We start from the raw sequence: 72,089 nt of genomic DNA on the forward strand, positions 1-72,089 counted from the left end.
CTCCCATTACCTCCATCCTTTGTGTGTTCAACCTGGAAGCTTTCTGAATCTCATACCTTTGGGATTTTTATGGAGGCTTCCTCATGTAGGCATGATTGATCATTAACTCAGTTTCCAGCCTCTCTCCCCTTTCTGGAGGATGGGCGTGGGACTGAAAGTTCCAAGCTTGGCTTTGTCTTTCTGGTGATCAGCGCTCATTCAGGAGCCCACCAAGCATGGCCTCATTAAAACAAAAAGACTCCTATCACTTAGAAAATTACAAGGATTTTAGGAGTGCTATGCCAGGAATTAGGGGCAGAGACTAATATATACATTTTTTTTTATTATTTCATGCTCTAAGTCCTTTCACAGCTTTTCTTCTAGCCTTGGGGGAGAAGTTCAGACCTACACATTATCCTGCTTACTGTCTAGTCTTACAATCTCTCACAAGCCAGATGTATTTCTCTATCTGCAGTTGTCTTCACAGTTGTCTCCACACACAATTGATGGATACCTGCTTGTTGTTTGCTTTTTTTAGGTTTCATTTTAGCAACTTTTTCCGCTCCCAGAGACAGATCATTTATAGTAAACACACTGATTCAGCTTCTCAAAACACTAAACTTATTTATCCAATGGACACTGAAATATTTATAGTATATATATATATATATATATATATATATATATATATGCATATATCAGTAAGGGACATCTGCAACTCTCCCTTCTAAACAACTGTTTGAGGGGAGTTGGGAGCTCTCTGGATCAATAAGCAAGCATTTTGGAGGTTTCCAATTTTCCTAGATTGTGTTAGCCTAGCATCTAGCCATTTCAAAACACAGGCAAAACTCTGATGAGTAATGTAGTGATCCTAAATAGAGTCAAAAAATGTGTGGCAGCCCTAGCTGGTTTGGCTCAGTGGATAAAGCGTCAACCTGCAGACTGAAGGGTCCCAGGTTGGATTCCGGTCAAGGGCACATGCCCAGGTTGTGGGCTCGATCTCCAATAGGGGATGTGTAGGAGGCAGCCAATCAATGATTCTTTCTCATCATTGATGTTTCTATCTCTCCCTCTCCCTTCCTCTCTGAAATCAATAAAAATACATTTTTTAAAAAGTGGGTGGCAGAATGTTCTTCCCATCTTAAACTTTTCCTTGCTGCTATAATCTTTAGTTACACAAAAACAAAGGTTTTACATAGGAGCATAGAGCAGGGAAATTCATGGAAACTAGTGCTAAAATTATGTGAAGATCATCTACAGTTGATCCAGGACAGGAGGCCACAGAGCAGAGAGGGTGCTAAAGGAAGACATGGCTCTTGGAATAGACAGTGGCATGAAGTCTATTAATTATATCTCTGCATCCTGGGAATATGACAATATTTCCCTAAGTTTTGTATTTTCTTTTTTTTTCATAAACTCCCTTTTTGTTTATGCTACTGCTCTGCTCAAATTAAAAAATTCTTTAAATCACCCTAGTTGGTTTGGCTTAGCAGGTAGAGCATCGGCCTGTGGACCAGAGGGTCTCATGTTTGGTTCCGGTCAAGGGCACATGCCCAGGGTTGCAGGCTCGATCCCCAGTGGGGAGCATGCAGGAGGCAGCCGATCGATGATTCTCTCTCATCGTTGATGCTTCTGTCTCTCTCCCTTCCTCTCTGAAATCAATAAAAATATATTTTTAAAAAATTCTTTAAATCATTTTTCATCAGACTTTATTGAAGGATCTTGGAAATCTAAAACCAAGTCAACCAAAGGAATTTAAAATATCAGAGTGTACCAACTATATGTAGAAAAATTTTTAAATCACAGCTGTTTGGGGAACATTTATTATAAGATCAAAAAAGCATTAAACTCTTCAACATTCTCTGCCTTCTACCATCATATTCAATATAGCACTGTCTTCACCATCATCACATAAATATTGTTCTTATTGCCCTAGCTGGTTTGGCTCAGTGGATAGAGTGTCAGTCTGTGGACTGAAGGGTCCCAGGTTCAAATCCAGTCAGGGGCACATGTCCGGGTTGCAGGCTCGATGCCCAGTAGAGGGCTTGCAGGAGGCAGCCAATCAGTGATCCTATCTCATCACTGTTGTTTCTTCTTTTTTTTTAGATAAATCTTTATTTTTCAGATTATTAGAGTTGTTCCTCTTTTTTCGCCCCATAGCTCCCCTCCACCCGGTTCCCACCCCACCCTCTGCCCTTCCCCCCCCCCACAACTGTCCTCATCCATAGGTGTACGATTTTTGTCCAGTCTCTTCCCGCACCCCTCTCACCCCCTTCCCCCCGAGAATTGTCAGTCCACTCCCTTTCTATGCCCCTGATTCTATTATATTCACCAGTTAATTCTGTTCATCAGATTTTTTATTCACTTGCTTTTTAGATTCACTTGTTGATAGATATGTATTTGTTGTCACTTTGTTGTTCATAATTTTTATCTTTACCTTTTTCTTCTTCTTCCTCTTCTTAAAGAATACCCTTCAGAATTTCATATAATACTGGTTTGGCGGTGATGAACTCCTTTAGCTTTTCTTATCTGTGAAGCTCTTTATCTGCCCTTCAATTCTAAATGATAGCTTTGCATAGAGTAATCTTGGTTGTAGCTTCTTGTTTTTCATCACTTTGAATATTGCTTGCCACTTCCTTCTGGCCTGCATAGTTTCTGTTGAGAAATCAGCTGACAGTCATGTGGGTACTCCCTTGTAGATAACTACCTGTTTTTCTCTTGCTGCTTTTAAGATTCTCTCTTTGTCTTTTGCCCTTGGCCTTTTAATTATGATGTGTCTTGGTGTGGTCCTCTTTGGATTCCTTTTGTTCGGGGTTCTCTGGACTTGTAGGTCTATTTCTTTCACCAGGTGGGGGAGTTTTCTGTCATTATTTCTTCAAATAGGTTTTCAATATCTTGCTCTCTCTCTTCTTCTGGCACCCCCACAATTTGGATGTTGGTATGCTTGAAGTTGTCCCGGAGGCTCCTTACACTATCTTCATATTTTTGGATTCTTTTTGCTTTTTGCTTTTCCGGTTGGGTGTTTTTTGCTTCTTTGTATTTCAAATCTTTGACTTGATTCTTGTGATCCTTTACTCTGCTGTTGGATCTCTGTATAATATTTTTAATTTCAGTCAGTGTATGCTTAATTTCTAGTTGGTCCTTTTTCGTATCCTTGAGGGTCTCACTAAATTTCTCGGCCTTTTCTAGAAGATTCTTGAAAAACCTTATAACCGTGGTTTTGAACTCTATATCCTGTAGTTTGCTTTCCTCCATTTCTGTCATTTGTGACCTGTTTCTTTGTCTCTGCATTTTGGCTACTTCCCTGTGTTGATAGAGTGGCTTTGTGTACTAGGTGTCCTATAGGGCCCAGTGGCTCAGCCTTCCTAATTATCTGAGGTGGACACTCTTGGTGCATCCCTTTGTGGACTGTGTGCACAGTCTTGTTGTAGTTAAGCCTTGATTGCTGTTAGTACCACTGGGAGGCCAATTGGCTGTGAGGATCAGCTGTGTCTACGCTGGGAGAACTTCTGTGCTGAAGACACCCTTATGGAGCAGGACTTGCTTCATTGGGGCTTTGCCACTCACTGAATTTGCCCCCTTAGTGTGTCTCTTATGGATGTGAAGAGTTGTAATCTGGATGTTCTCACTCTGACCACTGGGTACACTGGCTCTTGGATCTTCAAGGAGGTGCAAAGTCAGCCACTGCCTGAGGCCACCCAGCAGGAGCTACAGAGAGATCTGCAAGTTCCTATTCTTTGTTTGGGTTTTGGAGGTGCCCAGATGAGGCCCAGCTGTGAAGCAATGCATGCTGCTATGGAGCCTTGGGCCTTTTTTTGGAAGCCCTGGGGCTCTCTGACCCAACTGCAGTTTGTTAGGTTTTATATTGCAAAAAGCCAGTCCATTCATGTGCAAAAGCCGCTGGGCACAGCTTGGGTGGGGTTGTAAATTGGGTGGGGCGGGATCTCAGGGAATCACCAGGGCAGAGCAAATAGCAATGGCTGCCTGTCAGCCCTGCCCCTGGGTCTCTGTGTCCCACGGCACCATGCAGGAACAATGATCGCTGCAAGCACCTCTGAGGGAAAGCTGCCCTTGTGTTCTGGCCCGATGCCAGACAGTCCAGTTTCTCCCTGTATGAGTCTGGGTCCCCAGAGTCTCGCCCTGAACTGGAGTTCAGAGCAGTTGGGAGCTTGTATCTCCCTCCCGATTGAAAAAGACAACAGTGTACCCAGTTGCCAGCCCCTTTTAAGCGTGCCTCCATACCACTGCCCTTCCACACCTCCGCACCTCCTACTGGACTCAATGCGCTTTTCTCTTTCCTTCTAGTTGTATAATTTCCACTCAGTCAGCCTTCCCATGGTTCTGGATGATATTCATTTTGTCTTTTAGTTGTAGTTTTGATATGGTTGTGCGTGGCAGCAAATTCAGGTGTTTACCTATGCTGCCATCTTGGTTGTCTCCCCCCATTGATGTTTCTATCACTCTTCCCTCTCCCTTCCTCTCTGAAATCAATAAAAATATATTTAAAAATATATTGCTTTTATCAGCATTAACCATCTGCTAGACACCAAAGTACATACTTTATACATTATCTCTTTCAATACCTCAGAACTTTCCTATCTATATGTTTGATATTATCATCCTCTTTCATGGGTTAAAAAATAGAGGCACAGAAAAATTAATTTGATCACAGTCACAAACTAGTAAATGGTGAATTAAAAAATTAAATACATTTAACCTAAGAGCCAGTCTTATAACTGGCTCACCATATTCACTCCTTCACTCAATAACTGAAATTTTTAGAAGCAGATTTACCATGAACTAGTGAAATGTAAGTTTTAGGCTCTGTCATTTATATAAGTCCCTTCTAGAGCCTTGGGAGTGGGGGATCCCTAGTGATGTGTTCACATGGCAATATGTCTTTGTAAAATTAGCAATTATCTAAGACTGCTGTCTTCTCAGTCCAACTCATCCTCCATCACACTTACTCTTACCAGTACATCATGGGGCATTGGAGTGACTGTAGTCATTTTGGGGATTATGCTGAATTTGGGGTTGGGGGATTAAATTTGGGTTTTGTGTGATATTTCATGTAGTTCACAAACACTTTTGTATACGGTAAGCGATTGCTATCTAAGTTGGTGTACAAATAGCTTTTAGTAATACTCTTACCACTGATTGTGCCAACTCATCTGATATTGTAACAAACTAAAAGAATTAAAAAGTGGTGGTGGTGGGGGGGATAAAATGGAGAGAATTAGAGCAAAAACTACTTTTTAACATTTTAAGTTCTGATAAGTTGCCAAAAGAGTATTGTGGATTCCTTAGAACAGGGTTTTCACTCTGAGGGTCTTGACCTGTTAGTGGTTAGTGAAATCAGTTTAGTGGCTGAATTTATTTAATAGAATAAAAAATATATATCAGATTGTGTTGCCATAGGGTAAAGGACTAAGAATTGTTTAGGGAAAGCTTAGTATGTACCTTGTCACAATATAAAATGTTTGGGGTTTTCTTAATATGGAACATGGTAAAAAAAAGTTTTTTTAACTAGGGTTGGTGACAAAGTGCCTAAACAGAATAAGAGTATAACATTCAGCAGACTATGTATTTAGGAGGAATAAACCTGGGGACATAAATATAATTGTTTGGAGTCAAGGGAAAAGAAATGAGGAGGATTGCCATAGTTGGGCCAGCCCTTAAATGAAGCACAGAGGAGGAGAAGCTCAGAGCCCACGTGGTAAGGCCAGAAATCAAGACCTGGAGATCTCTACAGCAGAGATGGGGAACCTTTTTTCTGTCAAGGGCCATTTGGATATTCATAACATCATTTGTGGGCCATATAAAATTATCAACTTAAAAAAGGGCCTGCTGTATTTGATCAAACATTTCATTAATTGGCCCCTAATGCCTAGGCAGGGCCAGAGCAAATGATTTCGTGGGCCTTATACGGCCCATGGGTCAAACATTCCCCACCCCTGCTCTACAGAATGGGTTGAAGACCCAGGAACCTGGGAAGCCTCTCCTTGGGTGGATATTCAACCTGAACTTTGGCCTGTGATAGAATCCAACTGGAGCTGATAGGGACAGGGTTGCAAGGGGTCAAGCTGGGTCAGAGATATCACTGGCCTTGAGAAAGATCAAGGATTTTTTACTTTCAAGTTCATTGAACTCCAATTACAAGTGTAGTTGGTTTTATTCAGTGCTAAATTTTGAAGTAGAGGATTGAAGGGAATGTGTCTAGAGTCCATTGAGAGTGAGTAGAAAAACACTGGGGAGGCTGGAACTGGTACCTACTGAGTTATAGAGTATCCTACAGGCAATAGGGTGGGAATAGGCAAGGATGATACAACAGGTTTAAGAAGTTGTTGCTATTACGTTTGTCTTCAGAGTATAACTGGCCTTTCCTGCAAAAGAAATTAAGATTCATTAAAAATTTTGCATTAACTTTTGTGTATATGTGTAGGCTTCAGTGCTCATAATATATGTTGTAAACTTGAGTAAAATGTTTTTGAAAGTGTATATCACAATACAAATGTCAAATATTCTTATTCGTTCTGAAAATTACCAGTGGCCAATGTCACTGAAGCTGATAGAGGGCAGCATGGTCTTCTCATTTTAGCAACAGATCCTGAGAAAAGGGCTGTGATTCCAGAAGCAGACCAATTATTTCAGTGACACTCATTAGGGTTCAACACTGTACTGGAACAGTGTGATATAATAGTTATGGCATAATGGAAGGTCTGGAGTCATACATGCACTAGATTCCTGGCTTGGCCAGTTATAGCCATGTGCTCTTGGGCAAATTAAACTTACTAGGACCAGGTTCAGGTTCCTCTTCTGTAAATGGGAACAATAATAGCTAACTCAGAAGGTTATAGTAAAGATAAAATGAGATGGAACTCATTAAGTATCTATAACAGTGTCTGGCATGTAGCATGTGCAATAAAGTTATTGTTATTACTATCTTCCCACACTGAGTATGATGTATTCTCTTCATAGTGTTAAGTAAAATATAAAAATATTCATAGTAGTAAGTCAAATATAGAAATAGAAATCTTTTTCTATTGCACTAGGCATTCTAAGATAGATATGTATGCAGGATAACCTAGTTTTTGACACATGCAGCATCATTCAGATGCAATTTCCTTGAGTCAGTCTATCAGGCTCCTTTACTTTGGGGGTTCTAACATCTAGGTTCCTGCAGCCTCTTGAGGCTGACATTTTGAAGAATCAGCCAAGTAGGAATCATGCCTGCTGAAACCTGCCCTCTAATTCTGCATGTGCTATCTCCACAGCTAGGTTGCCTTTCCAGGCGCTCTAACTTCCAACTGATCTGACTCTAGGTCTGTCCCTGGTGCCATGACAATTGCCCAGAGCTTCCAAAGTCAGATGCTGGCACCCCCATCTTATTGCTCAGATCAGACCATCCCTTGGATGCCATTGCCTGGGTGGAGTTTAGCCACTCTCCCTGAGCCTGGATGTTAAGATTTCTATGCATTTTCCCAGCTAACAGTGGGTCCACCTTTTCCCAGGCTATATTTCCTACCTACCCCAACCCATCCTAGCATGCTACATGGCATGCATAAGTATCTAGTTTATAGAGGGTATTTACTAAATATTTGTTGAATAAATTATGTTTATGTTAATTATGGGGATGGGAAGATATTCAGCTGGTATGAGCACAAGTGTGGGTAGTTGTATAAGTAACTGTATATTTAATACTCAACACCAGGCTTTATATTGATGTCTTTCTAGTCATGTTGATTGTCTGAAACTCATTCTCCAATATATCAGTATTTCTCAGGAAAGGTGATGAGAACAACATTCCCTGATAGCACTTTATTTGTGCCCTTTATACTTGAGTCAGTTTTGCTCTGCAACAGCTATTTCAAACTTTAACGTCTCAAACTTCTCAAAGCTCTGATCACTCCTTTATACCCTCTCATTGGCAATAGCAAACCTTACCTCCTACATTATAGAGGAAATAGAAGCTTCATTTTTTTTCAATATAAAACATGTAAGCCTACTTTTCTTTTCCTGTTGTTACCATAGAGAACCTATCCTTATTCTCTTTAATGTTAATCTCTCTTCTCCAGATTTAGATTCCATCCCCTCCCTCTTTCTAAGGAACATTACACTTTAAAAAAATATATTTTTATTGATTTCAGAGATGAAGGGAGAGAGAGAGAGAGATAGAAACATCAGTGCTGAGAGAGAATCATTGATTGGCTGCCTCCTGCTGTCTTCTGTACACCCCCAACTGGGGATCAAGCCTGAAACCAGGGCATGGGGAATAAAATTGTGACTTCTTGGTTCATAGGTCGATGCTCAACCACTGAGCCACACTGGTGGGCAGAATTAATTACCTCTTTTGTTCTTTTATATTCAAATCCTCTATCTCCCTCTCACTCTTTCTGTCTCCCAATTAGACCCTTCTTGTCTTTAAATATATTCAAGTCATTCCCAATTTAAATTTAAAAAAATTTCATTTCCACATTTCCCTCCAACTATCATCTTGTCTCTCTTCTTTCCTTTACAACACACTTTCTGAATGTGTGGTTTGTATGTGCTGTGTAGCTGCCATGGTTGCTCACAATATCTATCTCCCTTCTTCCTACAGAAGCTGATTCTGTTAGGAGCAGCAATGGGTCAAGCTGAAGAGCTACATTTCCCAGCCTCCCAGCCATATGACATACTTCGGGCCAATGACATGTAAGCTGAAGTGGACTGGGGATTTACAGAAAATTTCTGCTTTTCTGCAATAGGCACCAGAACTTTTCCCTTGATCTTTCTTTCTTTCTTTCTTCCTATCGACTTGAGAGTGAATAGTTGTCTTGCATTCACAATGAAATAAAATAGCCATATACTGAGGATGACAACAAAGCAGAAAGAAGGATTCTAGGGCATTCATTACATTATGAAGCCACTACACCAGCCTGAACTGTCCATCACCATCTGTCATTCTTGTTATGTGAGAAAAATAACCCTATTTAAACTACTGCCATCAGGTTCCATTACATGTGACCAAATGCAATTCCTAAAATCATACTCTTCTCCTTTACATTTCCTCTCCTTACACTCACTCTCAAAACATTCCATTCCGGCTTATGGCCCATAATTCCACTGGGCTCACCAATGTCCTGCATGTTGTGAAATCCAGGGACATTTTCAGTTCTCATATTACTAAACCTCTCAGCATCATTTGACTCTGTCTGTGGCTTTCTTTTTGAAACACTTTCTTCCCATGGTTTCTATGACCATGGCTTACTCCTTCACCTCCAACTGCACCCTTTCTGCCTCCTTTATGGGTTCATCTTCCTCTTCTGGCCGTACTCACCATCTTTTAGCCTCTAAGACATACTATGGCCTTAAGCACATGCTCTTCCCTCTCTCTGAAATGCTCTCCCCTCCCTCCTTTTGCCAGCTAACTCTTCATTATCCTTCAGTTCTCCATCTATTCTTCACTTCTTCAAGGAAACTTTCCTTGACCTCCTAGTGGGGTCAAATTTCTTCATGACTATTCTTTCATAGCTTTTTCGTAGTTACAATGTTACCATTTTTAGTGTAACTCTTTGAATAAGTTGCCTCTCCCTCTCAGAATGTAGGCTCCATAAGACAGAAACCAGTCTATTTTTGCTCATCATTGAATTCCCAGAACCCAAAATATTCCCCAACATATAATATGTGCTTAATATTAGTTCTTCAGTGAGTAAATGTATGAATGTGTATTTATATAGTGATTTATTTGCTTACCTGCTTATTGTCTGTCTTCCTCCAGTTCCATGGGAGAAGGAAACATATCTGTTTTGTTTACTAACATATATGCAATACCTAACACATACTGCATGGAACAAAGTAAAAAACAATGCATTATGAATAAAATAATAAATGAATGAGTAGGATTCCAAGAAGACATTCCAGTAGTCCTACTCCTAACATGTCAATGTTTGGGATTAAAAAAAACACAACCTTTTGATAAAGTTTCTGGTTACAATAGAGCATCGATATCTTCATGATCTCTAGAGAAGAGTTTTTTGGAAAATATTACCTAATAGCTTGTTCTCCTTACAGTATTTCATCTTTAAAATAGGATGTCTATCCCAGCTGGTATGGCTCTGTAGTTGAGCATCGACCTGTGAACCAGGAGGTCCTGGTTCGATTACTGGTCAGGGTACATGCCCAGGTTTTGGAGTTAATCCCTAGTCGGGGGACATGCAGGAGGCAGTCAATCAATGATTCTCTGTCATCATTGATGTTCCTATCTCCCTCACCCTCTCTGAAATCAACAAAAATATATCCTATATAATCCTATATAATAAAAGCCTAATATGCTAAGTATCAGGTCGTCCAGTTGTCCATTCAACCAATCAAAGCGTAATATGCTAATGATATGTTAAGGCTGCGCAATTGCTCGCTATGATGTGCACTGACCACCAGGGGGCAAACGCTCTGATCGGGACTGAGTGAGATGGACTGGACATGCCCTGGAGCCCTCCCGCAGTCCTTCCCCAGCTGGCCAACCTCCTGCATCACTCCCCGGCCTCGATCGTGCACCGATGGGGTCCCTCGGCCTGGCTGGTGCCCTCTTGCAATACAGGACCCCTAGGGGGATGTCGGAGAGCCAATTTTGGCCCGATCCTGCAGGCCAGGTCGAGGGACCCCACTGGTGCACAAATTCGTGCACCAGGCCTTTAGTTTAAAAAATAAAGTAAAATAGGCTTTCTATAAAGATCTTGAATTTATACACCTCTCCCTCTCTTCATTGCCACCACCCCAGTCAAACTCATTATTATATTTTCCCTGGATGTGCTGTGCCAGTACAGCCAAGAATTCGGTGAGCCTGAGAGGGGGCAGCAAAGGATTAAAGAAAAGACAAAGAGAATATAGCTGGGGCTCAGTGGATCTCCTGTGCCTGGATGAGGCCACAGAAAAGGATCCAGCCAGCAAGCTGAGGCTTTATTTTATAGTCAGAGAAAAACAAGGTATTGGTCAACATAGTTACAATGTTCTTATGAGTTTCACTTGTTTTGGCAGCACTTGCTGCACCTCCCACAGCCCATTAGCTACCCAGGAAGGATCTAGGGAGTGGCCATAAGGTCAAGCTTAATTATGCTAAGAGGGCTCTGCCCTCTAAGCTGGGACTTGTTTGTGGCTCTGCCACAGGCCAATCTGAGGCTTAACTCTAGAGCCGCTCCCTACACCTGGATTAATTGGATTATACACCTTTCTTTAAACATGATTTATTGAACTATATATAAGCTTATATGGTTAAGTTTTGATTGTATCTCAGGGTTAGGTTCATATCTGTTATGCTATCTCCAAACAAAGGTAGACACAGATGGGTGCATAAGTAATTTTTTATTTTGTTGTGGCAGAGGATTATTTCTGTTCTACATTTGACAAAGTATTTACTTAAGGAAAAGAATTATTTTTAAACTAATAACAAATCTTTGTTTTCAAATGGTCAAACTGAAAACATTTAGTTAAAAAAAGTAGTAACACAGCCAATAACCTTTTAAGTTCCCCTACCTCCCTGCTCCATGAATCCTTAGTTATTGAGGTAACTGAGATGCTCAATGAAGTTGACAAAAAGATTCAGTTATGCAATTGTGGTAACCCTGAGAATACCCTTGGCCTGTGGTTAGCTTATCTGGATACTGCACTTCCTCCAAGGCCAAGCTTCTGTCTTTCTTCCTTGATAAACCTTTCCTGGCTCCTTGCCCATTCCAAGTTGTGCCATACCAGCTTATTATATACTAGAGGACCGGTGCACGAAATTCGTGCATGGGTGTGTGTGTCCTTCAGCCCAGTCTGCACCCTCTCCAATCTGGGACCCCTCGAGGGATGTCCAACTGCCCGTTTAGGTAGGATCAGGCCTAAAAGGGCCTTCGGACATCCCTCTCACAATCCAGGACTGCTGGCTCCCAACTGCTCGCCTGCCTGCCTTCTTGATTGCCCCTAACTGCTTCTGCCTGCCAGCCTGATCACCCCCTAACCACTCCCCTGCCAGCCTGATTGATGTCTAACTGCTCCCCTGCCAGCCTGATTGCCCCTAACTGCCCTCTCCTGCAGGCCTGGTACCCCCCCCCCCCAACTGCCCTTCCCTGCAGGCTTGATTGCCCCCAACTGCCCTCCCTTGCATGTCTGGTCCCTCCCAACTTCCCTCCCCTGCTGGCCATCTTGTGGTGGCCATCTTGTGTCCACATGGGGGCAGCCATCTTGTGTGTTGGAGTGACAGTCAATTTGCATATTACTCTTTTATTAGATAGTATGTCTAATCTCCAATCAGCCTGGGAATGATGGAATCCATATCTTATTACACATTGTTGTATCCTCAGGACCTAGTACAAAATCTTGCAGGTATAATGTTTTGCTGCTGATGATGCTTATTTTCTTCTTTGCTGGTAAGATTTACCAAGCCCTTGCTACTGTTCCAGGCACTCTCTTATGCTCAGTAGGTGATATTATTGTTTCCTTTTCACCAATGAGAGTTTAAGTAACTTGCACAAGTCTCATAATTAGGAGACTTGATCCAGGACTCAAACCCAGTTTACCAGATTCAACCCTGCCCTCCCCCTTACCAGAATACCAAACTCCAACCAGGCTACATTTGCTCCTAACTGCCTTTGAAGGCATCAGGTCACCAGCTTTGCTCACAACTAGTTAGGGGTATTTCAAATTGTTCTCAAATGAAGCTCTAAGTCTGCAAATAATTAAGAAGCCCCTTTGGAGACAGCAAAAAGAGGTGTTATGTAGAGGCCCACTTTGACATTTTGATGTGCATTTAAACACACAGCTCAGGGCTATAAAAAGCCACTACACTAAGATTGCAGAAGCATTAAAAGTCAAATTGCCTTATTAATTTTTTAAGACCACTGTAAATGACATTCTGTCATCTCAGAAAATCTTTCCCTAAAGCTCCAATCCTTTTGGTGATCGGGATGAATAAATTGGCCTCCTTTCTTTTCATTTCTCCATTCTCTGCCCTTGAGGATCAAAAGAAAACCATCTCATTTTAAGATTGAAACTTTATTTGCAGAAGTTTCTAGCTAGTTAAACTGGAAGCAAGAAAATCCACTTTCGTGTTGGCATGATAGTAGAAAATATTTAGCCACGTTTCAGCTTAATGATGGAAAATTAGCAAAGTTGCTATTAAGTTTTAATGTCCTCATTTAACTAATAAGCTCGAATACTCTTCCTGTCAAGAAAAAAAAAAAGTTTACAAAGTCTTGACCATTGATACTTTAACCAGCTTACCCTTTTTTAGTTAGGGTGAAAGGTACTATACCATGGACCATGAATTTCTTCAAAAGCTTCAAAGAATCAAATAGTTGGAAAAAAGTCTAGGTATTAGATAACCCAGTCTTGAACCTACAGCAAAATGGAGTTTTTCCAAATTAGGCATTAGGAGAAGCAGCAGATAAGAGCAACTGGCAACTGGGAATATCCTTGTTGTTCTCTGAACTAGAATCATGCTGGCAGAAGCTTTTACTAACTAAATTTATTTGCAAGTTCTCCGAAGGGAGTGATCGTATTGCAACCAGGGTCACTTTTCATTACTTTGAAAACAGGTTCCTAGGACCTTGTAAAATATTTGACTTCTGAACCCCATTTAAGTATTTAAATGCTAGTATGTATGTTGTATGTCCCAACTACAAAAAATATGAATTTAACTATTCACTGAAATGGAAACTCCAGTAATAGTTGTGATTTATTATAGCATACAGTCTTCATTTTGAGAGACTTAAAGCCTCCAGGAGGTATTTATCCAAAATTAGTATCCAGTAACAACACGTTGGGATATCCCTGTTTTTGGCAGCATCTGTAGCCAGATCTGGTTACAGTTAATAAATTTAATGCTGGAGCCACTGACCTCAGGAAGACAGGTGTCCTCTCCAACACCAGGTCCATTCTGGTCAATAAGAAATGTGCTTGATTAAATTGTCTTAAGGCCTGGTCTGTTTGCTCAGGTATCTGACCAGCAGAATAGCTTCTTCACAAAGAATTAATGAAGTTTTCATCTCTTCCGAAATAAGTTGTTCTGTAATTAAGTAAGCATAACATTTTCCAAAAGAAATGATCCTTTGGCTGAATACATAATATCATTAATTAATTAATTATACCTACTATGTGCCAAGCTCTTGGCTGGTCATGGAGATACCAAAAATTTTTTTTTATTTTTAATTTTTTATTTTTCAATTACAGTTGACATATAATATTATATTAGTTTCAAGTGTACAAACCAGTGATTAGACATTATATAACCTACTAAGTGATCATCCTGATCAATCTAGCATCCTTCTGACACCATACATAGTTATTACAATATTATTGACTATATCCCCTATGCTGTACTTTTAGGGACTATTCTGTAACTACCAATGTGTACTTATTAACCCCTTTCTCTTTTCAAGCATCCTCCCAACCTCCCTCCCATCTAGCAACCACAAAATATTCTCTGTATCTTATGAGTCGTTTTCTGTTCTGCTTGTTCATTTATTTTGATTTTTAGATTCAATTGTTGATAGATATGTATTTATTGTCATTTTATTATTTATATTTTTTATCTTTTTTTTTCTTTTTAAAAAAGACCCTTTAACATTCCATGTAGTACTGGTTTGATGATAATGAATTCCTTTAGCTCTTTCTTGTTTGGGAAGCTATTTTATCTGTCCTTCAATTCTAAATGATAGCCTTGCTGGGTAGAGAATCTTGGTTGTAGGTTGTTGCTTTTCATCACTTTGAGTATTTTGTGCTGATCCCTTCTGGCCTGTAAAGTTTCTGTTGTGAAGTCTTATGGTAGTTCCCTTGTAGGTAACTAATGTTTTTCTCTTGCTGCCTTTAGGATTTTCTCTTTGTCTTTAATCTTTTGCATTTTAATTATGATGCATCTTGGTGTCAGTCTCCTTGGGTTTATCTTGTTTGGGACTCTCTGTGCTTCCTGGACTTGTATATCAACTTCCTTACCAGATTATGGAAATTCTTCATCATTATTTTTTTTACATAGGTCTTCAATTTCTTGCTCCCTCTCTTCTCCTTCAGGCACTTCCTGAATGTTGATATATTTGAAGTTGTTCCAGAGACGCCTTACACTATTCTCATTGTTTTGGATTCTTTTTGCTGTTCTGATTGGGTGTTTTCTGCTTCCTTATCTTCCAAATCTCTGATTTAATTCTCTGCTTAATCTATTCTATGGTTGATTTCCTGTAATGTATTCTTCATTTCAGTTAATGTAGTCTTTATTTCTGGCTGGAACTTTTTTATATTTTCTAGTTCCATTTTTATGTTTCCTATCTCTTTGTTGAAGTTCTCACTGAGTTTACTCTTCTCCTAAGTTAATTGAGCATCCTTATAACCAGTGTTTTGAACTCTGTATCTAGTAAATTGCTTGTCTCCATTTTGTTTTGTTCTTTTTCTTTAGTTTTCTTCTGTTCTTTCATTTGGGACATGTTTCTTTGTCTCCTAATTTTGGCAGGCACCTTGTATTTGTTTCTGTATGTTAGGCAGAGTTGCTACATCTACTGGGCTGGGTAGAGTGGTCTTATGTAGTAGGTGTTCTGTAAGCTCCAAAGGCGTAGTCTCCCAGATCACCTGTGCGAGCTGTGTGCACCCTCCTGTTGTAGTTGAGCCTTGATTGCTGTTGGTACATCAGTGTGAGGATTTGCCCACAGTCCGATTGGTTGCAAGGACTAGCTCTGACCACCATGGAGGTTCAGCTATGCAAGGGCCCACCCCACAGAGCATGACTTACCTCAGGGGAGCTCCAGTGCCTGCTGAGTCCTCTCCATGAGTATGTCCCTGGTGGAGGAGGTTGAGTGGTACTTTAACATAGTCTGAAGCTGTTCACAGGGGGCATTGGCTCTGGAGCCTCCCGGGAGGTATAGGTCAAGGTCAGCCTCCCCCTGTGCCCTGCTGGAAGCCACCTGGCATGAGCTACAAAGTGATCTGCAGATGGATACTACTTGTGTTGGGCTTGGAAGTACCCAAGAGAGGCCAAGCTAAAAACCAAGGCCAGCTGCTGCTACTGCCAGGCCTGGGGCCACTTAGTGAGAGATATAGGGCACATAGAGGCCAGATGCTGCTCATTTGAGAGATTTTGGGAAAGTGTGAAGCATGAGCCACGAGAGGCTATTCGTATGGAAAAGCCTCTGAAAGCAGCTTGGATAGGCTTACAAGATGGGTGGGGCAGGATTTCAGGGAATCACCAGGATGGGGCCCACAATATTAGTCAGGGTGATGGAGACTCAGATATGGCACCTGTCTACTGGCTCAGTGGGATGTGAGGGCTCTGAAAAGGAACAATGGCTTTTGTCACCACTTTTGTCTGGAAGAAAACAGCCCATCCAGCTCTTGCCTGATGCCAGACAATTCAGTTCCTTTCCATATATCCCTGGTGCCCCAGCATTGGAGCTCAGAGCAAGTGAATCTGAGTACCGTATTTTTCCATGTATAAGACGCTATTTTTTTTTCTAAAATCGTTATACTGAAAATTGAGGGATGTCTTATACAGGAAAGTCAGCCGAGGAGGGAACCATGTGGGTGCATAGCTGCCCATACCTTGTCAAACAGGCTTCCTCCAATCACGAGCCTTATTGTTATTGATATCAGCTGATGCTGTAATTGGAGGTGGAGGTGGAGAGTGTGGAGATGCAACAGGGACAGGAGCCTTCTGAACCCATAAAGATGTCAAAAAATAAAAAGATAAATACCAGTAAGCGATTGTCTTACTCGGCAAAATTCAAAATGAATGTAATCAGCATGGAAATAGAGCTGCAGAGAGACAATTTGGACCTCCTCCCACTGAGTGTATGATCAGACAATGGAGAAAACAGGAAGAGCAACTCCTTTAGATGTCAAAAAAGAAGAAGGCCTTAAGAGGAAAACCAGTAAAATGTTTAAAATATTGTTAATTTTGGGTTGGAAAAGTGGGGCGTCTTATACACAGAAAAATGCAGTAAATCTGTGCAGGTCCTTTATTTATTTATTTATTTATTTATTTATTTTTAAATATTTTTATTGATTTCAGAGAGGAAGGGAGAGAAAGAGATAGAAACATCAATGGTGAGAGGGAATCATTGATTGGCTGCCTTCTACACTACCCCTACTGGGGATCGAGCCTGCAACCCGGGCATGTGACCTTGACTAGAATCGAACCAGGACCCTTCAGTCCGCAGGCCGATGCTCTATCCACTGAGCAAAACTGGCTAGGGCTGTGCAGGCCCTTTAAGAGGAATGCCTGGGACTCCAGCAGCCCTCCATCCCACTCGGCCACAATCCCCACTGGTTTTTGCAGCCAGAAGTTATGGGGACTTTTCTTTCTGGCACTGGAACCCTGGGTTGGGGGGCCTGTTGTGGGGCGGGGACTTCTCATTCCTGAAGGGGTCCTCTGAAGCTGAGATTTCCCTCCCAATTTTTATCCACCACAAGTGGGTGTGGGACCAGCATCTCCACCCCCTCCTGCCAATCTCATTGTGGCTTCTTTTTTATATTCTTAGTTGTAGTACTTCTGTTCAGTTAGATTTCAGGCCCTTCTGAATGATGGTTATTCTGTAGTTCAGTTGTAACTTTGATGTGGTTGTGGGAGGATTCAAGTACCGCATTTAGTTATGCCACCATCTTGACCAGAAGCCTGGAGATACAAAAATTAAGGACAAGGAATCTATTTCATCAAAAAACTCAATTTAGTAGCTCAATAATTATTGGAAGGTTTCAGATTAGATGTTCAGTCTATATTTTATCCACCCAGCTCAATCTTCAAAGCCCATTTCAGGTCTTATCTCCTCATTCATTCATTTAGGAAAACGGTATTTGATCACCAAAACTGTTGTAGGCATTAAAATGATGAAGTTGAGGATAATATAATTCCCACCACCACAAGCTTATAGCTTTATGGAGTGGTAAGCAAGATAGGACCAGATCGTGGAAGATGTTATAAGCCAGGCTAACCAAGAAGTATGGGTTTTATCCTACAGCAGTGGGGAGCTATTAGACAATCTTAACACATTGCGCACCAGTAGTTTTATCCCTAGCTTTACCCAGTGGCCAGATAAATTTCTATTGAATGAGTACAAAAAACATTTTACAAAGTATCATTCTTTAAAAAGATATTAGCTTGTAAGAACATGTAATAAAAAACTTCAAAATGCAATGGGTATTTAATTTTAAGGTGTGCCTTTAACATTTATGTAAAACACTGTGTAATATGAAAACACGAGAATGCTCGTGATTAAGTCTGCATTTTAGAAAAAGCAGTTTGTCAATGACAAGCAATTTGGATAGGAAAGGAAGAATAGCTAGAGGGAAGGAAACCGGAGGGGGAGGGAAACTCAAATTCCTAAGCTATTGAAGATACAGAAATAACAAGATTTTAGTAACAAATTGATGGAGGGAGAGGATGAAGTCTAGAATGACTTCTAAGATTCTGATCTGGGTGGCATTAGCAGGAGGAGGAACAGGGTTAGTGAGGAAATAAGTTCATTCTGAACATGTTCTGTTGCAGGTGCTTTTGGAACATTAGACATCACCATCAAGTTTGCTGTTGTAGATGTTTATCTGAAACTCATGAGAAAGGTAAGGGTGGGAGTTAAGGATTCAAGAGTCAGACCTTATAGATTGTAGCTGAAAAATGATTATGAATGATATTGCCAAATCCGTAGCCATCCCATACCACTCCCTAGTCCCAAATGTCTTGTATTCATCCAGCATTCATTTTTTATTATTCACTAATTCATTTATTCATTTGGTTGAATAATACATATGGAACTCCAATATCATATTCCAGATGACATGAAAGACTCTGGGTTTACATTGATGATTCCCTACATGAAGCATCTCATAACCTGGCTGTTGTTTATAAAATGTTATCTTGGAGGCAAGACTCTTAAGGACTGGGCACTCCTCCAGGATGCAGTATATGCACTGAATCAGAGGCTGCTATATGGTGGTGTGTCCAGTAGGGAGAAAATACGTGCCTAGAAACCAATAAGTGGACACAGTAGTGGCTCCACTTACTGTCACTCCCAGTGACCCTCTGGAGGATTTTGTGTTTCCCATCCTTGCAAATCTGGGCTCTGCAGAGTTGGAGGGACTCATTAGGGAGTGCACTCTTGCCAGTGGACACAGTGAACTATAAGTTATGGCTGCTGCTTAGGAACTTTGGCTCCCTGTGTCCAGGGACCAACAGGCAAGAATAGTCACCAATCCTGGCTGGTGTGGATTGGTTGGTTGGAGTGTCATGGGTTCAATTCCCATTCAGGGCACATACCCAGGTTGAGGGTTTGATTCCCTGTTGGGGTGTGTGTGGAAAGCAACCAATTGATGTTTTCTCTCTCACATTGTTGCTTCTCTCTCTCTCCCTCTTCCTCTTCTCTCTCTAAAATCAATGAACATACTTGGGTAAGGATTAAAATATAGACAAACAAACAAACAGACCTTCTTGGCAGAGGTCCTTGTCCCTGATCAGCAAGTGGAAGCAGGGCTCCTGTTACACAATGAGTGCAGGGAGGCTTATGTGTGGAACTCAGGTGATTCACATGGGTGCCTCTGGCACTCTGTTGTTGAATTGTGACCTTGAATGGACAGTGCAGCAATCCCAATCAGAAAAGGGTATGGTTAACAAAAGCTCACACCCCTCAGAATGGAGGAACATGGAGGAGCTGCTCCCTGAACATGTGCAGAGTGTAAATCTGTGCAGCACAAGTATGGACCGTAGCAACCATGAATAGGTATGCTGTTCGAAGGTCCCTGCAAGAACTTAGTGATTGTCTACAAAGGGAGCAGTTAACAGCCTCAAGTTGTAGCACCTTTGGGATCTCCTATAGTATTTGAGCTGAGGCCATGATTTTCCCCAGCAGTACCCAGCTAATGACAGCATGCCAAAGACCTGCCCAACACCCTCACTTACATTTGGGAACTTCTCTACTCAAACTCTAACTATGGGGTTCCAACAAGAGCAACCATGCTCCTATATGTCCTGGCTCTTTCAGCCAAGATTGACTGGTTTAAGAATGGGTACATGACCTAAGCCACTCATAGTCCTTCCCTTGGATTTTTTTTTTAAACTAATTGAGGCCCAGCCGGCATGGCTCAGTAGTTGAGTGTTGATTTATGAAACAGAAGATCACAGTTTGATGCCCGGTCATGCCATATGCCCGGGTTGTGGGCTCAATCCACAGTGTGGGGCATGCAGGAGACAGCCAACCAATGATTCTTTCTCACCATTGATATTTCTATCTCTTTCTCCCTTCCACTCTGAAGTGAATAAAAATATCTTAAATAAAAAAAAAAACTGTAACTGAGAAGAGACTCTAGTAGAGGAAAGTGTAAGAAGTAGACTCAGGAGTTGTTGGTTTCTGGCCATGTGAAGAAGTTAACACACACAGAAGCATAGAGACAAAAGACAGAGAGTGCATGCAGCATTCAAGTTCTTGATGTCTAGCTCTACCCAACTCTCCTAGGGCAGTGGTTGGCAGTTTGCCGACCACTGTCCTAGGGTTTGATTATTCCAACCTTTTCCTTCTGTTGAGTAAGATAGCTGAGTATGCTTCCAATAAGTATTCTAATAGAAATCAGATGCCACTTAAGTTCTGTCACACATTTGCTCTACCTCTAGAGCAAAGCTATCCATTTTATATTAATAGTTAATACCAATTGAGCTGAAGGTTTATTATATTCCAGACATTGGTCTAAGCACTTTACATATATGAATTTATTTTGTCCTCTCAGCCCTATTGAGTCTACCCAAACACTCTCTCTCTCTATTGCTTTCCCCAATTTACATATAAAGAAACCAAGGCTACTTTACTTATTTTACTGATCTTAGAGAGAGGAAGGGAGGATAAGATAGAATATCAATGTGAAGAGAAACATTGATCGGTTATCTCCCTATGGGCTCTGACCAGGAATTGAACCTGCCACCTTTGGCGTATGGAATAACATTCCAACCAACTAAGCCACACCGGCCAGGGCAAGGATAATTTATTTTTTAATCAAAAATAAATAAGAGCTTTGACTGGTTTGGCTCAGTGGATAGAGCGTCAGCCTGCGGACTGAACGGTCCCAGGTTTGATTCCAGTCAAGGGCATGTACCTTGGTTGCAGGCACATCCCCAGTCAGGGGTGTGCAGGAGGCAGCTGATTGATGTTTCTCTCTCACCGATGTTTCTAACTTTCTATCCTTTTCCCTTCCTCTCTGTAAAAAATCAATAAAATATATTAAAAATAAATAAATAAATAAATAAATAAGAGATTCTATTGCATATCCTTTTAATAGAGGCTTTGGAGAGCAAACTTTGGAGATGTACAATCTTTAGCATTTTAGTCTTTCACCCAGTGATGCCTGCATGAATTTGAGGCTTGAGCAAGACAGGTTTTTGACTGCAAGTGTCCTTTAGCACCTCAGCAAGGCCCATTTTTAGAAATAAGGAGACTAGCAGTATACATGAGCAAACTAATAATTTTCTACATATACACATTTTGGAGTCTTTAAACTGGGAATCAGGTTTGACAAGTATGAGTACTTACATGGGTAGAACATATAAATAGAAACAACCCTGGAAGTTCAATAGAGACTTCTAAAAGGCCAAATACCTCCCTCACCGAGGCCTGAAATCCAGTGACAATGAGTCAGTTCTTTATGTGAAGCATCCACACAACCTCTACTGTCTTTTAAAGTTAAACACTCTGGAGAGGTATAATTAAGTGGATAATACCTTCCGTACCTCAAGGGTAAGAGGAGTAAGAAGGATGGGGAGGAAGGAATAGTGGAGAGGCCTAGAGTAGCAACAGTTTTTGCTGCCTTCCAACCCCTACCAACTTCTGTTAGTACCAGGACCCTACCTCTAGAGCAAAGATATCCAAAAGAAATAAAATGTGTGCTAAATATTTAATTAACATTTTTCTAGCAGCCACATTAAAGTTTTTTCTGAAAACAGGTGAAATTAATTTTAATATTTATTTGAACCAAAATATCAAAAATATTATTTCAACATGTAGCCAATTAAAAATTATTAATAAGCGATTTTACATTCATTTCTTTCATTTAAGTCTTTGAAATCTAGTATATATTACATGCATAGCAAATATCAATTTGTATGCTACCTGTATTTATTTATTTATTTATTTATTTTTAAAATATATTTTATTGATTTTTTACAGAGAGGAGGGGAGAGGGATAGAGAGTTAGAAACATCGATCAGAGAGAAACATCGATCAGCTGCCTCCTGCACACCCCCTACTGGGGATGTGCCCGCAACCAAGGTACATGCCCTTGACCGGAATCGAACCCGGGACCCTTCAGTTTGCAGGCCGACGCTCTATCCACTGAGCCAAACTGGTTTCGGCTGCTATCTGTATTTAGATTTCACAAAATTTTAAATTGAAAAAGTAGTTTCATATACTAAGTTCAAAATATACTTAAACCTAAAATATATATATACTTAAACTTTTCCAATAACTGAATCAAATATCAATTTTTAAATTTAATTTTAAACTAATTAAACTAAACTAAAATAAAAAATTCAGTTCCTTGGTCTCAGTAGCCACATTTCAAGTGCTCAGTTGCTATGGATAGCTAGTGGGTTCTATATTAGACAACAGATAAAAAACATTCCATCAGGGCAGAAAATGTTATGGGACTATGCAGCTCTGGGTGGTTCTTTGGTGTACAGTAAACTTCACTTACTACTTGGCGGGGCAGCGTCAGAGAAGTGGGTGATGTACATAAAACAGGTTCCCTAACTTTCAGAAGCCTTGCTATGCTTCTCCCTTGACTCCCAAAGACTTCTCCAGGTCCCCTCCCCCATACTGCCCACCCCTATGCCAGCAGACCAGGGAAGAGCAAGAACTTGAATCAGAGGTCCCAATTTTAATCTCAGCTCATCACCAGTTCACTATCAACAGTTAACTTCTCTAAATATTAGTTTTCTCAAACATTAATTGACAATAATATTTTAAAGGATTGTCATAAGGAGTAAGTGATATAACGTGCACAAGACATTCAGCATAATGCCTGCAACACAGAAAAGAATAAATGGTAGTTACTAAATGCAAAACTCTCTGTATATAGTTTTGTATATGCTTCCACAGTTTCCTGCCAATCCTGCTTGGTTATTCCTCGATATTCTTAAACTGGGCAGGAGTTAGTGGGATGGGGATTAGAAATGGAGAAGAGCCCTGTGTTTAATTTATGAACAGTTTTTGCTGCTACAGTTATCAGCCTTTCCTTCCCCATTTATCAGTTAAGATGGGTTTTGCTCTTGAACTCCAAGACCCACATGACCCGTCTTTCTACTCTGAACTACAACAAATGATTAACCTCACAAAACAGCCATCAACATTCTTTCCAAGGACAACTATGACCTCATTAAGTCTAAACCCACATTCTCCTCCATCTCTCTGAAGTATGTAACACTGTTGCTTCTCCCTCCTTATCCTGATTCTTCTCTAACATGGATCCCACAGACCATTCCTCCTCTGTTTTTTGCAAAGGCAAACCTTCTCTTTACTGCTCCCTCGGCCTGAGACCTTCCCCAAGATAGTCTTATCTACTCCTAGGCCCCAGCTCAGTGTCCCTAACCGGAGAACTTCTAAACCTGTACCTCCAACTCTCACTTCAAATTCAGGCCCAACTCATTGCTCCCTGCTGGCTTCTTCTCCTGCATGACCCACCTCTGAGTTCATTCTTGTTCCCTCAAACCAAGTTCCAAGGGAACCCAGGTTCTCTGGTTGCTGTGAGTGGGGGAAGGGAACACACACTGACCCCAAGCTCATGTGTGCCACATCCTATGCTAGGCACCTCATTCAATCCTCCCAACAACTCGGTGAGGAGGGACCTGAGACCTGCATTTTTATAGCTGGAAAAAGAAAAGACTCAGAAGATGAAGAAACCAAAATCTAGATCTAGCTGAATCCAGACTTTGCCATGAAAGTAGCCTGCCTCCTGCAGGAGCCCAGGGACACACGCTGTGGTGGCCATGTAGAAGCTCACTGCACCCCCTCCAGCTCCAGCTCCTAGGATGGCAGTAGCAGGTGCTTCTCCTTGGCCCAGTTGGTGCCTGGCCCCACAGGACCACCCTGGCCCACTCCAAGGAAAAACTACATCGAAAATCTAATGGGTGAAGATGAGGACAGGGCAAAGAGAGCTTTTCGAAACAAGTCTGTTATGTACATAAAACAGGTTCCCTAACTTTTCAGAAGCCAGGACCAGTTCAGCTAGCCCTGCCATGTGGCTCAGTGGTTGAGCGTTGACCCATCAATGAAGAGCTCACTGGTTCAGTTCCTGAAGGGCATATGCCCAGGTTGCGGGCTCAATCCCAAATAGGGGTGTACGGGAGGCAACCGATCAATGTTTCTATCTCTCTATCCCTGTCCCTTTCTCTCTCTCTAGAATCAATAAAAATAAATTTATAGAAAAAGAAAAAAGAGCTTAGCTCTATGCTCCCTGACAATACAGGGGAAATGGACAAAACTATGGTGCTGGAAAAAGTCATCAGATTTTTGCAGAAACACAGTGAGGTCTCAGCATAAACAGAAATCTGTGATATTCAGCAGGAGTGGGAACCTTCCTTCCTCAGTAATGAAGAATTCATAGGGCTGTAGTTGGAAGTATCAAAGGGCTTCATCATCACCATGACGATGGGAAGCAGCATTCTCTACTTTTCTGATGGTATCACACCTCACCCGGGGCACTTACCGTAGGATGTCATGGATCAGAATTTGTTAAATTTCCTTCCAGAACAAGGACATTCAGAAGTTTATAAGATGCTCTCTTCTTATGTGCTTGTGATGGATTCCCCCTCCCCAGGATACTTAAAATCTAACAGTGATTTAGAGTTTTATTGCCATTTTCTCAGAGGTAGCTTGAAACCAAAGGAATGTCCAATTTATCCTATATAATAAAAGCCTAATATGCTAAGTGTCCGGTCAATCGGTCGGCTGTTCAACCAATCAAAGCATAATATGCTAATGATATGCTAAGGCCGCTCAACCAATTGCTATGACATGCACTGACTTCCAGGGCGCAGACTGTCGACTGGTTGACCAGTCACTATGACGTGCACGGACCACCAGGGGGCAGACGCTCCGATTGGTAGGTTAGCTTGCTTCTGGGGTCCGACCAATTGGGACAGAGCGAGACAGGCCAGACACACCCTGGAGCCTTCCTGCAATTCCTCCCTTGCTGGCCAACCTCCTGTGTCTCTCCCTGGCCCCGATCATGCACCGGTGGGGTCCCTCGGCCTGGCCTGCATCCTCTTGCAATCTTGGACCCCTCAGGGGATGTCAGAGAGCCGGTTTCGGCTCGATCCCACAGGGGGAGCGCCGCTCAGCCAGAAGCCGGGCTCACAGCTGGTGAGCGCAATGGCGGTGGCGGGAGCCTCTCCCGCCTCTGCAGCAATGCTAAGGATGTCCAACTGCTGGCTTAGGCCCCTGGGGGAAGCGGGCCTAAGCCATCAGTTGGACATCCCCCACGGGCTCCCAGACTGTGAGAGGGCACAGGCCGGGCTGAGGGACGCCCTCCCACCAAGTGCACGAATTTCGTGCACTGGGCCTCTAGTGAATAAATAACATTTTTAGGGAATTTTTCTCCTACGACAATGTGCCTAGCCCTTGCTGTAACAGCTTTGACAATGCCCTTTCAAAGCCTTGCCAGGTGCCACTTGGAAAGGAGGTCTGCTTCATTACTACTGTTCCCCTAGCAACATCACAGTTATTAAAGGAAATGTGCATAGTTGAGTTACCTTCAGAGTAATTCACTTCAAGGCATAGCTTGGAATGGAAATTTTTATTTCTGGATCACAGAGCCCCTTCAACCATAGGATACCTGCTTTTTGAAGTTTTGGGAACCTCAGGCTATGACTACTACACATTGATCATTTGGAGCTCCTGGCCAGGTGCCACCAGCACCTAATGCAGTTTGGCAAAAGAATATCATGTTGTTATTAGTTTCTGACCAAAGGCCATCAGTGGAACTCCCAGCCCAAGTTCATTGTATGCACAGACTCGGTGGTCAGTTACGCAGTTGTCCGAGTGGAAAGGAAGCAGGAGCTGACTTTGCAAGATCTGCCATCTGAGGTCATCAATCCTTTAGCAAGGATTGTGCACAAGTCTGGAACTTCAGCAGCACTTTAATGCACTTGATGTGGGTACCTCAGGCCTTAACACAAGTCACTTGCCATCAGCATCCTAAGACGTTCCCATAAATCCTTACACATGGCCATGTCACAATCCACTTCCACTTCAAGCAAGTAGATGGCAGAAGCTAGCATCATGGCTGTGCCAAGATCGGCCACACTGTTTCAAGAGCTCCTTGTGCCAGGGCTCAGCCAGGCAGCCACGATGCCAGTTTCCCTACCTGTTCTATCGTACTGTGACCTTGCACAGCAGCTCCTGCCTCAGACCTTTTGCAGAACCCACCTGCCCCCCAGCACAGTTTCCAGCACAGTTCAGCATGTTCCAGACCATCAAAGACCAGTCGGAACAGTGGACACAGATCCTGCAGGCCAACATCTGGTGGCAGCAGGAGGAGCTCCACAAGACCCAGAAGCAGTTCTGACTGGTCCAGAACTCTAACATCCAGATGTTTCTGCAGCAGCCAACTATGTCCCTGAGCTTCAGCAGTGCCCAGCAACCCAATGTTCAGCAGCAGCTCTCCTGGAGGTCAGCGCCAGGGACCCAGTCCCCACTCATGTTCTTTCCAATCCTTAGGACTACCTTCCATAATTCATTCAATGGATAGACACTCTCTGCTGGGATAACTAGTATACCATCTACCCCATAAAGGTTTGCAGTTTAGTGAGGGAGACAGAGAAGATACAATGGTGTGACAAGTGCTATAATAGGGTCCTCTGGGAATGCACAGAGGAGGCACCTAACTCAGCCTTTGAGGTCAAAAAGCCTCCATCAAAGAGAAAACATCTATGCTGGATCAAGAAAGACTAGTTGGAATTAGAGAGGAAGAGAATGGAGTAGGAAGGATAATCCCAGGCAGAGGGAGCAGTGAATGCAAATGCCTGAAAATAGGGAGAGAGAGTTGGAAGCTGCAAGCAGTTCTGTGTGACAAGTGCCAGAGCAGCAGCCTGAGACTGAGGTGAGCATAGGTTAACTAGGTTGAGAGTACAGGAAACCATTAAATACTTTTAGCAGAGGAGAGGCAGGTTCAGATATGCATGTGAGAAAGAATCACTCTGGCTGCAATATAGAGAATGGACTTGAGAAGAGTCCCAAGAGGAGAGGGCAGGGAGACCAATTATGTGGCCACTGCCATAGTCCAGATAAGGGATAATGACAGTAGTGGCCCCCTAGGTGAGGAGGAGTGGAGAGAAATCCAGAATGGAGACTATACAGGTGATTGATTACCTGCTATTAGATGTGGAAGGCAGCTAAGGAATTAAAGACAATGTTCACATTTGGAAGTAGGCAACTGTATGGATAGTGGTAGAGTCAAATGAGAGGGAGACACAAAAAGGACAAGTATAGAATATTGATGCATTTCACTTGGGATTTGCTGTGAGTTGAGGTGTCAGTGGGAGACCCAGAACAGGATATCAGATAGACCAGCCGTGGGCAAACTATGGCCCGCTGGCCGGATCCGGCCCGTTCGGCTGTTCTATCTGGCCCTCGGAGCCGAAAGAGCGGAGGGTTCTCTTGCTCTCCCCTCCGCTCCTTCACCAGAAGCAGTGTTAACATGGCAACGGAAACACGGCCGCAGCTCCTTCTTCTGAGTGGGCGGATTTATAACCGCCCATTCAGTAGAAGGAACAACCTCTCAATCTTCCAGAGGCTCCTTGTAATGCCCGCGGACGCATCCCCCGACATCACCCTGGGAATGCGTAGACACGTTATCGTGGTGATGTAGGGAGACTCGCCCCTGGAGAGCACAGTATCAGAGCATTAGCTAAAAAGGAGACCAACAACACTGTTCCCACTGGAGTTGATGTTTTAAAGACCAAAAACCTTTCAACCCAGTCTACATTGCCATCTACATCTACGTCCCGGGCATAATTTGGAAGTTGCACTAAAGAAAATGTTTAATTTACTGTTTACACATTTTGTTCTTTTCTATTTGTTTTAGTTTTAAATTATTTTATTATATTTAAGTTTAATTTGAAAGGCTTTTGTACCTTTCCTTTGTTAGGCAATTTTATTTTGCCTTTGCCATCTTCAATATAAGGTATGTTATTGTGCTATGATTCCTCCATTTTTTGAAGTTTCAAATTATAATAATTAGTGTTTACATTCTTCTTGTTAAAATGTTTGAAATGAATAAAACTATTGAAATAATAAAAAAAAAAGACCATACCCTTTTATGTAATGATGTTTACTTTGAATTTATATTAGTTCACACAAACACTCCATCCATGCTTTTTTTCCGGCCCTCCGGTCCAGTTTAAGAACCCATTGTGGCCCTTGAGTCAAAAAGTTTGCCCACCCCTGAGATAGACAGTGGTCTATGGGTTTGTAGCTCAGAAGAAGGAACAGTTGGGATAGAGACAGAGGTTTGAGTTTCATCAATGGTAACTTAAGCAATAGGAGTATATAAATAGTCCAAAGGGATATAAAGTGAGAAAAAAAGCAAGCTGGAGAAAGAACTCTGAGGCATACCAACATTTAGGAAGTAAATAGAAAAAGAAATACCTTAAAGGGGATTGAGAAATCAGAGAAGCAGGAGGGAAACCAAAAGTGTAGTCTTGTAGAAGCAAAGACAGGAGTAGAGTTAAAGATGCTGAAAGTATAACCAGTTTCAATAATAGAGAGGTTATGGGTTCCCTCATTGAGAGCAGTCTAAGTTGAGTTTGGGTGGCAAAAGCCAGTCTACAATGGGCTGAGGAGAGATTGGATTGTAAGCAAATGTGGATGATAAACACAAACAACTCCTTCTCGATATCTAGTTGCTGCCCCAGCCAGCATGGATCAGTGATTGAGCATCAACCTATGAACCAGGAAGTCACAGTTCAATTCCCAGTTAGGGCACATGCTTGGGTTGCAGGCTTGATCCCCATTAGGGGGCATGCAGGAGGCAGCCAATCAATGATTCTCTCTCATCATTGATGTTTCTATCTCTCTCTCCCTCTCCCTTCCTCTCTAAAATCAATAAAAATATATTTTTAAAAGATATCTAGTTGCAATAAATTCATTGTGAAGATTAAATGATATGATGAAAGTTATTAGCTCAATGCATAGCACATAGTAATTCAATAAATGTTAGCTACTATTATTATATTAAGGAATATATTTTAAGAAAGAAGAGAAACAGTGGTAGCTATAAGGAGACATGAGTTTAAGAAGGATTATTTTTTAAGGCCTCTCTCCTTACCATATTGAAAAAAAAGAAAAGAAAAAATCTTCAAAAACCTCATCAAAGAAATATGTGTAAGTGGTTCAAAAAAGCAACAATTGGGTGTGAGGTGGTGACAAAAAACAAAAACAACAAAGCAACACTCCTCTGAACCATTCTTTTCCAGGCCAGAGGCAACCATTTTGAACTGCTTCTGTGTTGTGGTAATTTCCATATCACTAATTAACTCTTAATATGACCATTTCTTGATTTATCAGCCTAGATTATTAACTTTTTGATATGCTGAATGAGAATTTAGTTTGCATCTCTCTGTTTCCCCTCTTTTCACACAAAATGGTTGTATCATCAGTCTTGGTTTCTCCATTGGCCACCTTCGAAACCTATGTAAGCTCCATTTTTAATTCCGTTAATCATAGATAGCATCTCTTGACTGCCAACATGTAAGATGAGGATGTTAGTAGCCTACGCTTCCCATCACTTCTCAAGGGGAAAGGTTTGTTTCTCTTTTGTTTTTTAAACGGAGATATTTGATTAGGTTTAAATGGAAGGGAAGCAATGAAAGTAAACAATTGAAGATAAATGACAAAACAGTTGTTGGCATGAGGTCCCTGCAGAAGGGAGATGAGTTCTCCTCCATAATGGCATCACCAATTTCCTAGCACAAGTCTTAGAAACTTCCGAAATATGTGGAATTCTTTTGCACCCTGGATCCAGTCATCTATAAAATTGCATAGATTCCATCTCTTCAATTACCATCTTTCTATTCTTTCCTCTTCTGCCCATGTCGTTTATTATTATTATTATTTCAGACTTGTTCAAAATCCATAGTCTGGTTCTCAAGACCTTCCACAACATGATCCCAGCCCAACATGGGTTAATGAAAGGTTCCACCAGGGAGAAGTTGGGGGGAGGACAGGGGCAAATGGATTGTGTTTCCCTGGTACACGCATAGTTCCTCAGACCCACTCATTCAACAAGAGCTTCAGGGTCCTTCCACCCCAAATATGTCTATTGCAAAGTCAAATAACCATAGCATGGGCTCTAGTTCATAAATTCTTTTAATATGTCATTTAAAAATTCACAAAAAAAGAAATACGAATAGCTGATGCACAACAGGCCATGCGGGTTTATTAAGGGAGAAATCAAGATGGCGGCATAGGTAAACACCTAAACTGCTGCCTCGCACAACAATTTCAAAACTACAACTAAAAGACAAAACAGACATCATCCAGAACCACAGGAAGGCTGGCTGAGTGGAAATTCTACAACTAGAAGGAAAGAGAAAAGCACACTGAGACTCAGAGGAGCTGCAGGAGGCAGAGGTACTGAGACGCGTGCGCATAGAGGACTGGCAACTGAGTGCACAGCTGGCTTTCTCAAGCGGGAGGGAGACAAAAGCTCCCAACTGCGCTGAACTACAGTTCCGGGTGAGACTCTGGGGACCCAGACTCATACAGGGTGAAACTGGACTGTCAGGAAAGAGAAAAGCACACTGAGACTCAGAGGAACTGTGGAAGGCAGAGGTACCGAGGCGCATGCGGAGTGGGCGGGCAACTGAGTACGCGGCTGGCTTTCTCAAGCGGGAGGGAGACAAAAGTTCCCAACTGCACTGAACTCCAGTTCTGGGAGAGACTCTGGGGACCCAGACTCATTCGGGGAGAAACTGGACTGTCTGACAGCAGGCGGAACTCGAGGGCGGCTTTCTCTCAGAGGTGCTTGCAGCGATTACCAAGGGACACTGAGACACAGGGGCCTATTAGGGCAGGGCTGACGGGAAACCAATGCTATCTGCTCCGCCCTGAGACTCCGCCCCATCCAAGCTGAACACAGAGGCTTTTGCAGGTCTTGTCTCATAAGGGTGTCTCCAGCACAGAAGTTCTCCCAGCACAGAAGTTCTCCCAGCGTAGACACAGCTGATCCTCACAGCCAATTGGCCTGGAGGTCAATTCTTCCCAGTGATACCAACAACAATCAAGACTTAACTACAACAAGACTGTGCACACAGCCCACAAAAGGTGCACCAAGAGTGTCCACCTCAGGTAACTGGGGAGGCTGAGCCACTGGGCCCTATAGGACACCTAGCACACAAAGCCACTCTATCAACTCAGGGAAGCAGCCAAAATGCGGAGACAAAGAAACAGATCACAAATGAAAGAAATGGAGGAAAACAAATGACTGGTTATAGAGTTCAAAACCACGGTTATAAGGTTTTTCAAGAATTTTCTAGAAAAGGCCAATAAATTTAGCGAGACCCTCGAGGATATGAAAAAGGACCAACTAGAAATTAAGCATACACTGACTGAAATAAAAAATATTATACAGAGATCTAACAGCAGACTAGAGGATTGCAAGAATCAAGTCCAAGACTTGAAATACAAAGAAGCAAAAAACACCCAACTGGAAAAGCAAAAAGAAAAAAGAATCCAAAAATATGAAGATAGTGTAAGGAGCCTCTGGGACAACTTCAAGCGTACCAACATCAGAATTATGGGGGTGCCAGAAGAAGAGAGAGAGCAAGATACTGAAAACCTATTTGAAGAAATAATGACAGAAAACTTCCCCCACCTGGTGAAAGAAATAGACTTACAAGTCCAGGAAGCACAGAGAACCCCAAACAAAAGGAATCCAAAGAGGACCACACCAAGACACATCATAATTAAAATGTCAGGAGCAAAAGACAAAGAGAGAATATTAAAAGCAGCAAGAGAAAAACAGTTAGTTACCTACAAGGGAGCACCCATACGACTGTCAGCTGATTTCTCAACAGAAACTATGCAGGCCAGATGGGAGTGGCAAGCAATATTCAAAGTGATGAATAGCAAGAAGCTACAACCAAGATTACTCTGCCCAGCAAAGCTATCATTCAGAATTGAAGGACAGATAAAGAGCTTCACAGATAAGAAAAAGCTAAAGGAGCTCATCACTTCCATACCAGTATTATATGAAATGCTGAAAGGTATTCTTTAAGAAGAGGAAGAAGAAAAAAAAGGTAAAGATAAAAATTATGAACAACAAATGCATATCTATCAACAAGTGAATCTAAAAAGCAAGTGAATAAAAAATCTGATGAACAGAATAAACTGGTGAATATAATAGAATCAGGGGCATAGAAAGGGAGTGGACTGACAATTCTTGGGGGGAAAGGGGTGTGGGGGTGCAGGAAGAGACTGGACAAAAATCGTACACCTATGGATGAGGATAGTGGGGGTGGGGAGTAAGGGCAGAGGATGGGGTGGGTACCAGGTGGAGGGGAGCTATGGGGGAAAAAAGAGGAACATTTGTTATAATCTGAACAATAAAGATTTATTAAATTTAAAAAATAAAGGTTTATTAATAAATTTTTTAAAAAAGAAATATGAATAGCCAATAAACATTTAAAAGTTCAACATCACTAGTCTAGAGTGGTAGCTATGAGAAAAGGTGTGCACCATTTTTTTAAAGGGCTTCCTTTGTATCCAGTATTAAATGAATCAACAGCTGGACAGTTTAGCTGGCAGCTGCTTCCCCCACCCACTTCTGGTCTGAGTCTTTTGGGGAACTGGATATGCCTGAAATAGGGCACTAACTACGGAGAGCATGTGAGGCATGTACCTCTGTGTCACAGAAGCTCTGACACCGAGCAAGATTATTTTTAGAGGTGACCTTCTAGGTTCCAAGGAAAAGTAAACAGACAGATGCACATGATTTCCTCTGAGAGACTCGTGGTAAACAAATTGGCATGCATACACTTGCTATTATCATATGTTCTGAACCCAGGTGTCTTAAAGAGCAAGCTCAGGTGAAAACTTTATTGAGAGCTCAAAACCAACCAGGATGAAGAGAGGAGTAACTGAGTGAAAAGTTCACAGCTTTTAGTTACTCAGAAAATTGCAAGTGAAACAACTTAGTTATTCCAAATTCTTGGGGAAAATGTTGTTTTAAATAGTTTCGAACTTCCACATGAAAATATTGCTAAAACTTATTTAATTTATTTTTTTATTCTCTTTGTTTTACCTTTGTTTTTCTTCTTGTGTGATGTGTTTATTATTTTAAGTAAACATTATAAAAAATGTAGAAAGAAAAAAATCTCCATAATCTTGCCCCTTAATACTTTGCAGTATATATTCTTGAGATATTTTATGCATATACTTATATCTAGATATAGCAACAAAAACACAGTCTTATAATTTTTATTGTGATATAGAACTATATCTTGGGCATCTTTTCAGGTTGGTATATGTAAGTCTCTCTCATTCTATTGATGGATGTTTAGATAATTTCCAGTGTTTTACTATTAAAAATAATGCATAAGTAAGCATCTTTGAACAGTTATCTTTGAGTACCTGCATGAAAGTTTCTATTGGACAGCTTCTGGGAAGAATTTTTTTATTAAATCATTTACATATTTTAAACGTTTTGATTTAGTTATTGCTCTCTACCTGTCTCCTGAAACAACAATAATTAATTTCTCATGATGATTTAGCACCTAACACCATGCCATGCACACAGTAGCTGTTCATTAATTGCTGGTTAAAGAACATAAACACTAGTTCTTGTTCTGGCTGTGAAAAAGTGCTGCCTTTGACACTATTGAAGCACATTGCCCTGCCTGCCTCACTCTAAATTGTCCTGACAACTGAAATATTTAAGTGCTGGCAAAATGTTAGATTCATAATAGTTGTCGTAGTAGTAAATATAATAAGAAATAATAGTACATACCACAATACATAGCACTTCTGATTGTCACCTTGGTTGTTGTGATCTAAAATCATAGAATTCTAGAGTATACAGAAGTCTAGACATCAAATAGTCTGTCTCTCTCTCTTTCTTTTTTTTAATGAAGCATTGAAAGCCCAGAGAGGTAGTGATTGGCCAAAGGTTTGAGAATTAATAGATTCTACTTAAAACATTTCTTATTTCTCACCTTCCTTTCTTAACTTGAATGCACAAATTTAGTATAATTTCATTTAATTTGATTACATCATAAACAAGGTATATTATTGACTGAGATATGTTTCCTCAAGTCTTATTAGTTCTGTCAGTTTACCTGCCTAGAGCTTTCCTTCTTGCCCTTCTAATTTTCTACTTCAAGTCAGTCAAGGATTGGGTATCAAATAACTAAGCTTATTAGAACTATGTGTCAAGTGATGGAATCTGTGAGTCTAAAGTTTTCATATAAGTGAAATACAAGAATCTTACTACCTTTTTGTCAGCTATTTTGGCTACTCAGGAGAGTTTGTGTGAGTGTGTGCATGCACATGTGTGTGCATATGCACTTCCTAAGTTTTAGCAGTTTAAGAATATATTGCCATGTTCTGGATAGATGAGTTGATATTATATATAAATATAAATACATATTTATAATATATTTTATAATATAAAATATTATATATAATATAAAATTGTTGAAAACTTAAAGGTATTGAGAGCCCTTTCGATTTAAAAAATTATCCAGTTCTAAGAAAATAGTCAAAGGATCAAACAAATAGTCAATGCTCTCAGCATTTGGCCAAGATCTATTTAAAGGACAGTGAAATAAGACTCCTTTCCATCCTTTTGCTGATATATGATGCCAACTTTGGTTTCATCGTCAGTAATTTCAGGAGTAGTATCTATGGCAGGCAGAATAATGGCTGCCCAAAGATGTCTTATCATAATTCCTGAATTCTATGAATATGTTACCTTTCCTGGCAAAAGGGACTTTGCAAATGTGATTAGGTTAAGAGCCTTGAGATGGTGAGATTATCCTGAACCATCCAGGTGAGTCCAGTGTAATTAAAAGGGTCCTTAAAAGTGAAAGAGGGCCCTGGCCAGTTTTCTCAGTGGTTAGACCGTTAGAGCATCAGTCTGGGGACTGAAGGGTCTCGGGTTCAATTCCCAGTCAAGGGCGCATATCTTGGTTGTAGGCTCGATCACCAGCCTCAGTTGGGGTGTGAACAGAAGGTAACAAATCAATGTGTCTCTCTTACATCGATGTTTCTCTCTCTCTCTTCCCCCCTCTTCCCTCCTCTCCATTCTCTCTTAAAAAAAAAAAAAAAAGTGTGCCCTAGCAGGTTTGGCTCAGTGGATGGAGCATCAGCCTGAAGAATGAAGGGTCCCACGTTCGATTTCAGCCAAGGGCACATGCTCAGGTTGCAGGCTCAATCCCCAGTAGGGGGTGTGCAGGAGGCAGCCAATCAGTGATTCTCTCTCATCATTAATATTTCTATCTCTCTCCCTTCCTCTGAAATCAATAAAAAACAAACAAATAAATAAGTGAATAAGAAAGTGAAAAAGAAAGACAGGAAAGTCAGAATGAGAGAAGTAGAGGTCAGAGTGATACTGTTGCTGAAGAAAGAGACCATGAGCCAAGGAATGCAGAAGGTCTTTAGACGCTGTAAAAGGCAAGGAAATAGATTCTCCTGAGAGCCTCCAGAAAGGAATGCAACCCAGTGACGACACCTTGACCTTAATCCAGTGAGACCTTTTAGATTTCTGACCTCCAGAACTGTAAGATAATTTGTGTGTGTGTGGTTTTTTTTCTTGATAACTTGTGTTTTTTATAAGTCACTGAGTTTATGGTAATTTGCTATAGCAGCAATATGAAATTAACACACCATCAAGCAGTGCAAGTTTGAATTTTGAATGAAGGACTGCCGTTCTTTTGCATTTTAATCAAATATTAAAAGAATGTGAGCATATTTAAAGAATAAAAATTAAGCTGAAAAAGTAACCACATAATAATAACAACTAGACAGAGGTAAAACTTGAAAGATTCCTAAGGGATAGGTGATGCCCTAGATTGTGAAAATAAATCCCATCTCTGAGATTTGAATTCCCAAGACATGGCAAGGCAGCTCCCATCTGATACAAGGGGGTCAACCTGTTAACTGACAGACTATGTGGAACCCCCAAAAGATGCACCCTTTCCTCTTCCATCCCCAACCCCCATCTGAAATCTTTGACCAATGACCCTGAAACCATAACCATACTCTCAAATCTTTGACTAACAATCTTGAATCTGACATACCATCAAATTAACAGTGCCAAAATAAATCTGTTCCCCCTAAATTAACATACACAGATGATGCAAAATTAATGTTTTTATACATATTCCTTTATTTCCCTCAGCTTTTATTTAGAAAAATTAGAGAAATTAATAGTTTTTTTTTATCCTCACCAGAGAATATTTTTTCCATTGATTTTTAGAGAGCGTGGAAGGGAGAGGGAGAGACAGAGAGAGAAGCATCGATGTGAGAGATACATTGATTGGTTGCTTCCCGCATGTGCCCCAACCAGGACCAGGGATTGAGCCTGCAACCGAGGTATGTGCCCTTGACCGGACTCGAACCCTGGACCCTTCAGTCTACAGGCTGATGCTCTATCCACTGAGCCAAACTGGCTAGGGTGAGAAATTAATATTATTTTAATGACACCTTATATTTACAAGATGTAGTAACAAACTTTTTTTTCCACTTGTTCATGGATTGTTTTTGATTGTTTAAAGTATTATATGTCTCCTTTTCCCCCAGTTAACCCCTCTATAGTAACAAACTTTTAACTCACTGTGTTGCTTGAATATTATGCTCTGTATTTAAGATACTTGAAATGCTTTTGAGAATCTCACAGTTAGAAAAAAATTTGACATTAGACTGATTTTTCATTGAAATACTTAGGATTTGATCAATTAGGGCTGTAGTGGATATTTAGATACTTAAGTGAATTTGACTTAATCTGTAGATTTGATTTTTATGCTGCATAGATGCCTAAGAGCATTTGATCTACTAGATTTACACTAACACCATAACATTTGTTAAGGACTTGCTACTTGAGAGGCACTTTTTTAAGCTTTGCATGCACTAACTCAAATTAGGCTCTCAACAACTAACATACTATTGCTATCTCCACTTTCAACTGATAAAACAGAAACACAAAAAGTTACATGAGTTAACCAAGGTGACACAGCTAGCTAGTAGCAAAGCAATCTGGTTGGTAGCCCACACTCCTAACCAAAGCCCATTCAGTGATGACCTAACCGGTTTGGCTCAGTGGATAGAGCGTCGGTCTGCGGACTGAAGGATCCCAGGTTCGATTCCGGTCAAGGGCATGTACCTTGGTTGCGGGCACATCCTCAGTAGGGGGTGTGCAGGAGGCAGCTGATCGATGTCTCTCTCTCATTGATGTTTCTAACTCTCTATCCCTCTCCCTTCCTCTCTGTAAAAAAGTCAATAAAATATATTTAAAAACAACAAACAAACAACAAAAAAACAAAGCCCATTCAGTGGGAAGGAACACTCTTACAGAAATACTCTGTAAGGACTCAGGACTGGGCAGAGAATGGGCCAAGATGATATACAGAGTATAAATATGTCTTGTTAGGGGCTTGAAGTACCTAAGACAATCAGATTCAGCAATGTGTGAATTTGACATATTTAAGGAAATTTGATAAATGAAGTATGTAAATGTGTAAGAATTTGATTTGTTAGATTTGTATACTTTTGTGACTTTAATATGTAATGCTTTAGAAAATTCTATCACATTTCTAGATAGTGTTTATTTTTTTAAATTTATCTTTATTGTTGAAAGTATTACAAATGTCCCTTTTGTTTTCTTTCCATTGACCCCCTCCAACTGTACCCATCCATTATAGTGTTTAAATGGAAAGTTAAATATGTCAAATTAATAAGTTTACTGAGCATTAAACATAAGATTGATAGATTTATAAATGAGTTTGAGATTTGTGTTTAAATACTTAATAACAACTAGACTTAAAATTTACAACCATAATAAATTAAATATCAATTAAAATACAAACAGCCTGCCCTAGCCAGTTTTGCTCAGTGGTTGGAGTGTCAGCCCTCAGACCAGAGTCCAGGTTTGATTCGCCATCAAGCGCCTGTAGCTGGGTTGCAGGCCTGATCCTGGCCTGAGTTGTTGGGGCGTGTGCAGGAGGCAACCAATCGATGTCTCTCTCTCACATTGATATTTCTTTCTCTCTCTCTCCCTCCTCCCTCTCTTTCACTCTCTCTAAAAATCAATGCGTGGGGGGAGGAGGGGGGAGGAAATAAGCACACACACACACATACACACAGAAACACAAACATGCCCGGCCAGCATGGCTCAGTGGTTGAGCATCAACCAATAAATCAGGAGGTCATGGTTCAATTCCTGGTCAGGGCCTATGTCCAGGTTCCTGGCTTGTTCCCCATTGTGTGGTGTGCAGGAGGCAGTCAATGTATGATTCTCTCTCATCCTTGATGTTTCTATTTCTCTCTCCCTCTCCCTTCCTCTCTGAAATCAATAAAAATATTTTTAAAACACACACACAATTTGATGGGTTCCTTCCTATTGCACAAAAATTGCCTCTGATATTGAAAATCTCAACTGGTGACTGACAGTTACACCCCTATTTTGAAAAGTGGGAAACTAAGATAAAGAGAAATAACTTATCAAGTTGATAGAACTGAGAAGTAAGTGGTGGTTCCTCCATTCCAGCCCAGACGACACCAGACTGCCAAAACCAGCACACTCAACCATTTTCCTATACTGCCTCCATTGTATGGAGATCCCATTTCTAAAGAAAACAATATCAGTTATGAATATATAACCTGGAGGAATATGCACTAATGTAACAACATTGGTCTTTCCTAGAGTGGGAACTATGAAGATCTCTTATTTCACTTTTGCAGTATTTGAGTAAAAGATATTCTCTATCTCTTCACCCCATTTTCAACTAATCTCTTTGCTAACAATTTAAAATTAATAGAATTCTGCACCTTCTTATATTTTACTAGAGGCCTGTTGCACAAAGATTTGTGCAATAGGCCTTCCTTCCCCTGGCTGCCGGCACCGGTTTTCCTCTGGCACCTGGGACCCAGGCCTTCGTTCTGGCTGCCGCCTTCCGTCTTCGCTCCAGCCAGAGCCTTCAGTCTTCGCTCCAGCCAGAGCGCTGCTCCTGTAGCTCCCTCCGCCCCCACCCTCCCCCTCTTAGTAGGCGTCCTGCCCCACCCGGCCTCTCCACGCCTGCATGCGTGCTGCCCAGAGGCCCAGAGTGCCTGGAGGCGGGGCTGCCGACATCTTTGTTGGGTTAATTTGCATACCCACTCCTGATTGGCTGGTTGGTGTCATGAAGTGATGGTCAATTTGCATATTTCTCTTTTATTAGTGTAGATTTTCTTCTCTGTGCTGTCAATCAGCATTTTGTAGTCATTTCTTAATATCTGCCTCATGAGCTATTTTTTACATTCCTGCTTATATTTGAAATACCCTTCAGATAGGCATCATTCCTGGGTGAAACCTTTTCTTACACCCCCATCCTCAAGAAATAGTTACTCCTTCAGTTGTGCTACTTTTGTACCTAGCACATGCTTTTATTATTAAAGGTATAACACTGAGTTAAAGTTGGTTTTCTATCTGTACATCTTCTCTCTTAGAGTGTGTGTGTGTGTGTGTGTGTGTGTTATATATGTCTTTTCCCAGGGCCTAGCACAGAATTTGGTTGGTTATGCTAAACATATTTTGCAGCTGTGGGAGCTGAGGTATGCTTTGCATAGCCAATTATACAGTTTTTTTTTCTTTCCTTAAGACACTGTCTTTTGGCCCTTTAATTCTTTGTCTAGCATTGGGGTAGATGATACCATTGAGGTTTAAGTTGAACTAAAAGTGGAGGAATTCCATTAAGAAGCTGTCACAAAACTAGGAAAACTGAATCATTTGCAAGGAGTTGAGAGTGGAGCCATGTCACACATTAACATGTGGGAGGAAGGGAGAAACTCATTTTTTGTTGGACTGCTTCAATGGTGGAAATCTCAGGGTAGGGTAGTGTTTTGGATGGTGCAGCCCTATAGACCACTTAACTCTCACACCACTGTCACTGCGCCCTCGACTGCTGCGATTAGGGAGCCGTTGGAGAGGAGTTGGCACGACACTGGGGCTGGCATCCCACCAAGTCTGTGAACAGGGCAGGAAAGTGAAAATGAAAAGGGAGCTACCCTGATTGCCCACCCCCTCAGGTTGGTGACTTGCACTGGTCACTTGGGCTGTGTGAGAAGGTGGGAAGATCTGCGTGTTTGCGGACTGCTGATACTCTTAAAAGTTTGCCTTCTCCCCTGGGGTAGGGGGGTCTCCTTTCCTACCTGGCCCAGACTAGTATAGCCCCACTGCCCACCATGGGGAGGCCCTGCGGCCCAGCCCCGCTACGTGAGTCTTGGCCCCCATGAAGCCCCGCCCAGTCCCTGTGCCTCTGCCTCGCCCTCCTGCTACGGCCCTGAGGCCATGCCCTCCAATGGGGCGGAGCCCCAGAGGCTCCACCTAGCTCAGCCAACTGGGGCGGAGCTTCAACCAGGGCACTTTCTATCCCTCTTCCTCTTCCTCTCCCTCTCTCTCCTGTCTCTACCCCTTCCTATTCTCCCCATTCCTCCTCTTTCTCCGCACCGCCCAGAGTCGCTGAATCCTAAAGACTTGTCAGAGATTGGCCCCGGCAAACCCAGGGTGCTTTCTATTTAGGCTGAGGTCCAGGCCTGGGAATCCGGCGCCCTGGGGGTTGAGTCTCCTTCTTCCAGACGCTTCTCTGTAGTGAGAAACTGTCCAGGAGGATCCTGAAGATCCGTTCGGTCATTTCTTCCTCCTGGCTCACCAGTTCCACCTTAGTAGAAGTGATAGGAAGGGGCGTAGGTAAAGAGATTGTGGAAAAGAGAAGAATGCACCTGAATTAGGAAGCGCCTAACTGAAGAAAAATCAGGATCAAGGCCATAAGAGTACTAAAAATCTTTTGAGGCGAATTCACTGTTAAATGGCTAGAATCTCACCATCAAAAGTATGAAACCATCAAAGAAAGGAATGATGAGTTCATAGATTTCTATCTGAGAAGCCCCAGGGAGAAATTTAGAAATATTCAAGTTTATTTTTTATCCCACCTAGTAATAAAAAGTGAATTGAGAACAGGCTGTATGCTGGACACTTGCTGTTCATTATTTCACTGAACCTTCCCAATCTGTGAGATCACTATTATCCTCCCTCATTTCACAGAGAAAAATCGAGGCTTTCAGAAGCTAAGGTAACTTGCCCAAGATCACATGGCTAGTAAGTGACCAGTTTAAGATTTAACTCAGGTTCCCATCGCTCCAAATTAAAAACTATGCAGAATGTGGTTACATTTAAGTGCAAAACGATGTACAGTTTCCATGGGTACATTTTATCTAAATTATATCCCAGTAAAGTTAAATTTTATTTATTTATTTATTTAATATATTTTATTGATTTTTTACAGAGAGGAAGGGAGAGGGATAGAGAGTTTGAAACATCAATGAGAGAGAAACATCGATCAGCTGCCTCCTGCACACCCGCTACTGGGGATGTGCCCGCAACCAAGGTACATGCCCTAGACCGGAATCGAACCTGGGACCCTTCAGTCTGCAGGCCGACGCTCTATCCACTGAGCTAAACCGGTTAGGGCTAAAATTAAATTTTAAAAATCATGCAGAATGAATACGGTGTTTTTATTATAAAACTCATCAAAGATACAGCATTATGATTTGACACATGACAGTTTCTGAGGAAAAACAGATGGTGTGATATAAATATGTTAATAACATACACACTGAAAGACCAGTAACACCATAATCAAAGTCACCTAAATGACTTTCCCAAACCAGATACAGATGCATAGAAATACCAGCCTGGATGCTACCATGGGTAAGGGACATGCAAGCCTGTAGTGCAGTGGAAATCAACCAAGTGAACACAAAATTGGAAAAGACATCTGAAGTATGTGATATCAGACCTAACAAAAATATGTTACAAGTACAAGGCATTAAAAAGTTAGATACTTTTCCTGGCTCACTGGTTGAGCATCGACCTATGAACCAGGAGGTCACAGTTCGATTCCCGGTCAGGGCACATGCCTAGATTACAGGCTCGATCCCTAAAACTGGTCGGGGCACATGTGGGAGGCAAACAATTGATGTGTCTCTTTATATTGATGTTTCTCTCTCTCTCTGTCTCTCACGCTCCTTTCCACTTTCTCTTAAAAAAAAAAAAATCAATAGAGTGGGAGGGAGGAGAAGGAGAGGGAGAGAGAAACATTGACGTGAGAGACACATTGATTAGTAGTTGCCATCCACACACATGCCCCAACCAGGGCCTGGGATTAAACCACAGCTGAGGTACATGCCCTTGACCAGGAAACGAACCTGCCACCCTTCAGTCCACAGGCCAACACTCTAACCACTGAGCAAACCAGCCAGGATTGGAATTATTTTCTTAATTTAATGTTTTAATTGTTCACTTCAAGTATATAAAACTACAAATAATTTTTATATCAATCTTGTGACCTATAACCTTGTAAAATTGTTTTCTAGTTCTAATAGTTTTTTAGTGGATTTCTTAGAATTTTCTATATAAAAGATCATATTATCTGTGACTAGAGATAGTTTTATTTCTTTCTAATCTGATGTCTTTTATTTCTTTTTCTTGACCAATTACCTTGGCCAGAATATCTAGTACAATGTTGAATATAAGTGGTGAGAGTAGACATCCTTGTCTTATTCTTAATCACAGGGGAAAAGCATTCTATCTTTTACCATAAAGTCTGATGTAGGCTGTTAATTTTTCTTGGATGCCCTTTTTTAAGTTGATGAAGTCCTCTTTTATTCCTAGTTTGTTGAGTGCGTTTGTCATTAAAGGGTGTTGGATTCTGTCAAATGCTTTTTCTGTGTCTTTTGAGATTGCCTTAGTCTGCTTGGGCAGTTATTACAAAAATGCCATAGACAGAGTGGCATTAACAACAGAAATTTATTTTATAATAGTTCTAGCGTCTGGAAATCTGAGATCAGGATGCCAGCATAGGTAGGTTCTGATGAGAACTCTCTTCCTGCCTTGAAGACACCCACCTTCTCACTGTATCTTCACATGGAGGAGAAAGACCAAATTCTCTGGTATCTCTTCTTATAAGGGCACTAATCCCATCATGAGGCCCCCTCCCTCATGACCTCATCTAAACCAAATTACCTCCTATAAGACCCATTTTCAAATATTATCACATTGGGGGTTAAGCCTTCAACATATGAATTTGTGGTGGGGGTAGGGTGGTACTTAATTTGGTCCATAGCAGTGATGATCATATAATTTTGTGTTTTATTCATCTAAAATTATGTAGTAATTAATTGATTGTCAGATGTTGAACCAACATTGCACTCCTGGGATAAATCTTATTGGTGATAGTGTATAATTCTTATATAAATTTCAGAATTTAGTTTGCTATTATTTTGTTAAGGATTTTTACATCTATATTCATATGAGATACAGATAGCTCCCTTTTTAGAGCAGGTCCTCTATCTAAATTGTTTTAGATCAGTCAAAGGTATTTCATAGTCTTGTTTCTTAAAAATATCCAGCTTAAAATAATCATTATCCCCAAATGGTCATATTTGGTAGTTGCAAACTCTGCTCCCCTCAGGTAGAAAGCTCATTTTGGGGTTTATAATATGTAAGACAATATTGGGTAATGGCTATCATCATGGTTTGACATGAACTTTGGTCACATTTTTCTGAGTATCTTTGGTTCTTTACTAAAAGATTGTGAAAGCAGGTTTGGCCTGAGTTAGCCAAAGTGACACAAGTTTCCTGAGGCAGCAAAAATCCTCCCACTTCATACCAACATAACCTACTTTCAGACTAATTTCTAGACAGGTGGATGGTATTAAGGCCCTGTTGCTGGTGATTCTTGGATTCAGGATATTTATGACTGCTTTTGGTTCCTTTATATTCAGTGAAGCAGTAAATGCCATGGAACCTGTGCCCAAGAGATCCAGAGGCAGCCTGGCTTTACCCAGGTTAGGAGTGTAGATGACTCCGGGAGTTCAGCAGCATCTCTGTTTGAAAGAGGAACTTGACCCTGCCCTTACATGTTATTCAACTCTCTAGCAGCTCATTACTGATAGGGTAAAGCATGCATTTCCCCAACATCAAGTTTGATTATTCCTATTGTGCCTATGTTTGGTAAATTCAGTAGTGAAGCCATCTTGGCCTGTGCTTTTCTTTGTGGGTAGTTTTTTTTTGTTGTTTTTTTTTTTTTAAATATATTTTATTGATATTTTACAGAGAGGAAGGGAGAGGGATAGAGAGCCAGAAACATCGATGAGAGAGAAACATCAATCAGCTGCCTCCTGCACACCTCCCACCGGGGATGTGCCCGCAACCAAGGTACATGCCCTTGACCGGAATCGAACCCGGGACCCTTCAGTCCGCAGGCCGATGCTCTATCCACCGAGCCAAACCAGTTTCAGCTGTTTTGTTTTTTAATTACTAATTCAATCTATTCAAATTATCTATTTCTTCTTGAGTTAGTTTTAATAGTTTGTGTCTTTCTAGGAATTTACTTGTTTTATCTAAGTTATCTAATTTGTTAGCATACAATTGTTCGTAGTAATCTTCCTTATCCCTTATGATTAAACTGAGCTAAATACTCCTAAACATGACTAATACTTTCCTGTCCTTTCCATTTTGCACTTGAAATGCCCTCAGCATAATCTCTACCTATTGATACCTACTGGGATCAAAACATTCTTCAGAGTTCTTTAGGAAATACACAGATAGATAGTTCTTGGCTTTCAAACAGCATATGGTCTAGTTATTTCCTAAAGTATGTCTTTCAGAAATCCTGCAAAATGCAACTCAAAAATAAGGTTCTATGATCAAAGACATGAGGGAAACATTGTATATCATTCCTTCTGTAGGTGATTAATAATTCTCATTTGCATGTTAATTGCTCTAAGATGTTCTGCCATAGAGAAGCCCAGTGTTTACTCCAGTGTTTTTGTAAAAGTATTTGAACACAGAACTCTTTCTTTAGCCCTAACTGGTTGGCTCAGTGGATAGAGCATTGGCCTGTGGACTGAAGGGTTCCAGGTTTGATTCCAGTCAAGGGCATGTACCTTGGTTGCGGGCACATCCCCAGTGGGGGGTGTGCAGGGGGCAGCTGATCGATGTTTCTAACTCTCTATTCCTCTCCATTCTCTCTGTAAAAAAAATCAATAAAATATATATATATATTTTAAAAAGAACGCTTTCTTTACATAGCATCTATTAAAAACCCAAAGAATTTATCTTCCATGGAACACACTTCAGGAAACAGTGGTATAAATGAAACAAACACCCAAGTAATTGCAGTGCAAGTTAGAATGTCATAATTGAGAATAAATTTTTAAAACATGAGTTGGAAGAACTAGAGAAAAGAATAAAGGAAAGCTAAGAAGGAAACAGATGAAGTATTCCAGGAAATAGAAAAAGCAAAAGAGGTGGAGACTGACAACAGTTAACCTAAGGGAAGAGAACTGTCAACAATGTCAAATGCTGCAAAGAGGTCAAAGAAACCAAGAAATGACTCTTAGATTTAACAATCTTAAAGTCAATCTTTCAGAAGAACAATTTCAGGACAATGGTGGAACCAGATATAAAGGAAATGAGAGCAAGGCCACAAAGAGCAGAGTAGGAGGAGGCAGGTGGAACATAACAGATAAACTGAACTCATTCAGAACTCTCTGAAAACAAATGATTCCTCATTATGGGTTCCATATTCCCATTAACTGTATGAAAATTCACTCAAGCACCCAAGCTAGAAACTCCAGTCTTCTTCTTTAAAAAAAAAAAAAAAAAAAATTTATTGATTTCAGAGAGGAAGGGGGAGGGAGAGAGAGAGAGAAACATCAATGATGAGAATCATTGATCAGCTGCCTCCTGCACCCCCCTTACTGGGGATCAAGCCTGCAACCCAGGCCTGTGCCCTTGGCTGGAATCAAACCTGGGACCCTTCAGTACGCAGGCCAATACTCTATCCACTGAGCCAAACCAGCTAGGGCTCCAGTCTCCTTTAACATCTCCTTACCTTTCATCTTCTTGCCTGCTTAAGTGAATACCAAGTTTCTCAATTCCATCCCTGTGATGCTCCATATCCATTCCCATCTTTCATCCCCACTGGCACTACTCTAGGTAAGGCATTTGTCATTTTCTTGCCTGGAATACTTTAATGATTTTCTGACTAGACTGAATTTAGTAACTTTCTGTTCTCAGTCCTTTCTTCCTACTGCATTGGAACTATGGTCTTAAAACACAGATATGATCATACCATTTTCCTTTTCAAAAAGAGCAGTGATTATCCATTCCTATCTATTATATTTCTTCATTTATTAAATGCCTCCTATGTGCTAGGTGCTGGGGATGCACGGATGAATTATGATAAAGGGGACATTTTAAATTAGGGATAAAGAGATCAAATGGCCATAACAAAATGAAAAGATGCTCCAAGATGAAATGTTATTTTTCTCCTATGAGATTGGCAAAGATGAAAAACCCAATGTTGGCAAATATGAGGGAAAACGAGCAGCCTCTTCCACTATTGGTGAAAGTATTAATACATACAAACTTTTTGGGGGACAATTTAGCCGCACATGTTAAAATGTAAGTAACACCCATTTGACTTAACTATGGTTATCTCTAGAATTGTGGAATTATGAAAGACTGACTTTCTACTTCTCACAGTCTTTTTCACATTTTTCATAGTATTTCATTTTTATAACCTTTATGTATTTATTTTTCAATTTGAAAAAACGACACAAAAGTGCAAAATATTTTTTTCTTTGATGGATTCACACTTTCTAGGTCAACATTCAAGACTGTTCAAATTATTTCCTAGCCCAGTTCCAGCCCACCTTCCACCATTCGGGTTCACAACTCCCTTACCCAAGATAGATAGTGCTTTTCACTCCTCTCGGTCTCTGAGGTTCCTCAGAATGCCTTTCCCCATTCCTCTATTAATCAAAACTGTACTTATCACATTTCACTTTTCTACTCATCTTCCCAGAACAACTCAGAGCCACTTCCCTTTCCAGTGAAACTTCTCCTCCCATCTGATTTAAATTGCCCCTCCTTGGTGCCGCAGGGGTGGGGGTGGGGGGGTAGTTTGTTTACACCTCTAGCACAACAGAATTTGGTTTGTATTGTTGTGACTTGTGTCTGGTGTCTCTTCCTTGCCATATTTTATTTTCTACTATATTTGCCTTTTCTGTGAAATAAATGTTCATTTCAAAATATGTGTTGTCTTGTATGTTCTGTGCATAAATGCACACTTAAATTATACAACTCTTGGAGATACACAGCTCAGCCATGTGGGCAATTGCCTTCAAGTCACAAAATGCAATTTTGTGTTAATTTGTATTTGAAGAGAGTGCAGGAATTAATTAAACATGTCTATAGATGCCTGGTATTTATTCACTGACAATGAGCTGGAATTATTACCTCACTTTAAGCCTTTCTCTGGTGATTTGTTTACAGAGTTGTGCTAAATAGCTGAATTGTTGTCATGACCTTTTGCCTAGATCTTTTCAAAACAGTCATTAGACTTGAATTTTACATAACAAAACACACACAAAATCACATAACCAGGAGAGAAACCGAAAACAATTCTTAGAATTTTAAGCTTGCACATGCATTAATATTGGGCTTACAGTAATGGGCATAGCCCATGATTTTGTTATTCAACAAAAATTAATCCTTTCCACTTATAAGTACTGAAGTGTATATGGTTGCCAAACTGTACTAATATGTAGAATAAACTTATAACCTTAAATGAACTTTATCAATGGGGATCCTTTCAGTAAATCAAAGCATTAACCACTTTTTGCTGTTTGAGTGACTCCACAGTTCCAGGGCCCCAAGTGGGAGTAGTTCTTAAAGCAAAAGTGACAGCCCCATTATCATTTGTAAATTTCCACTAACAAGCCAGGCTGGCAGTGTCTGTTGGCTGCTTGGACTGTGACCTTTCTAACAGCATAGTATTGGTCATTGTTGCGTTTATGAGCATCTATATATGCCATGGAAGTTCAGGGGAGGTTCAGAAAAAGAAAACTGAAACTAAGAAGGAAATCAAAAGTGAAATGCCAGAAACTACTTCTTTAGCCCTTTCTTAATGATCTCGGGACTTCTGGGACCTTGAAAGATTGATTTCTTCTCACTCAGGTTTCTTATAAAACTAGCTTTGGCTCATACATCTGTAACACAGTAGTTAATTGTACAAGATAAGTAATACAGGGGAAATGTATCTGAGGGGGAAATCGAGTGCTGCAAGATCAAGAGACACTTATAAGGTCACAGAACAAAGCTGGTAAGTATAGTAGTCCTATATAGCCTTGCAAATAGTAAAGGGTCTGCTTTGGGTTAATGTCAGTGTATCTTTCATCACATTTCACTTTTCTTCTCAGTCAGCATTAAATATAAGTGGGCCTTACTGAAACCTGTTCTGTGAGAGTCTTTTGAATTGTTCAGCTGAAGAACAATCATGACTTAAATTGTGAAACTTGAACTTCGTATTTTAGCATCCACTTCCCTGTAATGGTCCTGGAAACTGCACTGACACCACAGCAATGAATGCATTAACCAGTTCTTCATGTTCACAGCTACTTATTCCTAGAGTCTAATGTGCTTTCAGTTAAGCACTATTGACTATCTGAGCTGGAAAAAATATTACAGTCTTTTTAATTCAATCCCCTCATTTATATCAGGGGTCCCTGAGGCTCAGAAAGGCTCCTAAAGATCAAGCAGTTTCTTGGAAACAAAGCAGGAATTACAATCAAGTGTCTCAATTAACCTAGAGCTCTTTAACTCTGTGACTAAAAGCCAGAATAATTTCTCACATACGGTCAGAGAAAGTCTCTGTAAATTAATTAATCTTTTTATTTGGATACGTTAATTTTTTTAAAAGATGCAGAAAAGTTATGTAACTTTAATATACATCAGCATTGGGAGAACGGTAACAAATAAACTTCCCTAAGAAGCATCTTACAGATGTTTTCTAAAACAGTTTGATGGGAGGCTGGGAGAAACCAAGATGGCGGCATAGGTAAACACCTAAACTGCTGCCTCGCACAACAATTTCAAAACTACAACTAAAAGACAAAACGGACATCATCCAGAACCATAGGAAGGCTGGCTGAGTGGAAATTCTACAACTAGAAGGAAAGAGAAAAGCACACTGAGACTCAGAGGAGCTGCAGAAGGCAGAGGTACTGAGACACACGCACGGAGAGGACTAGCAACTGAGTGCGCAGCTGGCTTTCTCAAGCATGAGGGAGACAAAAGCTCCCGACGGCACTGAACTCCAGTTCTGGGCAAGACTCTGGGAACCCAGACTCATTCGGGAGAAACTGGACTGTCGGGCAGTGGGCGGAACTCGAGGGCGGCTTTCTCTCAGAGGTGCTTGCAGCGATTACCAAGGGACACTGAGATATAGGGGCCTATAAGGGCAGGGCTGACAGGAAACCAATGCTGTCTGCTCCATCCTGAGACTCTGCCCCATCCAAGCTGAGCACAGAGGCTTTCGCAGGTATTGTCTCATAAGGGTGTCTCCAGCACAGAAGTTCTCCCAGTGTAGACACAGCTGATCCTCACAGCCAATTGGCCTGGAGGTCAATTCCTCCCAGTGATACCAACAACAATCAAGACTTAACTACAACAAGACTGTGCACACAGCCCACAAAGGGGTGCACCAAGAATGTCCACCTCAGGTAACTGGGGAGGCTGAGCCGCTGGGCCCTATAGGACACCTAGCACACAAAGCCACTCTATCAACTCAGGGAAGCAGCCAAAATGTGGAGACAAAGCAACAGATCACAAATGAAAGAAATGGAGGAAAGCAAATGACTGGATATAGAGTTCAAAACCATGGTTATAAGGTTACTCAAGAATTTTCTAGAAAAGGCCGATAAATTTAGCGAGACCCTCAAGGATATGAAAAAGGACCAACTAGAAATTAAGCATACACTGACTGAAATAAAAAATATTATACAGAGATCTAACAGCAGACTAGAGGATTGCAAGAATCAAGTCCAAGACTTGAAATACAAAGAAGCAAAAAACACCCAACTGGAAAAGCAAAAAGAAAAAAGAATTTAAAAACATGAAGATAGTGTAAGGAGCCTCTGGGACAACTTCTAGCATACCAACATCAGAATTATGGGGGTGCCAGAAGAAGAGAGAGAGCAAGATACTGAAAACCTATTTGAAGAAATAATGACTGAAAACTTCCCCCACCTGGTGAAAGAAATAGACTTACAAGTCGAGGAAGCACAGAGAACCCCGAACAAAAGGAATCCAAAGAGGACCACACCAAGACACATCATAATTAAAATGTCAGGAGCATGCCGAAACCGGTTTGGCTCAGTGGATAGAGCGTCGGCCTGCAGACTGAATGGTCCCGGGTTCGATTCCGGTCAAGGGCATGTACCTTGGTTGCAGGCACATCCCCAGTGGGAGGTGTGCAGGAGGCAGCTGATCGATGTTTCTCTCTCATCGATGTTTCTAGCTCTCTATCCCTCTCCCTTCCTCTCTGTAAAATATCAATAAAATAAATTTAAAAATAAAATAAAATAAAATAAAATAAAATAAAATAAAATGTCAGGAGCAAAAGACAAAGAGAGAATATTAAAAGCAGCAAGAGAAAAACAGTTAGTTACCTACAAGGAAGCACCCATGACTGTCAGCTGATTTCTCAATAGAAACTATGCAGACCAGACGGGAGTGGCAAGAAATATTCAAAGTGATGAATAGCAAGAACCTACAACCAAGATTACTCTACCCACCAAAGCTATCATCCAGAATTGAAGGGCAGATAAAGAGCTTCACAGATAAGAAAAAGCTAAAGGACCTCATCACCACCAAACCAGTATTATATGAAATGCTGAAAGGTATTCTTTAAGAAGAGGAAGAAGAAGAAAAAGGTAAAGATAAAAATTATGAACAACAAATGCATATCTATCAACAAGTGAATCTAAAAAGCAAGTGAATAAAAAATCTGATGAACAGAATAAACTGGTGAATATAATAGAATCAGGGGCATAGAAAGGGAGTGGACTGACAATTCTCGGGGGGAAGGGGGTGAGAAGGGTGCGGGAAGAGACTGGACAAAAATCGTACACCTATGGATGAGGACAGTGGGGGTGGGTAAGGGCCGAGGGTGGGGTGGGAACTGGGTGGAGGGGAGCTATGGGGGAAAAAAGAGGAATAATTGTAATAATTTGAACAATAAAGATTTATGAAATAAAATAAATAAATAAATAAATAAATAAATAAAACAAAAAATAGAACAGTTTGATGGGAATGGCCTATAAAATTGCTCAATGATCCACAATTATTAATTTTTTAAAAAATATTTTTATTTATTTCAGAGAGGAAGGGAGAGGTAGAGGTAGAAACATCAATGATGAGAATAAATCATTGATGGGCTGCCTTCTGCATGTCCCACACTGGGGACTGAGCCTGAAACCCATGACCTCCTGGTACTAGGTCAATGCTAAACCACTGAGCCACACTGGCCGGGCCACAAATTATGAATTTTTAAGAGAACCTTAAGCCCGGCCAGCGGGGCTCAGTGGTTGAGCGTAATTTAGGTATTTTGATTATTTATTCATTCAAGAAATATTTGTTGAGTGCCTACTATGAGTCAGGCACTGTTTTAGATGCTTAGAATACAACAGTAAAGTAAAAGGACACGCATCTCTGTTCTCTCATGGGCCTTCTAGATCAGTCGTCGGCAAACTGCGGCTTGCGAGCCACGGTTTGCCACTCTGTTGACTAATGAGTTTGCCAACCACTGTTCTAGATAGTATGATTTAAGTAGCTTTTTCCTTTTGTTGAATGAATTCTTAAGTTAATGCCCTCTTAAGAATTCATTCTTTTTTTTTCCAAATCTTATGACATTTTTAAAAAATATATTTTTATTTATTTCAGAGAGGAAGAGAGACAGAGAGATAGAAACATCAGTGATGAGAATCACTGATCGGCTGCCTCGTGCATGCCCCCTACTGGGGATCAAGCCCACAACCCAGGCATGTGTCCTTGACCAGAATTAAACCCGGGACCCTTCAGTCCGCAGGCTGATGCTCTATCCAAATCCACTGAGCCAAACCAGCTAGGGCAAGAATTCATTCTTAAGTTCCCAGAAATGAGACAATGAATTACATAATTAACTAGAGGCCCAGTGCAAGAAATTCATGCATGGGGAGGGTCCCTAGGCCTGGCCAGTGATCAGGGCCAATCGGGGCCTCCCAACTGCCAGCCAGGGCCTTCCTTCGTTCCACACCACCCCCTGGTGGTCAGCACACGTCATAGCGAGTGAGCGAACTCCCAGTTGAACTCCCGAGGGGACAATTTGCATATTAGCCTTTTATATAGAGAGAGATAATTTGCAATACTATTAAATGCTTTGAAGAAAATATTCAAAGTGCTATGGGAAGATATAATAAGAGGATTCATTAGGGACTTGCTAATGGAATCTCTTGGTGGGGTGGTTGCTGAACTTAATGTGATTCTGAATCTAGCAGTGGGTAGGAGAACTTGATATTTTGAAAGCCCCTCCTGATGCTTCCAGTTCCTTCTACAGCCTTCCCTTTCCTTTATGAGAACCCTACACCATATCCTGGAGCTCCATTCCTGGGCAGAGCAAAAACACAGCACATTCTTCCTAATGCCAGGTGTCCTAGAGAAGCAACAAGCAGCAATTGGCTCTGAAAGCAGGGCCAAGTGACAGGAACTTAGGAGGTGGTTCAAGTCTCTCACCATTAAAGACTCTGACATTTTCCTTAAACATGACATCCAAGCAAACTTTTTCTGAAATATGAAAAATATTCACATAGTGTTAAAAACCACACAAGTGTTCATACCCTTTGATTCAGTTTTCCCACTGCTAGGAATTTAACTTAAGAATTGAACTGCACTGGCTGGATAGCTGTTGGTTAGTTATTCCAATATGCCAACGTTGCAAGTTTGATCCCAGGTCAGAGCACATACAAGAATCAACCAATGAATGCATAAATAAGTGAAACAACAAATCAATGCTTCTCTCTCTCTCCCCCCGCTTCTCTTTTTCTCTCTCTCTAAAAATCAATCAATTGATAAAAAAAAATTTTTAAGAGAATTAATTCAGCAGGCAGGCTGTTTCTGGAGCATGCCCACGCCTTTCTTTCCTCTGAGGCATGCATCTTTAATTTTCTCCTAAACTGTAAGGGTCCCCACAAGACTTGCAACCAGGGGAGCACTTGGCAGTGGCAGCTCATCCCAGGCTTATCACCTGAACCTATTTCCAAGGTCCTATTTCCTCTGATTTTTCAGTGAGCTAACAGTGGCCCCACCTTGACTCCTTTACTGTGACTTTTACTTCTCAGTGAGTCCAGGCAGCTCAATGTGGCTCACTTCTTTCCTATAACATTTCTAGAGAGCCAAAGCAGAGCACCACTTAAGGTCTCTCCTGTTGCTTCTACCCTAAGCCTTTCCATTGTTTCACTGTTCCTTGCTTTAATAAACCTACTCTCAAAATAAGTTTAAAAAGAGTTAATTTGGAGGAGAAAAAAATGGCGGCGGAATAGACAGACGTGTTCAGAGCCTTGTCCCGGAGCAGAAAGAAAGAACAGCTGAGGGTCGCACTAGGAGTGTTTGTTGGCAAGTTGGGGGACAGCTGAACTCCAGAAGAAGGTGGGAGACTGCTAGACGGGGTTCCCCTGACCTGGCAGCTCCCACTGCGGCTGGGTCCCCTCCCGGAGCTGCTGGCTTGGACGCGGAGTCTGCGCCATCTTGGACCGGAAAGTGGAGCTTATCGGAAGCCTGAGAATCCACAACTGCGGCACCCACGGAACAGCTGCGAGCCCCAGAAAAACGCTCCCCAATTGGCGCAAACACACGGGTTCAGAGGAGCTCTACACTCCACCACGGAAAGGTCAGATTTCGCCTGGGATAAGGTGAGGTCTCTGGTCCCAGCGCGAGAGAGGAACGCGCGTTTTGCGGGAGCTGGAGGACCAGGGAAGTCTGTGCCTAGAAAAATCCATGGCTGTTGGGGCTGGCGTGATCTGTGAATGTGGAAGGGGGTCCTCAGAGCTGCTAACAGAAGGGCTCTCTAAAAAGCAACCCATTTTGATCTGACATGCAGGGACACCCTAAGAATTTCAGGGGTGTGCTAGACTTACGCGCAGCCACGGAGTGCGCACACTTGGGCTTTTTCCTCTTGAAATTCTTGCTTCTGATTACTAAGCCCAATACATAGGATCACCCAGTTGGGGACACCCTGGGAGACTGCAGAGGAAAGTTGTTTTTCTGGAACCTGGGGACTGGAGCAGGGAGTGACCCAGAGAGCCAGCTCTGAGGCAGCCCACTCCCACAAACCGGTAGTGAGTGCCACAGGGAAAGAAGGCTCTAACACTCCCTAGAGAGGCCATAGGTAAACCCGGAAGTCAATCCAGAAACACTGCCACCCAGGGGCTGAATCACAAATTGACTCTTGTGTAATCAAAAATAAAGGAATACGAGAAATTAAGACACACCGCCTGCTTAAAATCAGGACTGGCTCACAACGCTGAAGAGCAGTGGAACGCAGGGAACTGCAATACTGTCCGGACTGAGAAACAGGCGTGCTAAACAGAACAACAGAGGAAGTGAATGACCTTCACTACTCCACATTTTATTTTTATTTTTTATTTTTTTATTTTCATTTTTTGCATCTTTTACTCAAGAAACTAATTTTTTTCTTTTTTCCTCACTTGATTTTACCTTTTTAATTATTACATTTTTATTTTCAATCCATATTATTACTACTGCTATTTTATCTTTTTTTTTTTTAAGTGTCATTTTATTCTCTCTTCATTTTGTTTTGGGATTAATGTTCTACATTCTATTTTTATCTTTCCTTTAGCATCATTTTACTCTATCTCAATTCTACCTTTATGCCATCACTCTCTTCCTCACTTTTCCCTTTTCGGTGTCCTGTTTATCTTACCCCTTTCCTGCTTTAGATTTTCCCTATTCTTTCTGTTTACCCCCTGTTAAAATTTCACCCTACTTATATATCTAATCTCCAATCCCCTGCTCCAAGTCCATACACACCTCTCTCTTCGCTGCCTTAACTATCCAAAAATTGTTTTTCTCGCCGAAACCGGTTTGGCTCAGTGGATAGAGCGTCGGCCTGCGGACTGAAGGGACCCGGGTTCGATTCCGGTCAAGGGCATGTGCCTTGGTTGCAGGCACATCCTCAGTGGGAGGTGTGCAGGAGGCAGCTGATCGATGTTTCTCTCTCGTCGATGTTTCTGGCTCTCTGTCCCTCTCCCTTCCTCTCTGTGAAATATCAATAAAATATATTTTTAAAAAAATTGTTTTTCTCTCTGTCCTTTTGTTGTTGTTCGCTTGAATGTAGATTATATCGAATTTTTATGCTTTTTTGTGAGATTGTTTTGCTTATTCTTCTTTTGTTTATTTTTTTGTTTGTTTAGTGGTTCTGTTTTCCCTTGTATCACTCAATATTAGTTGGTGTTGTAGTTTGTATTAATCCCCAGGTACTTGTTGCTGGCATTTGCTGGGATAAGTGATTGTTCTATAGGAGTTTTATCCCCAATATATATAGTCTGTTTCCCTTTCTCTCTTAGTCTCTTTCTTGTCTCTCTTACTTTTTTTTTTTTCTTTTTTTCCCTTTTCCCAATTTCATTTTGACACTCCTTTTTTTTTCTTCTTCTTTCTTTCTTTTTCCTCTTCTTCTTTCTCTCCTATCCCCTAATTTGCCTTTCTCTGGTGGTCACCTTTATTGGAGGTTATTAATATCGTGAATACATTTCTGTTCAGTGCCTTGTGTGTTGTACCTGGTAGTGCTGTATTTTGTGTCTTTAAATCAACGCAGGAGAGAGAGAACTACATAACCAGACACCCAGAGAAGAGAGACCATGGGGAGACAAAGACACAGCCCACATATGAAAGAAAAGCAGGCATCACCAGAAAAGGAAGTAAACGAAATGGAGGCAAGCAACCTGCCAGAAAAAGAATTCAGAGAAATGGTCATAAGGTGGCTGAAAAGAATGGAAGACAAATTCGACAATATGAGCAAGAACCAAGAGGAAATGAAGAAGAACCAAGAAGAAATGAAAAATGACATCGCTGCTGTAAAGAACTCAATAGAAAGCATCAAGAGTAGACTAGAAGAAACAGAGGACCGCATCAGTGAGCTAGAAGAAAAGATGGGAAAAAATACCCAAGTAGAGCAACTTCTAGAAAAAAAAATTAGAAGGCAGGAGGAGAGCCTAAGGGAACTTTGGGACAACACAAAACAAAACAACATCCGCATAATAGGGGTTCCAGAAGGAAAGGAAGCTGAGCAAGGAATAGAAAACCTCTTTGAAGAAATAATGACAGAAAATTTCCCTGATATAGAGAAGAAAAAACCCACACAAATCCAAGAAGCTCACAGAGTCCCAAGCAAAATGAACCCCAAAAGACCGACGCCAAGGCACATTATAATTAAATTGGCAAACACCAACGACAAAGTAAGAATCTTAAAAGCGGCAAGAGAGAGACAGAAAGTTACATACAAAGGAACCCCCATCAGACTAGCAACTGATTTCTCAACAGAAACTCATCAGGCCAGAAGGGAATGGAATGAAATATACAAAGTCATGCAAAGGAAGGGTCTGAATCCAAGAATACTGTACCCAGCAAGGCTATCAATCAAAATTGAAGGTGAAATCAGGAGCTTCACAGACAAAAAAGGACTAAGGGAATTTATTACCACCAAACCAGCAATGCAAGAAATGCTAAAGGGTCTGCTGTAAAAAAAAAAAAAAAAAAGAAATAGGAAGCGAAGAAGGAACACAGGTGTAAAGAATAGGAATGGCAACAAATAAGTACCTATCAATAATAACTTTAAATGTAAATGGATTAAATGCCCCAATCAAAAGACATAGGGTAATGGATTGGATAAGAAAACATGACCCATATATCTGCTGTCTACAAGAAACCCACCTCAGAAAAAAAGACGCACACAGACTGAGGGTGAAGGGATGGAAAAAGGTTTTCCAGGCAAATGGAACTGAAAAAAAAGCTGGGGTAGAAATACTTATATCTGACAAATTAGATCTCAAACTGAAGGACATAACAAGAGATAAGGAAGGCCACTTAATAATACTAAAGGGAGCAATCCAACAAGAAGAAATAACTCTGGTAAACATATATGCACCCAATACAGGAGCACCCAAATACATAAAAAAACTCCTGGAGGATATCAAGGGAGAGATTGACAGCAATACAATCATAGTAGGAGACTTTAATACCCCACTATCACCATTGGACAAATCCTCTAAACAAAAAATCAGCAAAGAAACATCAATCCTAAATGACTCACTAGACCAGATGGAATTAATTGACATCTTCAGAACATTTCACCCGAAAGCCACAGAATATACATTCTTCTCAAGTGCACATGGGTCATTCTCAAAGATAGACCATATGTTGGGACATAGGCAAAGTCTCTTCAAATTCAAGAAGATAGAAATCATATCAAGCATCTTCTCAGACCACAGTGGCATAAAACTGGAAATCAACTACAATAAAAACAACCCAAAGAAATCAAACACATGGAGGCTAAACAACATGCTATTAAACCATGACTGGGTTACCAGAGAGATCAAAGAAGAAATAAAAAACATCATGGCAACAAATGACAATGAAAACACTACAATCCAAAATCTATGGGACACAGCAAAAGCAGTCTTGAGAGGGAAGTTCATAGCTCTACAAGCCTACTGCAAAAAACAAGAAACAATGGTAATAAATTACCTAACCCAACAACTCAAAGAGTTAGAAAAAGAGCAACAAGAAAAGCCCAGTGTAAGCAGAAGGAAGGAAATAATAAAGATCAGAGCAGAGATAAACGACATAGAGACCAAAGAAACAATACAAAAGATCAACAAAACCAAGAGCTGGTTCTTTGAAAGGATAAAAAAGATTGATGAACCTCTAGCCAGGCTCACCAAGAAGCAAAGAGAGAGGACCCAAATAAACAAAATCAGAAATGAAAGAGGTGAAATAACAACAGATCCCGCCGAAATACAAAGGATTGTTAAAAAATACTACGAACAACTCTATTCCAACAAATTGGACAACCTGGAGGAAATGGACAGATTCCTAGAAAAATATAACCTTCCAAAACTCAATCAAGAAGAATCTAAACAGCTCAATATGCCAGTAACTATGGAAGAAATTGAAGCAGTCATCAAAGAACTTCCGGCAAACAAAAGCCCGGGGCCAGACGGCTTCACGGGAGAGTTTTACCAAACATTCAAGGAAGAACTAAAACCTATCCTTCTCAGACTATTCCAAAAAATTCAAGAGGAAGGAACACTTCCAAGCTCTTTCTATGAAGCCAGCATCACCCTAATACCAAAACCAGATAAAGACAACACAATGAAGGAGAATTACAGGCCAATATCCCTCATGAATGTAGATGCCAAAATCCTCAACAAAATTCTAGCAAATCGGATCCAGCAGTACATCAGAAAGATCATACACCATGACCAAGTAGGGTTTATTCCAGGAATGCAAGGATGGTACAATATCCGAAAATCAATAAATGTGATACATCACATAAACAAATTGAAAGATAAAAATCACATAGTCATATCAATTGATGCAGAAAAAGCATTTGACAAAATCCAACACCCTTTCTTGATAAAAACTCTCAACAAGGTGGGAATAGAAGGATCATACCTCAACATAATAAAAGCTATATATGATAAACCCACAGCTAACATCATACTCAATGGGCAAAAACTAAAACCATTTCCCCTAAGAACAGGAACAAGACAAGGATGCCCACTCTCACCACTCCTGTTTGACATAGTACTGGAAGTATTAGCCACTGCAATTAGACAAGAAGAAGAAATAAAAGGCATCCAAATTGGAAAAGAAGAAGTAAAGCTGTCCTTATTTGCTGATGACATGATATTGTACATAAAAAACCCGAAAGACTCCATCAAAAAACTAACAGACTTAATAAATGAATTCGGCAATGTAGCAGGATACAAAATTAACGCCAAGAAATCTATGGCATTTCTATACACCAACAGTGAACTTACAGAAAGAGAGACTAAAAAAGCAATCCCATTCTCCATCGCACCAAAAAAATTAAGATACTTAGGAATAAACCTAACCAAGGAGGTAAAAGACCTATATGCAGAAAACTACAGGACACTGAAAAAAGAGATAGAGGAAGATGTAAACAGATGGAAGAACATACCATGTTCATGGATTGGTAGAATCAACATCATCAAAATGTCCATACTACCCAAAGCAATCTATAGATTCAATGCACTCCCCATTAAAATACCAACAGCATATTTCACAGACCTAGAAAGAACTCTCCAAAAATTCATCTGGAATAAAAAAAGACCCCGAATAGCCACAGCAATCCTGAGAAAGAAGAATAAAGTAGGAGGGATCTCAATACCAGATTTCAAGCTGTATTACAAAGCCACTGTCCTCAAAACAGCCTGGTACTGGCACAAGAACAGACATATAGATCAATGGAATAGAATAGAGAATCCAGATATCGACCCAAACCAATATGCACAATTAATATTTGACAAAGGAGGCATGAGCATACAATGGAGTCAAGACAGTCTCTTCAATAAATGGTGTTGGGAAAATTGGACAGATACATGCAAAAAAATGAAACTAGATCACCAACTTACACCATACACAAAAATAAACTCAAAATGGATACAGGACTTAAATATAAGACGGGAAACCATAAAAATACTAGAGGAATCCACAGGCAGCAAAATCTCAGACATATGCCAAAAGAACTTTTTCAGTGATACTGCCCCTAGGGCAATGGAAGCCAAAGAGAAAATAAACAAATGGGACTACATCAAAATAAAAAGCTTTTGCACAGCAAAAGAAACCATCAACAAAACAACAAGAAACCCCACTGTATGGGAGAACATATTTGCAAATGGTATCACTGATAAAGGTTTAATTTCCAACATCTACAGGCAGCTTATACAACTTAATAAAAGGAAGATAAAGGATCCAATAAAAAAATGGGCAACGGACCTAAATAGAATCTTTTCGAAAGAAGACAGAAGGAAGGCCAAGAGACACATGAAAACATGCTCAAAGTCACTAATTATCCGAGAGATGCAAATCAAAACGACAATGCGATACCATCTCACACCTGTCAGAATGGCTATCATCAAGAAATCAACAAATGACAAGTGTTGGCGAGGATGCGGAGAAAAAGGAACCCTTGTGCACTGCTGGTGGGAATGCAGACTGGTGCAGCCACTGTGAGAACAGTATGGAGTTTCCTCAAAAAACTGAAAATGGAAATCCCATTTGACCCAGTAATCCCACTCCTAGGAATATATCCTAAGAAACCAGAAACACCAATCAGAAAGGATATATGCACTCCTATGTTCATAGCAGCACAATTTACAATAGCTAAGATTTGGAAACAGCCTAGGTGCCCGTCAGCAGATGATTGGATCAGAAAACCATGGTACATCTACACAATGGAATACTATGCTGCCATAAAAAAGAAGGAATTACTACCATTTGTAGACACTTGGATGGAATTAGAGAACATCATGCTAAGTGAAATAAGCCAGTCAATGAAAGAAAAATACCACATGATCCCACTCATTTGGGGATAATGAAAAACATTATAAACTGATGAACAAAAAGGTAGTTACAGAGGCAGTAAAGCATCAAACAGACTGTCAAATTACAGCGGTAAGGTTAGGGAGAGGTGGGGGAAATAAGAGATCAACTGAAGGACTTGTATGCATGCATATAAGAGTAACCAACGGATGCAAAACATTGGGAGGTGAGGGCATGTATGGGAGTGGGGTGGGGGTGGGGGGCAATGGTAAGATATGTACACATATAATACCTTAATAAAAATTTGAAAAAAAAAAAAAAAAGTTAATTTGCCTGGCTGCAGTGGCTCAGTGGTTGAGAGTCAACCTATGAACCAGAAGGTCACGGTTCGATTCCTGGTCAGGGTACATGCCGCTTTTCGGGCTGGATCCTGTGTGGGGCATGCAGGAGACAACTGATCAGTGATTCTCTTTCATCATTGATGTTTATAGCTCTCTCTCCCTCTCCCTTCCTCTCTGAAATCAATAAAAGCATATTAAAAAATAAAAGAACAGTTCTAGGAAATGGTTTTGATTGGCCTGGCTTCAATCATGTGCCCTCCCTGGGTCAACAATGGTCATGCTACCATGATGGGTACCCACCTCTCAACCAACCATGTGGTCCAAAAATCTGGGTTAAGAAGATAGTAACTAACATTTGGATCCTGTTTCTAGAGGAAGAGGGAAGCATTTCTCTAAAAGGAAAGAGGTACTGCTCCCAGTGGAAATAAATCTGCCTATTGTTCCATTTGACATTTTAGAAAGACATCTCCTTCTCTTAGTGCTGCTCCCAATAGCAGACTGTGATTTCCTGATGCAGCATACTTTATTATAAGATCACATGGTATAGTGGAAAGAGCACTACATGCTAGAAAAATGGATTCTCATATCTCTACCATGAATCAGCTGTGTGTCCTTGGGCTAGTCTTTGTCAATGTAAGAAATGTCCATATCAGTAGAGATTTTTTTTACAAGTTTATTTGAGCAAAACTTAAGACATATGCCAGGAAGCAACATCTCAAATGCTCCAGAGAATGACAGTTAGCAGTTTCTTTTATGCATTTGGAATTAAGGAGGGAAAGTAAGGAAGATTACATGAAGGTAGGAGAAAGCAAGGCAGAAAGTGGATTACAGGCTAGTTAACAAGATTATGTACTCACTTTTTAAAAAAATTTTTATTGATTTCAGAGAGGAAGGAGAGGGAGAGAGAGATGGAAACATCAATGATGAGAGAGAATCACTGATCGGCTTCTTCCTGCACACCCCCTACTGGGGATCGGGCCACAACCCAGGCATGTGCCCTTGAGGGGAGCCGAACCCAGGACTCTTCAGTCCTCAGGCCGAGGCTCTATCCACTGAGCAAAACCAGCTAGGGCGATTATGTGCTTTTAAGGGTGGGTTAGCATTTGAAGGGCCTGGAAAAGAGGATTACTTTGGCATTTCAAAGATGTGTTAACCTAGATGCACAAGAAAATGGACAGGGCTTGCTTAAGACAAAGATAAAGTTTTTACTAAAAAAGTTATATGACAAATAAGAGAAAACATATTGGCATAGAGTTGTTGTTTTTTTAAGTTACATGCCATCTTGGTCAGTGTGGCTCAGTTGGTTGGAGTGTTTCCTGTGCACCAAAGATCATAGGTTTGATTCCTGATCAGGATACATACCTAAACTGCAGGTTCAGTCCCTAGTGGGAGCACGTGTGGAAGGCAATTGATTGATGTATCTCTCTCACACTGATGTTTGTCTCTCTTTTCCTCCCTCTCTAAAATTAAAAAAACAAACAAACAACAACAAAAAACTAGTCATCCTTTAAAAAAAGTTATATGCCTGGGGTGTGACTACTCACAATGACCTGCTGGGTTAAGAATTTATGATCAGATCATTTTTTATCACTAGACTTGCAGAACCCCTTTTTGTCCATATCCTTAAACCTCTCCGGATTTCAGTTTCTCCATCTGCCAAAATAGAGTCACCTCCATGAGGGCAGGAACTAAGTCTGTATGAAATGGAGATTTGCATTTGGGAACAACTGTGGGGGCTTGGGTTAGGCAGAGGAAAAAGTTGAAATATGATATGGTTGTAACAAAGGCCTCAGCTGATCCTGTGGAATGTTCTGGTCTTAGAATCACCTTTCAGAGTTGTCACAAATTTCAGCAAGTGGGCCTACTCTATGTGCCTGTTTAAACTGGATGTGGTCTATCCCTAGGAAGGGACCATAAACTTGGGCAAGGCAGTTTCCTCAGCCTCTGGCAATTTCTGGAGAGAGGTTCACCTAAAAATTGATGGCAGCCAATACACCCAGTTACTGGGATAGTGAGTGTCTTGGTCCTGAAGGAGGTTATCTGGGTAGCACACTACAGCATCCACTACAATCAACATGTTCTTAGTACCAATCAGTACAGTACATGGCACTGTACTCATTTAATTAATAGAAAAAGGAAGGACAACATTTCTTCTGGGTTTCAATATATCGGACTCTGCCGGAAACCGATCATTGTCTCACTAATTAGAAAGGTGTGGACAAAGAACCTTGGAAGGCTGGTCAACCTTGAAGCTCTGAAAGGTCAGAGCCAACCACTCCCTATCTAATTGAGACAATGGTAGCTGAAGCAACTTCCCCACCAAATAATCAGATAATCTGCCTGTTACTGGAATTACCTGCTTAAGAGCAATGAGTGTATCCCAAACCTGAATAAAAGGGATGGCAAGGCCAAAGCAAAGAGTAGTCCTCCCACTAGAGGTGGGCTCCCGCCTGGCCCCCCATTTTCCCAAATTAACTCTTTTCTAGTCTCTCTCTTCATTTTTGTGTGCGGCCTCCTCCAGAACCCGAACTCTGAACTGGAACCCTGAACCACGTGGGTCGTGAAAGGGGTTCCCACAGGACTCAGAGCTAATGCCTAGATTGTAGGAGGCATTTTAAAAAGGATGGGTGCTCATTAAATATTTGTTAAATGAATAAATTATAAAAAGGAATGTGTGGATTAGATAATTTCTTTTAGCAATATTGCATACATCTATCTGTGTCCTGGAGAATATGCGGAAAAGTTGTGAATTAAAATCCTCACAGTTTTTGTTGTTGTTGTTTTAAAATAAAGAAGTAGGAATAGGAATAGGAGATAAATGTGTACTAAAATTAATGTTCACTGAACTGTTTGGCTAGAAAAAAAATAAAGCATTCTTTGTGATCGAGTTAATAGTAGAAAGCATTAGGGAAGCAATTACCATAGATATTACATAGAATCAAACTGTGTTGTCTAATACAGTAGCTGCTAGCCACAGGAGGCTATTTAAACTAATTAAAATTAAATAAAATTTAAAATGTATTCCCTTAATCACACGAGTCACATTTCAAGTGCTCAGAGCGTTATGTGGCTATTGGCTACCACAATGAAACAGTGTAGATATATAAAACTTTTCCATCATCACAGAAAGTTCTATTAAACAGAACTGAATATACTAAATAGTTGTGGGTTTTTACCTCCATTCAATAAAAATCTAATTTACTCTCATAAATTCTGCTGTTCATTATAGTGAGAGTGCTGGAACTGGAGCCAAAACTTAATAGGCTTGGTTAAAAACCATTGTCCTGTATGCAAGTTTCTTCTTAGAAATCCAAGTAGTACAGAACAATACTAAAATGGAACAAATATTTGTTGTCACTTCATCCTGTTTCTGCCATCTGGATCATCTGGGTAACCAAGACAAAAGGCTCTGGGATTCTGAAATGTGCTCGGTTCCTGCTTTCCACAGCCAGTGAAGCAAGACTTCAGGCCTCAAACTGTCAAGATTTAGACACTGGACAACCAGCTTTGTGTCCTTTTCAAAATGCCTCCTAGAATCTAGGTATTAGCTCCTAGTCTGATATATTGAAACCCAGAAGAAATGTTGTCTCTCCTTTTTCCATTAATTATTTTGATCTGTTATATTATTGAAAACTTTGAACATATCCTAATAATTAAAAAAAACACCTTAACAATTCCTTAATATCTTCAAATATCAAGTCATCTGAACAAGGTACATATAGTGCCAATAGCTGATGTATCTTTTAAGTCTTTTAGAAGTCTTCCATCTCTCTTTTTATCCCTTATAACATCTTTTAAGTCTTTTAATTGTTTTTACTACTCAAAAACACTTCAATTTTTAATTTATTTAGTTTTCTGACTCTGTGCTTGTGCCTGCAACACTTTCACAATGATTTTCTGCTCCTCAATAAGGAAAGCACGCTTGATCCTGTCATGGACACATTTAGCACACATGGTTCCACCTTAGTCACTTGCTGACGTGCTTTTTCGTTTTAGACAACCTCATTAGAACTTTAGGTCTCACAGCACGAACTCTGAGAAGTCGGCCTGGGCACACACCAACATGCAGATTTTGGTGCTTTCCCAACCTTCTTGGTATAAAGGTAAACATTCTATTACCAGGGGTTCGGGACAGCCTAGTTTTGTTAGAGGCTGTATTATAGGACAGCCTCCCACAGTATGGTGAGTGCCTGAAGTCACCGTCCCCAGAAGAGGAAAAGGAAAGTGCTTGCGAGTTCAAAGGTCCTCCCTTATAACTTTTGTAGAGGAAACCAGGTCTTCTGTCCTGTGAAGTTTTCCAGAGCCTGAACTTTGTTCATTGCATTCCCATGGTAAAATTTAACATAATTCTCAGTTCTCTTTATTTCTTGTAGTTGTAAATAGGTAGTTGGACCTAGAAGCTTAATTAGATTTAGGCTTGACCTTTTTAAATGTATATTCTGTCGTGTCCTTCTGTTTGGTTGAAGTATCAGATAATTATGTGACCAGTCATTGCTAATCATTACCCAGATTCATTAATTAAATTTAAGCTGCAAACTGTGACAGCCTGGCCAGAATGGCTCAGTTGCTTGAGTGTCGTTCAGTGCACCAAAAGGTTGCCAGTTGGATTCCCAGTCAGGGCGCATACCTTTGAAGATTTGATCCCTAGTCGGAGTGCATGCAGGAGGCAACCAATCTCTCTCTCTCTCTCTCTCTCTCTCTCTCTCTCTCTCTCTCTCTCTCTCTCTCTCTCTCTCTCTCCCCCTCTCTCCCTCTCTCGCTCTCTCTCCCCCGCTCCCTTCCTCTCTCTAAACATGTCCTTGGGTAAGGATTTAAAATTACAAAGCAAAACTGTGACATTCTAATTCTATCATTTTCTTAATTTATTAGTTAGAATATATCCATAAATAAATGATACTTCCTCTCATTACTTATTCAGTTATCCAGAGGTAAAGTTAATGTAGGAAAGGTAGAATAAATCCTTGATTTTTTTCTCTTTATTACTAGTTTTCAAAAGAGCCGATTCCTTCCCATCTTCCAGAAGAGTAACTGTGAGTTTTTATTTTCTTAGTATAATTATAAGAGATAAACATATTTGATGTGTTTCAATCTATTGTAGTTGTCTTTCTTACACACATTATCCCATCTTTGGCCATTGGGAGCATCAAGTTGACTCTGGAGTCCTTTTGACATGATCTCAATTGTCTTTGGTAATTTCTTTACTATCTGGTATAACAATACGTACCCATTTTCACCCTGGCCAGGTAGTTCAGTTAGTTAAAACATCACCCTAGTTTGCCAAGGTTGTCAGTTCAATCCCCAGGCAGGGAACATATAAGAATTAACCAATGAATAAGTGGAAAAACAAATTGATGTCTCCTCTCTCTCTTCCTCTCTCTCTCAAAAAAAAAAAAAAAAAGAAAAGAAATTTCAAAAAATATATATATATGCTACATACCCATTTTCTAATCTGTTTTCTTTGCTATCATCCCATGTTTTCCTGCAAATACTCCAGTCACTGATCGTGCAGCCTCAGAACCAGAGATGTTTCTTATATAACAGAGAAATGCAATCCTGTATCTTCAATACATTTTCATTTATTTAAAAAATAGTTATTGAAAATTGGCAATGTATCTGGCACTAGTACAATTCTCAACTCAGTAGGAAAGACAGACAATAAAAGATTACATAAATGGCCCTAGCCTGTTCGACTCAGTGGATAGAGCGTCGACCCAAGGACTGATGGGTCCCAGGTTCGACTCCGGTTGGTTACGGGCAGGTACTTTGGTTGCAGGCTCCATCCCCGGCCCTGGTTGGGGCACGTGTGGGAGCAACCAATTGATGTGTCTCTCTCATCCATGTTTCTGTCTCTCTGTCTCCCCCCACTCCCTTCCACTCTCTATTAAAAAAAAAAAAGGAAAAATATCCTCGGATGAAGATTAACAAAAAAAACAAAACAAAAAATTGCATAAATGGTTATATGTAAGTGTGCTATAGTGACTGGACTGTAGAAGAGGGTGCAATGAGAATGAACATGTAACACCTGGTCTGAAGTATAGGGAAGGCTTTCCTGAGGAAGTTAGTGAGAAGCCAAAATGCAAAGGGTAAAAAGCAAAGTAGAGACAGAACAGCATGTGCAAAGTCTGAGGTGGAAAATACTTATCATATTCAGGGAACTGAAGGGCCTGCATGAGCTGGACTGTGGTGAGAGAGAGAGTTCATGATGAAGTATTCGGAGATCAAATCATGCAGGGCCTTGTGGGTGATGTTAAGGATGTTAGACTTCATCCTAAAAGGGATGGGAAGTCACTGGAGTGTTTTAAGAGAGAAACAACATGATCGGGTTTCTATTTTAATGAGCCCACTCTAGCTGTTGAATGGAGAATAAAATAGTAGGGGTAAAAATGAAAATGAAAATGAGAGGATATTACAGGTGAAAAAATCAAAGTGTCTTGAACTAAGGTAACAGCCGTGAAAATAGAAGTGAACAGATTCAAGAGATTTATGGACAACCTAAAAGCTAGCTTTACGTTTACTGCAGAAACAATGGAAGCATTCTTACTAAACTCAGGAATAAAACAAGATGTCCACTATCATCATGGTTACTTAATGTTGTTCTAGATATATTAGTCAATGCAATTGGACAAGAAAAAATAATTAGTGGTGTTAAAACTGGAAAGGAGGAATTCTAAAGTTTCACTATTTATAAATGATATGATTATATATCTGGAAATCTCACGAGAATAAAATGGAAAATTCATGATAAACAAAATAAGAATGTGCCTGGCCAGTGTGGCTAGGTAGTTGAGTATCCATCCATGAACCAGGAGGTCAGGATACAATTCCCAGTCAGGGCACATGCCCAGGGTTGTGGGCTCGATCTGATGATTCTCTCAACATTGATGTTTCTCTCTCTCCTTCTCCTTTCCTCTCTCTGAAATCAATTAAAAAATATATATATTAAAAAAAGAATTCAATTGATGTATATAAACCAATAGCTCCTATGTACACAAATAATAACATGTTAGGTATAGTGTGGAAAAGACACTATTTAAAATGAGAACAAAAATATAAATTCCCAAGACTAAACTTACCAAGAAATCCATATGATGAAAACTTTAAAATGTTCCTCAGGAACAAAAAAGAAAACATGCCCTAGCTGTTTTGGCTCAGTGAATAGAGCATCGGCCTGCGGACTGAAGGGTCCTGGGTTTGATTCCAGTCAATGGCACATGCTAGGGATTGCGGGCTCGATCCCTAGTAGGGGGCGTGCAGGAGGCAGCCGATCCATGATTCTCTCTCATCACTGATGTTTCTATCTCTCCCTCTCCCTTCCTCTCTGAAATCAATAAAAATATATTTTTTTTAAAAAAGAAAACATGCACAAATAGAAAGGTCAATCAGGGTCTTGGATAGGAAGACAGAAGACTCAGTCACAAAATAACAATTCTCTCTACATTAAGTTATACATTTAGAAACAGACACAGCTTTGATTACATTGACAAAAGCAGTTTGGATCACTTAATAGGCGAAAACAGAAGCTCTGAGATAGGGAGAGGTCAAAATGCAAAGGCTAAATAGATAATGTTAGCTAAGTGTCTTTTTCATGGGAGTAGAGACAGAACAGTACGTGCAAATGTCTGGGGCGGGGGCAGGAAATACTTGTCCCATTCAAGGACTGAAAGATGTGCATGAGGTGGCCTGTGGTGAGAAACAAAGGGTATGGGAAGAAGCTAGAAAGGTAATGAGTCCAAAAGTAGTGACTAGAAAGTGAGACAGTGGCAACCAAGGATGCAGGCAATGCTGCAGGGAGGCTGGCTGCTCAGGGAGTGGGGAGAGGGTGTTAGCTACCATTCCCCACCCTGCCTCCCTCTAAAGGGCAGCATAGGGATTCTTCATTGCTCCTTTCAGGGTAATGCTGTATACAGACTAGACCTTCATGAATGCCTCCTGAGATTACTGGGCTGAGGGACCTTGTTTCTTCCTAGCTCCCATGCTCTCACCGGAAGTTGGTGACTTAGCAGCACTTTTCCAGCCCTTCACAGTTATACACTGTTCTTTTCATAAGGTATTGCCACCCTTGACTTAATACCAGCAGGGAATGAATTTGGTATTGTTTAGCCAGGAATGAGATGAGTATGAGAACCTTTACTCCCTCCAGTCTCACCCTTCCATGATGAAATCTGCTGCGTACAGGCCAGAGAGCCAGCTTACCACAGGTTGGAGTTTGTGGTTAGGAATGGAGAAAAGCTAATCTGAAATTTAAACAAGACCCTGAACTCATTACCCAAGAGAGTTAACAAATGACATTGCAGTGTAGACCTAAGAAATGTAATTTAACATACCTAGCAAATGCCCGATTTCCCATTGCAGAGAAGCTTGGGCCCTAAGAAGGTGACTTGCAGTCTATTTCCTAGAACAAAGGCACATAGCAGTCCTGGTTCATGAACTGCCAAGTAAAACTGTCAGACTCTAAGAAAACCATGCCCTGGCCAGTATTGTTCAGTGGCTAGAGCATCAGTCCATGAACCAAAGAGTCTGTGGTTCAATTCCTGGTCAAGGGCATGTACTTGGGTTGCAGGTTCAATCCCTGTCCCAGTCGGAGCACATTCTGGAGGCAACCAATCGATGTGTCTCTTTCACATCTATGTTTTTTTCTCTCTCTAAAAATCAATGGAAAAATATCCTGGGATGAGGATTAACAACAACAACAAGAAAGCAGGCAGTCTGGCTGTGTTTATTGAGAATAGCCATATGAGACAAAGAGGAAAATAATTTTCATTCAATTCATTCACAGTAATTTATTGAGCACCTACCATGTGCCAAGTCCTGTTCTAGGTGGTAGGTATACAGAAATGAGCCAAGGAGACAAAACACTTGTCCTCATAAAGCTTACATTTCAGTAGGAAGAGACAGACAATAAAGATAACAGACAAAATATTGTGGACAAAAAGGGGCCACTTACTAAACCTGACAAGTTCAGGGAAGGCCTTGCAAACTCAGAGACCTAAAATAACCACCAAGAATGGTCTGAAATTAAAACTTTTTAACTAAAAGCAATTTGTGGTAGGTAGTCATGTCCTAGGCTAGAATCTCCCCTGACAAAGGTCAGTCTTTACATTAAGCCTGTCTTACTATCTTTTGCATCTATGATAACATTTCTTTGAAATGTCAGGGTAAACTCCCCCTTTTCCAGACCCCTCAGGACTCAATCAATGCACCAGGGTGTCAACCATAAATTCTCTCATTGTTTGAACATGTTAATTGTTGACTGTTAACTATCCTGTACCAACCTATGTAAAAGATGTATATGTTTATCATTTTACTTTTCATCCAGTCCCAGAGGTCCCTTCCACCCTTTGCTTTCTTCCACTTTCCTAACCTATCTACAATGGATTTCATGCATCATCTCTTTTTATTGTAATGTATAAAATAAGGTGCAAAACTGCCATTCTCCAGAACATTGTCTCAATCTGTTGAGATTTTTGTTTCCTGGCAATTGTCAACAGTTTGGTTCAAATAAACTCACAAAAATTCTTCACAGGTTTGAATGTTTCTTACATTCATAACACTCCTCAGGGAATTGTTATTCAGGTCATTTAATTTCATGTTAAATAGCCTTTTAGTAAATTTCTTAATCTGATTTGCAAAATCATAACAGATTACAAGCATCAGATTGGAAGGGGCGGTCCCTCTGTCTAGTCAACCTTTTAATTCAGTGAGTCATTTTGCTTGGAAAGCACCTTTCCCCATGACTGACCTCATACTCTACAGTAAGGATTCCAGGATTCGTCCAAATACCCTTATGACATTTACATTTACTATGCCATGATGTAGTGGCAAGAACACTGATACACTTTAGTCCTGATGCAAATCCTGATTCCAGCATTCCTACTGCTATGTCCCCACTAGATTGTGAATGATTTAAGGACATTGTGTTTTAGTCATTTTTTAATTCACTCATAACCCTTTCCCCTACTCCAAGCTGTGGATAATTCTAGTCATATAATTGTGCTTGATAATTGGATCTTGAGTGAATAAATGAAAGTATGATCTTGGATAAGGTTCTTTAATCTTCAAATGACTCATCTATAGAAGGAAATAGCAGCACCACCTCAAGGGCTTGCTTGAAATGTGAAATAACAATCCTATATAGTAAAAGCCTAATATGCTAAGTGTCTGGTCATCTGGTCGGTCATTCAACCAATCAAAGCGTAATATGCTAATGATATGCTAAGGCCGCTCAACCGCTCGCTATGATATGCACTGACCACCAGGGGGCAGACGCTCCAACCAGTAGGTTAGCTTGCTGCTGGGGTCCAGCCGATCAGAACTGAGCTGGACATGCCCTGGAGCCCTCCCACGGTCCCTCCCCAGCTGGTCAACCTCCTGTGTCCCTCCCTGGCCCTGATCATGCATCGGTGGGGTCCCTCAGCCTGGCCTGCCCCCTCTTGCAATCTGGGCTGAGGGACCCCCCTCCCACCCCCCACTCCCGAGTGTATGAATTTCGTGCACTGGGCCTCTAGTATATATAGAAAGCACAATGTAAAGTATAACATATAAATGTAAGATATTTTGTTACTTGGGACTGATTTAGAGGTGTTCTTCAAAGGGTCAAGGAAACCTTTAGGTCCTTGTCTCTACAACTTGAAGTAGTTGCCACTAGATGGCAATGTTTTCTTAAGCCAAATTAAGCCATTTTTTAGCCTACCCTGTGGTCTTCATATTGGGAGTTCTCATTCTCTAGGAGTACAGAATGCTTTCCAAGATGTGCTCAGTTATGGATAGCTTTGAGGAAATCAGTTTTCCTATCCTCAACTTCTCTGAGTCCTCTTCCCTAAATTAACTTGCTTGGGAAAAGTACGATAGTTCTCCAATTTTTCAAAAAAGAAAAGCACACCCATTATTCATCCCAAATTTGATTTTATGGCACCACCAGGTGAATCATATACACCAGAGAATCAAACAAAGGGGAAATCTCCTTCAAGAATTAACAAGGAACCAGTCTTATCTTTTACATATTTCTGTGAAGAGTGAAACTTTGCTTTAGACATGGGATATTTTTAGCCCTGGCCAGGTAGCTCAGTTGATTAGAGCATTATCTGATAT

The 72,089-nt window shown here is 40.8% G+C and overlaps 2 pseudogenes across 2 annotated transcripts; one reads left to right on the forward strand and one right to left on the reverse strand.

Annotated features, from left to right (window-relative positions):
* Window positions 1-9,217: 9,217 nt before the first annotated feature.
* On the forward strand, window positions 9,218-26,691 carry LOC308256687 (neuronal PAS domain-containing protein 2-like; annotated as a pseudogene). Its single transcript has 4 exons — window positions 9,218-9,287; window positions 18,458-18,528; window positions 24,366-24,850; window positions 25,530-26,691. The product of its transcript is annotated as a neuronal PAS domain-containing protein 2-like (transcript).
* A 38,153-nt stretch (window positions 26,692-64,844) lies between these two features.
* Window positions 64,845-71,705, reverse strand: LOC308256688 (large ribosomal subunit protein eL34-like; annotated as a pseudogene). Its single transcript has 2 exons — window positions 71,692-71,705; window positions 64,845-65,191 (listed from the first exon to the last, which is right to left on the reverse strand). The product of its transcript is annotated as a large ribosomal subunit protein eL34-like (transcript).
* Window positions 71,706-72,089: the final 384 nt, after the last annotated feature.

The sequence above is a fragment of the Plecotus auritus genome (assembly GCF_963455305.1).
Source record: "Plecotus auritus genome assembly, chromosome: 8".
In the NCBI taxonomy this organism is placed as follows: domain Eukaryota; kingdom Metazoa; phylum Chordata; class Mammalia; order Chiroptera; family Vespertilionidae; genus Plecotus; species Plecotus auritus.